Source organism: Eptesicus fuscus, chromosome 6 (genome assembly GCF_027574615.1).
Source record: "Eptesicus fuscus isolate TK198812 chromosome 6, DD_ASM_mEF_20220401, whole genome shotgun sequence".
Taxonomy (NCBI): domain Eukaryota; kingdom Metazoa; phylum Chordata; class Mammalia; order Chiroptera; family Vespertilionidae; genus Eptesicus; species Eptesicus fuscus.
In genome coordinates this window covers 11,191,548-11,263,636 of record NC_072478.1, presented here as the reverse complement: position 1 = coordinate 11,263,636, position 72,089 = coordinate 11,191,548, and the positions used below count along the sequence as shown (strand labels likewise).

The 72,089-nt window shown below is 42.3% G+C and overlaps 2 protein-coding genes across 2 annotated transcripts in view; one reads left to right on the top strand and one right to left on the bottom strand.

The window, feature by feature from the left end:
• The first annotated feature begins 39,435 nt into the window (after positions 1-39,435).
• NEFM (neurofilament medium chain) lies at positions 39,436-44,266 on the top strand. The gene is made up of 3 exons (XM_008151465.3): positions 39,436-40,515; positions 41,251-41,375; positions 42,844-44,266. Exons 1-3 carry the CDS (start codon positions 39,436-39,438, stop codon positions 44,264-44,266), a joined length of 2,628 nt encoding a protein of 875 aa, XP_008149687.2.
• A 24,415-nt stretch (positions 44,267-68,681) lies between these two features.
• Positions 68,682-72,089, bottom strand: part of NEFL (neurofilament light chain) — a 3,697-nt gene continuing 289 nt past the window's right edge. The window contains exons 1-4 of the mRNA XM_028160604.2: positions 71,335-72,089; positions 70,187-70,311; positions 69,427-69,746; positions 68,682-68,830 (exon numbers count right to left, since the gene is read on the bottom strand). The exon at positions 71,335-72,089 is cut by the window's right edge and continues 289 nt beyond it. Coding sequence (XP_028016405.2) covers positions 68,697-68,830; positions 69,427-69,746; positions 70,187-70,311; positions 71,335-72,089 — 1,334 coding nt within the window. The 3' untranslated portion in view covers positions 68,682-68,696. The remainder of the gene's footprint in view (positions 68,831-69,426; positions 69,747-70,186; positions 70,312-71,334) is intronic.

Below are 72,089 nucleotides of genomic sequence, written 5' to 3'. Positions count from 1 at the left end.
TTCTAAAGGAAAATATTCTTATGGTCTCTGAAAAAAAAGGAATGATTTTGTAGCTATGCCACAAAACATACTGTAAAGCAAAAGTTTGTAAAAATGACCACATTAAAACTAGAATGCAAGGCACAATTGCAAGTACTACAAGCAAAGTGAAAAGGCAAGCCAAAACCTGGGTGAAAATTTGAGTATTATTTAGATCAGTATGAAGTCATGGATATTTTTAATTCAATTAATAATAATCCATTATTAGCTTTATATATATATATATATATATATATATATATATATATATATATATTATTGATTTTTCACAGAGAGGAAGAGAGAGGGATAGAGAGTTAGAAACATCGATGATAGAGAAACATCGATCAGCTGCCTCTTGCACAACCCCTACTGGGGATGTGCCCGCAACCAAGGTACATGCCCTTGACCGGAATCGAACCTGGGACCTTTCAGTCTGCAGGCTGATGCTCTATCCACTGAGCCAAACCGGTTTTGGCAATTATTATTAGCTTTCTTTTATATATTGCTCAATTTGCACCCGTTGAGAGCCTCTTCAAGCTGGCTTTATGTCTTTCAATATGCCCCATCATTTTTTGATTCCTACTTGCTCTCATTGGAGAATGGTATTTAAAAATTTAGCCTGGCTGGCGTGGCTCAGAGGTTGAGCATGGACCCAGGAACCAAGAGGTCACAGTTTTGATTCCTGGTCAAGGAACATGGCTGGGATGTGGGCTTGATCCCCAGTAGGGGACATGCAGGAGGCAGCTGATTGATGATGATTCTTTCTTGTCGATGTTTCTACCTCTTCCTTCCTCTCTCTCTAAAAATCAATTTTTAAAAACTTAGATCTTGGTGTATCAATACTATTTTTAACAAGAAAACATAGAAGCAACTTAAAATCCTTCCGTTGAATATAATATAAAAGACATGAACTAGGTCTGCTAGTATCAACCTAGGTTACTCTCACATTATAAAGCTGAGTAAAAAAGCTAGCTTCAGTATAATGCATGTGATCTATTATCATTCATTCAAATATTTAAGACCTGCAACATAGGTGTAGTTTATGGACACATATGTCTGTAGTGACTAAGAAAACAGCTTCTCATATACAGGTGGTGACCTGGCACTCAGTCCAACCATATTTTCTTGTTGACCCCATATGTTTAAGATAGTGGAGCAGGGTCTCTTCAATGTTATAGAACATCAACATCAGACAAGGCCATTCTGTGACCATGGTAGATCAAAACAAAAATAAGACTACTCCATAATTATATCTGAACACTACCAAAAATAGAAATAGTGTCTAAATCACACACACACACACACACACACACACACACACACACACACACAGCCCCCATCCTAGTTAGTATAAGTGCTGTGGCTGCTTAACCAGTTACAATTGTAGTATTATTCCAGGCTTCCTTCCTTCTCGATGAAATTTACCAAGATATAGTCACAGAATTACCCCATATCCTGATAGCATCCAACCCAGAGCAAAGCCTGCCTCACTAAGCCTTCCCAGAATCACCTAACACAGAATTAAATATCACACCAAATCCTACTGAGACACCACACCGTTCCCCATGGTAATCACTCAACCACAGCTGTGTTTCTCATGATCTTTGGAAGGAGGGCATGGACAGTAGCAAAAGTACTTTTTAAATGTATAAGAAAATGCACTCAAACTTTAGGATCGCTCTTACATTTAAAGAGGGAGAAAAGGAGAAAGGTCTGAGGAAGAGACTTTAGGTGTATTTCAATATTTTTATTTCTCTTAAGAGAGAAATTTAAAAGGTATATGACAAAACAAATGTATCTGTTTATATTCAGTGGAGGGAAAGTAGTAATCTCTTCTATTAATTTCTCTGTTTCTTTTATTTTAATTGTGAAATACAAATAACATAAAATTTATCATCTTAACCATTTTAAGTGTATAATTAACTCAGTGAACATTACACACATTCAATAGTTGGCTACCATCACCACCATCCACCCACAGAACTTTTTTTTATCTACCAATGGATAAAAATGTTGTGGTACAATGAAATACCACTGAGCCATGAAAAATAATACCTTACCTTTTGTGACATCATGGATGAAGTTAGAGGGCGTTATGCTGAGTGAAGTAAGTCAGACAGAGAAACACAAATGCCATATGGTTTCACTTATATGTGGAAGGACAAACAAAATAGAAGCAGACTCACAGATACAGAGAAGAGACTGATGTTTACCAAAGGAAGGGGTGTTGGGTAAAAAAGGTGAAAGGATTAAGAAGTACTAATCAGAAGACTCACAGGATGTAAATTACAGCACAAAGAATATAGTCAATAATATTGCAATAACTACGTATGTGTTCAGGTGGGTACTTGAAATATTAGGGGGAGCTCTTTGGGACGTATATAATTATCTAACCACTATGCTTGTACAGAATAATAAATAATTCAGAGGCTAATACAGAATAATATAGAATGTAAACTATAATTGAAAAATTAAAAATAAATATTAAAAATAAAATGGGCAAAAGATCTGAGAAGACTTTTCTTTAGGAAAAATATTAAATGGCCAATAAACAACCAAAAAAACTTCTTTTCAACTGAAACTCCATACTTATTAAACAAAAACTCCCCATTTCCATCTCCCTTGCAGCCCCTGGCAACCACCATTCTATTTTCTGTATCTATGAATTTGACTAATCTAGGTATATCATGTAAGTAGAATCATACAATATTTGTCCTACTTCTTGACATGATTGAAATATATCATTATTTAAATAAAGATTTTTGAGAAGTAGAGTAAAAGCAAAGGTCTCCCCAATTACACCCCAGAAGAAACCAGTTTTAAGGTGTGTTTATTTTTATTTTTAAGTGTTTGTATTTAATGCATATCCTTCCAGACTACACATAGAGGGCTATGATGGGACTGATACTTCTATTGGCTTTTGTATCTTATCTTCATACTAATGTTATAATTATAACTAGTGTTATAATTATGTCTATCTGTCCCCCGCCCTCCAGCAACCCCTGCCCTTGATTGTGGACATGGTGCCTTATTTCCTTTTTACTTCCAATGTCAAGCACAGTAATCAGCACATAACAGACATTTGTTTGTGTATTGAATAAATGAATGAACTGTCCTGTTAAGACTGCTGACTGTGTTTCGAAACAAACTTCAAATTATTTTCAAAACATATGATTGGTTGCAAATCACCAGTTTCAAGTCATCCTATTTAATTCTCTTTATTTATTGCCTTTATAGTAACCGCAACTATTCTCAAAGCTTTGGTGACACAAGAAAATTCCCCTTACCTGCAAAGACAAGCATTCATATGGCCCCCCTCCTCCCAGCCTTCTTTTGCTGCATCAAGCATTTGAAGCTTTCAGTAGTTTTAACTGTAATTGAAGAGATGCATGGCTGTTGAAGTTGTGCCAGTTACCACATTACCGTAGTCATAACTCAGGCAAAGCACAGACAAGAGCCACTTCTTGGACAAAAGGCTTATCATTCACTAACTATTTTAAGGCAATTACTTCCTTTATACTTCCACGCTTGCCACTGCTCCGGATGCCAGGAAAAAGAATGTATTATAATGGATCACAACTCAAACTCAGGGGAAAATGTTAAATTTTAAACAATGAAAAAGAATTAATTTTTTTTTACTAATTAAATACATCAGTAAAAGTGAGCCCAGCTCTAGTTTGTGTCTGAGATCCAGTAAATGTGGACCAGTAAAAGGCCACATACTTTGAATGGAGAAGACGAGTCCTTGTCCTGGTTTTGGTGTGTGGCCATGGATTGTTCCCATAACTTTGCCAACAATTTTTTCCTCCAGTGAGAATATTATCTATCTCAGAAGGACATTAGAGGATTAAATGAGAAAAGGTAATGTCAACATTTTTCATACACTGTAATTTAGTCTACAAATAAGAGTACATATTTGTGATAAGAATTTATCAAAGAAATATCTGAACACCAGGAAGTGGGGGCATCCTAGAGTGAAAGAGTGGGTGTTGAACTCAGATTTCTGTAGGTTTAGGAACATTGACTTCTATTGTGACAAAGCACTTTCACCTCTAAGATAATCGGGAGGGAAAATGTACATTTTAAACCATGTGCCCCTAAATTTTAAAATGCCCAAAAGATACCTGATTGGGATAACAAGTCTAACATTCAGAATTTCAACTGGGCTCTCAACACGGTTCTACAATCCTACTCTAGTACTTTAGTCAGCTCCTTTTCCCACTCCCCGTGGTGACTGTATTACACCTTTTGCATTCTCTTCAACCAAACCACCACCCCCAGAAAGTTCCTTCGATCTCAGCAGATAACTTCACCTCAACCTCCATCAGAAAAGAGCTCTCAACTTCCCACCACCTGCTTGCAAACCTACATCTCTATCTACATCTCTCCTCCTGTTCTTCTCAATTCCCATTAAAGCCAACTGCCTTCTTCCTAGTTAAGCTCAAATCCTCTGTGTGTGCTCTTAGCCCATTTCCTTGAAAAATCATATTCGATCAATTATCTCCTCTCTCTATCTTCTAAGTTATCTCTGCTTGCTTTCCTACTGGTCATTCAAATATGCCAAATCCTATTTCCCACCTTATTCCCCCCTTTTAATTACAACTCTATCTCTTCTCTCCTTTTCTCGGCCACATTTTTGAAAAGAATTATTTACACTCACTGTCTCAATTTCCTCATTTATCAATCATTCCACAACACACTGAAACCTTGCTCCTAGTCTCAACAGCTCACCAAACTACTGAGCGAAGGAAACCAATGACCTCAGCTTAACTTTATGAAGTTAACCCTTTATTCTCTTGTCTTTTGTGGTATATTCAACTCCTGGGGAGCGTCTAGCCTTTCTGAACAATCTTTTAGTTTATCCCTCCCAAACTCACGTTTAAAACTTGGAGTTTGTCAAGACTCAGTTCCAGGGCTCCTTCTCTTCTTCATTATTTCTTCTGCACAAAACCAGCCACTCAAATATTTTCACTCACCATCCATATCTTGACCACATTCCTCTTCCGATTATCTTCCTTTCCACCATTGACCTGTAGGAAGAAAACTTTGTATGACCCTGACAAGAATGATTAATAGATATTATAGAGTGTTTGTTTGGTTTGGTTTGATTTGTTTCTGAGAGTGCAGGTTGCAGTTCAATTTGTCCACAGCCTTTCTAGAAAGTTGGAGGCCAATCCCCAGTCTTTGCTTTAGAATTACAAAGTCAAACTATCATTTACTGTGCTCTTGGTGTGGGAACCATGCTAAGTGTTTTGCATCTTTTACATCATTCAACATTTTATTAATCAGGGATTTTTCAGAGAACAAAACTAATAGGACCTATAGAATACATATATACATATACACAAATGTATGACATACACATGAGCTTAGGATATATACATGTGTCTATAGGATATATATGTGTGCGTAGAATATGTGTATGCATATATATGTACATACATACACACACGTGTATGCATATGTATGTACATACATACTCACACCCTATTTGTATATAAAATGAATGTATATATATATATATACTAGTAGCCCTGCGCACGAATCCGTGCACCAGTAGCTCTCTGCGGGGTCTGGCCGCTCCACACCCGCTGCCCAGAGGTTCTCTGCAGCCCAGAGGCCCATCCGCACCCTGGCCTGGCCAGAGGCCCATCCGCAGCTGGGCGCGAAACCTTTGCCTCGTCACCGTGGCAACAAAGCAAGCATTCCGCCAGGCCGCTCACACAGCCTGCTCTCAGCGGCTGCCCCCCTGGGACTGGGGACTCCAGCAGGGCTGAGAGGACTGGGTGCCGCCATCTTGTGGCTATGGGTGACTCCATCTTTGCGATGGAGTGACAGTTAATTTGCCTATTACCCTTTTATTAGATAAGATATATATATATTCCTAACACACACACATACATATAATAGAGATCAATTTTAATAAATTGGCTGACAAGTGTGACTGACAAGTCCAAATTTTATAGGGCAGCCCAGCAGGCTGGAAACTGAGGCAGGATTTCTGTTACAATTTTGAAGCAGAATTCCTTCAATTTATCTTTCTCCTCTCATTTTTTTACTCTGAGCAGCAAGGACAAATCAGGCCACATCATCCACATTTTGTTTGGAAATCTCCTCAGCTAAATATCCAAATTTATCACTTACAAGTTCTAGTTTCCACCTAACAATAGAACACAATTTGGACAAATTTTCTGCCCATTTACAACAGGGATCACCTTTCCTCGGTGTCCAATAACATGTTTCTCACTCTCACTGAGACCTCATCAGGAGCACTTTAATGCTTCATTCTATTCATAATTATACGAATATTTTTCTAAGGTCATGGAAACTTTGTCTGTAGCTTTCCTCTCTTCTTTTTGAGCCCATACCAGAAATGTCCATATTTTCACCAACAGTCTCTTCAAAGTAATCTTTATTTTTACCATTTAGTGCCTCCAAATTCTTCCAGCCAATACCCATTACCTAATTCCAAAGTTACTTTCACATTTTTAAATATTGGTTACAGCAACACCACACCTCTCAGTACTAAAACCTGTATTAGTTTCCTCAGGCTGCCTAAACAAAGTACTGCAAACTGGGTGAGTTAAAACAACAAAAAATTATTGTCTCACAAGTCTGAAGATTAGAAGTCCAAATGCAAGGTGTTAGTGGAGTGGTGCTCCCTCTGAAATTTCCCTGCCCCTTCCACATTCTGGTAGCCCCTGGCTTTCCTTGGCTTGTGGCAGCATCCTCTATCTTCTCATGACCATCTTCTCTCCATGTCTACATGTCTCTAAGCTTCACCAGCCTTATCTCTGTGTGTCTATGTATGTGTACAAATCTTCTTCTTGTGAGGAGACCAGTCATAATTACATTACCCTCCCCCCCATGACCTCACCTTAATTTGATTAAATCTGCAAAGACACAGTTTTCAAATAAGGTCCCATAGACATGTACCTGGGATTAGGACTTCAACACATATTTTTAAGGGGGCACAGTTCAACCCACAACAACTTTCGTTTCATCACCGTTTCTGAGCTAGGTATCATCATTCTCATTTTTAAATGTATACCCTGAGTCTCAGGGAACCCAAAGCACATTCACAAAGTCATGCTATTTGTAAACCACAGTCATGCTATTTGACCCCATATTCTACCTTATTGCCTAAGAAATTGTTAATGCTATGCCTAAAAATATAATCAGCAATACCAGACAATGTTTCTTCATTATTCCTGAAAGAGTGCCCCTTGGTTTTCATGTTAACTCTCCCTCCTGACAGTCCTGTCCTACATGTAGCTTCCTCTCACATTTCCATCGCCTCCAGCTCTTCTGCTTGAGCTCTTGTGCAGTACAGCCCCAGGATGATCACCTTCTCTATAAACAAAGGCTCCCTCGGTGCTCTCAGCAATGACCATAAACACTATCTCTATGCCAGCATCTCTCAGATATACAACCCCAGTTCTGACCTCTCCACTGAACACCAAACTTCTATTTCCAATTGCCAGCTTGAGATCTCCCTTTATATATCTAATAAGTTTCTCTTACTCAACAAGGGGGAACCATTCAAGATTCTTATTGAAGGTCAGGTGCGGGGGGGAGGGGAATTGTATTCGTATAATTTAGGCAGATGTGGTATTTGAAAGGGTATGAGGTAGCTGGCAAAATTTCTAGGAGAACAAGAGAACCAGACTTCAGGGCTGGTAGCCCTTGAGAGACAATGCAAGTCATACTGTGGAACAGCTCAAAGGAGATACAGTTGCAACCACTACTGGACACAGACACCAGAGCCCCCATCATTGACCTGAACTCAGATGCTATGCCTGACATCTCTGCTACCACTGCCTCTAAAAACTGGTTGGAACTGCTGACTCCATGGCAAGAATGGATGCCAATGTGGAGTTTGACACGTGTATCTGATTGAGCCAGGGCCACAAGCTGCACTACAGCCACGAAAGCTACAGGTAAACCATGTTTCTGGCTTCTATCTTAAAGGAGCATGAATTCATAAGTAGAGGAAATGTTCAGACATAGGAAGGATGTTCAGTGGGTGCTGAGTGGCTAAGTAGAATGGCAGATGCCACCATAGTGGCCAAGTAGACCTCTTGATTCTCCTCACTCCTCTCCACTCAGGTGCTCAAGCTCTCTACACCTAGAAGTCATCCTTGAACCTTCCTTCCCTTATCATCCATGTCTAATTTGTCATCAAATCCTCTCACTTGTACCTCTGAAATATATCCTAGACTGAATCTCCTTCACTCCATCTATAATACCTTAGTCCAAGCCACCTACTTTCTTCACATGGACCACGTACTAGAATAGCCACCCAGCTGACACTCCCACTTCTACTCTTGTTCCTCTAAAGTCCACTCTTCACACAGAGAATAGACTGGTCTTCTAAAAATATGAATTGAGTCAACTAATTCTCTATTTTAAGCCCTCTAATGTTTTTACCCTTGTGCTACATAATCTGGTCTCTGCCAAATCATCTAACCTCACCTAAACCACTATGCCTTCCCTTGCTGAGCTCCCACCATAACCACACTGGAATTCTTTCCTGTCCTTGGACACAACAGACTCATTCCAACCTCAGGACCTTTGCACTTGCTTTCTCTGCTCAAAGTTTTTGTCATGGCTGTTTTGTTTGCTTTTTTTTTTTTGTTTGATTGTTTGTTTTGTTTCTTTATCTTTTAGATCTCAGCTCAAATTTTATGTCTTCTGAGAAGTCCCATTCTGAATTAGACCCTCTGTCACTCTATCATATCCTCATTGTTATTTTTAATAGTATTTACAATTAAGTAACACTAGAGGCCCGGTGCATGAAATTCTTGCTCAGGTAGGGTGCCTAGGCCTGGCCAGCAATCAGGGCCGATCTGTGGGGTGACCTGTGGGGCAATTGGGGGGCCCTTGCTGGCACCTGCCTTGGCTGGCCTGGGGCCTGTGGACTGGGTGCAGCTCCTGCATTGAGCATCTTCCCCCTGGTGGTCAGTGTATGTCATAGCAACCGGTCATTCTGCCGTTTGGTCAATTTGCATATTAGGCTTTTATTATATAGGATTATCTCATTTCTGATTTATTGACTGTCTCTCTCTAGTCAATAAGGTCACTATATTGCAAATGCATCCATTTTATCTACCTCTATATTCCAAGTGTATTAAACAGTGTCTGGCACACATTAGGGACTTGAGATATATAGATTATATTTACATTTATTTATTCATCTTATTAAATTGATATGCTTATACAGATAAACTGATAGTACATATTTATTGAATAATATCACCACAGATTGACTAAATTGCACAAGTTAAGGACTTTAACACCAGAGAAAGATAAAATCACTGAGCTCTACCATAATCAGAAAAGGTTTCAATGAAGTAAAATAACCTAAGCTTAGCCTTATTGGCAAGATTTGGACTTTCGAATACTAAATAAGATCCTGAACAAGTAGAAAACATGACAGATAAAGATGATTCAATATAAAGATGATCCAATATGAAGTGATGCTCCACATCAGACATCATCAGGAAAATGCAAGTTAAAACAACTAGAAACCACTGTACACCTATTAGAATGGCTAAAACCCAAAACACAGACCACACCAAATGCATGGATGTGGAGCAACAGGAACTCCCATTCACTGCTGGTGGGAATGCAAAATAGTACAGTCTCATTAGAAGACATTTTGGCAGTTTCTTACAAAACTAAACATACCTTTACCATATGACCCAGCAATCACACTGTTTGGTATTTACCCAAAGGAGTTAAAAACTTATGTCTGCACAAAAACCTGCACACAGATGTTTATAAAAGCTTTATTCATGATGAGCAAAACTTGGAAGCAACCAAGATGTCCTTCACTAGGTGAATGCATAAATACACTAGGGCACATCCTGACAATGGAATATTTTTTATTGCTAAAATGTAAGGAGCTATCAAGCCATGAAAAGACATAGAAGAATCTTAAGTGCATATTACTAAGTGAAAGGAGCTCATCTGAAAAGGCTACATACTGCATGATTTCAACTATATGGCATTCGGGAAAAGGCAAAAGTATGGAGGCAGTAAAAAAAAATCAGTGGTTGCCAAGGGTTGGTAGGAGAGGAATGAATAGGCAGAGAACAGAAGAATTGGGGGGGGGGGCATCAATACTATTCTGTACAATACTATAATGATGGATATGTTACTATTCATTTCTCCAAACCCATAGAATGACTAACACCTAGAGGTAAAGTGATTAAGTCTGATGTACTTGACATTTTGGGGGAAAAGGTGATGCTGTTTCTTGAAGTGGGAACAAATCACCACCTCCCATGGCAATAATCAGTCTTTTCCTAGGAGCTGAGCAAGAGAGTCATGGGAAAAACTCATCAGCAGAAAGGGTGAGGGGAAAAAAGGGCTCAGCTATTGTATTGTTTTTTGTTTGTTTGTTTTTTGTTTGTTCATTGTATTTTTTCTATTTTGTCAAGAAAGGCATCACTCTGCAAATGGATCTGATTTAGTCATGGAAAGCCAAACATGGTTTTGGCGCTTAACAATGCTGCCTATCACTTACCAAGAGCCTACTATGTAACTGGTATGGTGCCTACATTAGCTCTAATCCTCACTCAATTCCTTCATAGGCTATATCTTCTCCCGTTTTATTGGTAAGCAACCTGCACTCTGAGGGAGTAATTCAGTTAAGATCACATGATTAGTTAGTGTTCTTTCCTCTAAATGACCTACCTACCTTATTGAGCACGATGCTGAAAGTTGATTAGGTGGACTCCAACTCTAACCCAAGAAGCCCAGGACGTTCTCACTAATCGCATTCTCTGTAGGTGGGGGGAGACCTAGAATACAGGAATGTTTTACATTTTACAGGAGGTAGGAAATGCAGGAATAACTTAAGGGGTAATGAGCAGAACATGTTAAACAGTGTAATCCCAGAAGACGAGAGCCACAGCAGTGTGAGAGTACAGCAGTGTCCCCTTATCCAAGGGGCTATTTTCCAAGATCCCTAGTGGATGCCTGAAACCACAGATAGTACCAAACCCTTTATATACTGTGATTTTTCCTGTATTTACACCTATGGTAAAGTTTAATTTATAAATTAAGCACAGTAAAATATAAATTAACAATAATAATAATATAGAACAATTATACTAGAAACAATGTGCTGTAATAAAAGTTATGTAAATACTGGAGGCCCAGGGCACGAATTCGTGCATCAGTGGGGTCCCTTGGCCTGGCCTGTGGGATCGGGCTGAAACCAGTTCTCCGACATCCCCCAAGGGGTCCCAGATTGTGAGAGGGCACAGGTTAGGCCAAGGGACTCCACTGGTGCACAATTGGGGCCAGGGAGGGATGCAGGAGATTGGCCAGCTGGGAAGGACTGCGGGAGGGCTCCAGGGCGTGTCTTGCTCAATCCTGATCAGCCAGACCCCAGCAGCAAGCTAACCTACGAGTTGGAGCGTCTGCCCCCTGGTGGTCAGTGCGCATCATAGCGACTGGTTGACCAGTTGACTGTCTGCTCCTTGGTGGTTAGTGCATGTCATAGTGAACAGTTGAGCAGCTTTAACATATCATTAGCATATTATGCTTTGATTGGTTGAACAGACCACTGGACGACCAGACACTTAGCATATTAGGCTTTTATTATATAGGATGGACTATCTCTCTCAAAGTATCTTCATGTACTGTTCTCACCCTTTCATGTAAAGGAGGCACTTGCCACGTTCTCTTAGGCATATCCGAATTGCAGCATCGCTGCTCTTGTGCTTTGGGGCCCTTATTAAGCAAAGTAAGGATTACTTGAACACAAGCACTGCCATACCTCCACAGTCCATCTAATAACCCAGGTGGCTACTGAGTGACTAGCAGGCGGGGAGTGTACACAGTGTCCAATGTTTACAGTATGGAGATCCTGGACAAAGAGATAATTCATGTCCTGGGTGAGACAGAGCAGGACTTGGGAGATTTCATCACACTACTCAGAACATGCGCAGTTTAAAACAATACTTTTTTTCTGGAATTTCCCATTTAATATTTTCAGACCACTTGACTGCAGGTAACTGAAACCATGGAAAAGCAACACCACGAATAAAGGAGGACTACGGTATCACAGAGAGTAGACCAGAGTCTAAGAAAGTCTACACAAATAGGAATTGAGCAAGGATTAGAGCTAGGATATGCACCACACCTGTGACATAGTAGGCCCTTGGTAAGTGATAGCCAGCATTGTTCAGGCCAAACCAAGTTTGGCTTTCCATAATATGACTAACTCAGCTCTGTCTGTGGCCCCATGTAGGCCCCATTTAGAAGGCACTCTTCCTGGAAAATACAGACACTAAACTTCCCCATAGTTCTGGATGTTCACTGTCAGCAGGGAAGACCCACAGCTGGACAAATACATGGACACCTTTCTTGTTTATGTGGTAAGTTACCGATGGCAGACATTTCGCAGAACCGATTGGAAGAAGCAGATACAGATGCTATATAAAGACTGAACTCAGTAATTTCAGACCAGACACACAATATTCTCTGCAGCCATTCTAAGCTCAGGACAGAGGTAACCCAAGACCAATGGGAACACAGAGGAGGAATCAACAGAACATAGACAACCAAGGATAAAATACCCAATGATGATGTCTGCTGTATATTTACTTACACTAAGGGTGATAGCAGGATAGACTATGGCAATTTCTCATGCTATGTAAGTATTCATTCTCAATGTACAACTTCTGCCATCTTAAACTAGGGAGTAAGCCACCTCAAGTAGAGACAGTTGACTAAACCACTGGTCCCTGCTGTCTTACTGTATTTTATTTTTCCCTTTCACCCCACCACTGCTCTCATGGTCCTCCCTCCTTACCTCCCATAGGCACCCATTCTGATGAATTTGATACATATTCTCAAATATGTAGGTAATATAAAAATGTAGTTCAGTTTGTATATTTGTTTAATTTAGAAATGGCATTATTCTTTGTATCTGCTATTTTCCGTTTCTTTTTTGTTTTGTTTTTTGTTTTTACTAAGCACTGTGTTTTTTAGATCTTTGTTATGTCATTGTATACATTATTATTTCACTGTCTATGAGTGTTGCATAGTTTCCACAGAAGGCATTCTCCTCTTTTCATTTATCCACCCCACTAGTGATGGACAATTAGTTACCCACTTCCACAAATATTCTCACACAAGTGCCCCTGAGCCTTCTTGGAGGAAATGCCCAGGATGGGACTGTGGGTCTTCTGGTACACGCCCCCTGGATGTCAGCGAGCTCTCCCAGAGCACATTCTGCATGGCTGTGTCCATCTGCTCTCCCGCTGGGTGTCTGCTTGTTTCCTGCATCCCCAACTCTTTGCATCGTGCAGTTTGTCCTGTGTTGCCTAACTTACAATGTTGGCAGTGTCTCATCATTTCGATTTGCAGTGACCCGAATGCTAAGGAGGTTGATCTTTTCTTCCTGTGAGTCTTAGCCAATTCATTTTTGTTCATCTTTGAATTGCCTGTCTTCTTTGAACCATCCATTTTTCTAGGACTTTCTTTTTCTTACTGATTTGTCTAGAGTTCCTTTACTAGTATATTCTAGATGGTAACACCTTGTTAGTTTTAAAAATTGTATCTTTTCCTAGTCTATCACCTGCCTGTTTTCTATGGTATCTCTTGTCATCTTTCAAAAGTTCTGAATTTTTTTTAAAAAAATCCAAATACCATTATAATTATATTTTAAAGCATGTGAATCCTGAATTGAGCAGACCTGAATTGTTTAAGAGTGTGGTCCTGGCCAGCTATATTCCCGTCTGCCTGCCACATTTTAGAAGTGTTTTGGGACTTCACTTAATTCACTTACTTTATTTTATGCTGATGCTTTGCCTGCCTCCATTTCCCTAAGACAAACTATTCTGAAACCACAGGTAAATTAAGCCAATAGTTTATTGGCCATCTCATCTTTTAAAATTCCTCACCGTCTCATCCACAACTCCTGGCACAACAGGGCAGACCCCTGTCAGATGGCTCACATTTCTTACAGATAGTTTATCTTTCATGATGACCACACCTTGGAAACCATTGTGCCTACTCATATATCACCAGAATGTTCTTCTCCGTTCAAAAATTCTTGTTTTGTTACCTTTCTGTATGGATGTGCCATAGACATGGGCCTTCTGAAATCAAGTTGGCTGCATCACTCCCACACATTCCCTCGACCCAGCAAAGTCCCCCCAGGTCATGGGCGGACCTCAACCCTGTGTCTGTATGACATGGCATCCAGGCCTTCCTCCTTCTCCCACCGAGGCTGCCTTGAGTCATTCAATAAAAATGAAACAACACCTTATCACAGAACTGCCATGGGCAGTTATAGTAAAACTATAGGAAACTATTTGTAAAATACCTCGAACCAGCACTTGTTCACTTAATAAGGTAGAACGTGATGGCTCTGCCTGGCCTCTGCATGCTTTATTTTCTTTCATCACAATATGTTGAACTTCAACTTTGAGCGACATCGTGAAGGCTTAAACCCTTACCTCCTTTTTCCTTGAGGAAGTGACCAGCACTGGGAGCTGGCCTGGCCCTCACAGCTGGGCCTCGGTGCTCTCCTGCCAGACAGAAAATATTTCTCACATCAACATCAGACAAGGTCATTCTGGGCCTGTGATGGATCATGACAAAAACGAGCCCATTCCACAGTCATCTCTGAATCCAGAGAATATAGGAATGTTTCCCAAGCCACAAAATACCAAACATCCCAAATTATTCAACTACACATGTATTCTCAGTGGTCTTTTGCTGGAAGACATTGCCATTTTCATTAAACTCACAAAACATAGTATAATGAGAAAAGCATAGATTTTAAGAATTCTGACTCTATTATTTGTTAGCTTTATTACCTTGAAAATGTTTCTTCATTTCTCCAAATCTCATGTGTGTTTTTTTCATCGTAAATTAGGACAACTGAGATTACTCAAAAAGCTCATGCACATAGACCTCAGAGATAGACCTCAGGAGGGGGTTGTGAGCAGGGTTTCCATGGGTAGCCCAGCAGGGGGTGCACTGCACAGCTCCAGTCACCTGGGCCTGGAATTGGTCACTTAGCGATCCTGGCTATGAATGATGTATCTCAGTGCTTGGCCCACGTCTCTCATATTTTAAAGGCCCAATAAGTAGTAACTATAATCACTGACGTGCTCAAGTTTGTAACATAGCAAACAGTACAATGTTGCCTTTCTAATGAAGCGAATGGTTGCCCACATGATGTGATTATACCAGTAACATCGATTTGAAAAAAGTAACAAGAACACCACCCACTGCAGATCATGCCTAGTGAACTACAAAATTCCACCACCCCAGACCCTATGTGATAAAAGCTGAATCCTTCTCCTTGGAGATAGTAAGCCACGGGAATGAAAGCAATGGCATGGCATCTCCAGTTTGCAAACATTTATTATCCCTTACTAGACTAGGCCTGGTGCACAAATTTGTGCATGGGTGGGGTCCGGCCAGCCCACCCCGATGGGGAGGGGGGCTGATCAGGGGTGGGGCCGGCTGGGGGAAGGGGCTGCGGGTGGTTGGCTGGTCGGCCCTGCCCCCTGGTCAACTCCCGGTCAAACTCCTGGTTGAGGAGACAATTTGCATATTAGCCTTTTATTATGTAGGATTCTTTTGGTCCTCACAATATCTTGTTGATATAAGTATTTAGGCAATATTCTTAGGACATCTATTTTCCAGATGATAAAAATATGGTCAGAGGGGTACAATGGTTCATCCAAAACACATATCAACTCCGTGGCAGGGCAAGGTACTAATCTAGATGTTCTGACCCCAAACACAGTGCTTGTTCCAGAAACACACATGAACTCTCACTACTGAGAACATCTGGTTGCAGGGGCCAAGCCCCTGAGATGTCATGAGAATGCTGGGAGAGGGCCCTTGCTAATGGCAAGGCCTCCAGGATTCACCCTGTGTCCCCAGCGCAAATGACGATGACACTGACCCATCCTGAGAGGGCATTCTAGCTGCTAGTTTGACATCTGAAAAATGGACTAAATAAGTTACCTCCCAGCTTAATAGGTGAAGATTTAATGACGCTGCAATGAATAAAATCACACAAATCACATGCTTAATGCCATCATTGACAGCATCTTCAGTGCCTGCATACTTCTTTGATTTTCCAATTATCAACAGATTTCCTCCAGACTATTTCCAAGGTAGGGGGAGAAGAAGGCTAACATGGGTCCAAACACCTGCTAGAGAAGGGAGAGCACCAAGGCCTACGAGAATTATCTCCTTCAATTCTCACCACAGCCCTGTGGGGTAAATGGCATTTCTCCCGCTTAATGGACCGGAACTGAGGCTGGGAGATGTTAGGTAACTTAGTCAAATTCTCCAGGTAAGTGGAGGAATCCAGATGTTAACTCTGGGCTGTGTTCCTCTAAACCCCAGGCACTTTCCATTTTCCATGTTGCTTGCCAAATATACGAAGCCAAGCTGGAAGGGAGCGCAAGTAGCTCATAATTAGCAGATTGTGTCGCCTCTTCCAAAGACATGTTCCCTTTCCAGCAGCCTTCATTACAAAGAATGGCCAGTGACTGTCAGCGGGCTAGTGGGAAAGGCAGTGAGAGACCTGAGCTGGAGGCCGCCAGCAACGCTGCTGCTGGACGCCTGGCCCTCGGAAATGACGTGAGATGATAAACATGCGCGATTGAAGCTGCTACCTTTGGGACAATCTGTCCCACAGCAGTAGGTAAATAGGAGGGACCAATGGAGGGCAAGTGAGTTGCTCAGTGTAACCCACAGATGAGCAACAAAATAAAGCCAGAATATCACTCCCTGTGCAATGCTCTTTTATTTTTTTTAAGTATATCTTTTATTGATTTCAGAGAGGAAGGGAGAGGGAAAGAGATAGAAACATCATGATGAGAGAGAATCATTGATTGGCTGCCTCCTGCACCTCCCCTACTAGGGATCAAGCCCTCAACCCAGGCATGTGCCCTTGACCAGAATCGAACCTAGGACCCTTCAGTCCGCAGGCTGACAATCTATCCACTGAGCCAAACCAGCTAGGGCTGCAATGCTCTTTTAACTTCCCCCAGTTGCCTCAACAGAATGCCCATTCCCCACCCTACAGAAAACATTTCCACTTACTAACATTTTCTCCAAGCGGAGGGGACAGAAGGCTGATGATGCACAGTAGGGTCAGGGTTAAGGGAGAAAGGAGGGTGCGGGGGATGGGTGTTAAAAAATGAGAGATACCTCTGCTTCACTGTCATCTCTAATCTGCATCCTCCGAAGCTGAGTCCGTTTCTCAGGAGAAACAGCAGATGGGGCGTCCTTACAGCAATACATTCGGAGATAACAAAACGGGGAACCCAGGGCTGCAGGTGTGGAACAGTGGCTGCTACTGATGAGTTTAACTACTCAAAGCCGCTCACAAAGAGCAGCATTCCCAGGAAACTCGTCTTCTGATTGTATCTTGGTCTCCAGGTCCTTGAAACATAGTCAAGCCTCACTCAATTAGACCTAGAGCTATCCACATTGGGTGCTGTTTAATATCTCGGGGTCTTTAAAGTAATGATTCTGTGAGGTATTTTGCTTATAAGTCACATGATGGAATTTACTTGCAATAACCAAAGGCAGCTAGATGCCACCTACACCACATAAACATCCTTTGCAAATAGCTATTCCTGTGAGCATTTCTTTCTTTCACTGCGTGCACATTGAGACGGGCAAGACAATGTCCGTCTTTACGGAATGCAACATTGCCGTGTGGCCATTTTTAAGAGGAGATGGGGCAGTAACCAGGAGTATTTGGACGATATACATTTGCATCTGCAAAATGTCTGCCTGGCAAGTATTGATTTTGCCTTCCCTGAATAGCCTATTAAAGGGAAACATGGCTCTAATGCTTTCCAGGGGGCCTGCAGGAGTCATTACCGGCGAGGCCTCCTGTTTATGGGTCTTTGGAAAGGGAGCTTTAAATACAAACATGAAATGTGAAAAGGGAGGATGTGGCTTGTGACTCCTGCCCACCGGGGAGCTGCTTGCATTCACTGCCTAGCCCCCCGGTTGATTTCTCCAGGCAATTAGCCCAGGGTGGCATTCTGGGAATCATTCTTTTAGTGGCTCCTCCTCCTGCAGGAAATTTTTGCAAAGCCAAATGCTGGAATTAATTGCTTTCTGTCTGGGCTCCATCCCACCCTCCCCTTTCTGCCTCTCCCCATAGCCCACGTTTCCTCCTCCTTCTTTACCAGCTTCTCCCCAGGATTCTGCCCCGCTGGGTCTGGCTGCAGCACAAAAGCTGTCAGGGTGAGACCAGAGCCCAGGCCAGAAAAGTGGGGAACCCCTGCTACAGAGATTGCCTGCATGGGACAGGAGGGTGGCACAAAGTGCCATGTCCAAGAGGGGTTCAGGTAGGCACAGCCCAACCATCCCACTTCAAGGGATTCCTAGGACCTTCCCAAACTTTCAAGGATGAAAACATCATCATCTACATATATAAAACCCTAATATGCAAATAGACCGAAGGGTGGAACAACCGAACAACTGGTCGCTATGACATGTGCTGACCACCAGGGGGTGTGTGTGGAACATGGCAGGCATCGGCTGCGATGGGATGGTGGAGCAGGTGAGCAGGGGTGCCAGACCAAGGCGGGGTGCCGGTCGCTGTCATCGGGGCAAGCTTCTGGTGGTTACTGAAAATTCTTTGCCCTCACGCGCTGCAGTCCCGCCTGGCGCTTATAACTGCTACCAACACCAGCCCTGCTCACACCCACAGCTGGTACCTAGCGCTGGTCCCAATCGCTCAGTGCTGTCAGCTGGTGCAAGCAGCAGCTGCTGGCCCTGATCACCCCTGAGGGCTTCTTCACTTCCCCTTTCTCCTGAGGGGCGATTGGGGCAGCAGCCACCTCTCACACCCATTGATGGCACCGGCCCCAATCGCTCCACACCATCAGTGGGTGCAAGCAGGGCCAGCGCCATCAGCACATGGGAGTCACAGCAGCAGGAGCAGGGCTGTCAGCAGACAGGGTACCAGGGGCCACAGAAGGAGGGGCCGGGCGGGATGTGGAGGATGGGCCAAGACTTGCCCCTGTGCCCACTGCAGCCTCACAGCCACAGTTCCTTTCAAGGTGCACAAATTTGTGCACTGGGCCCCTAGTCTATATATATAAAAGCCTAGGCAACCGTTATAACCAAATGACTGGAACAACTGGAACCACTGGGACAACCAGTCAACCAGTCGCTATGATATGCACTGACCACCAGGGGGCAGACACTCAATGCAGGAGCTGCCCCTGGTGGTCAGTGCGCTCCCACAGCCAACCTCCTGCAGCCCCCCCACTCCCCAGCCAGCTGACCTCCATCCAGCCCCTGGTGCTAAACAATTCATAGACGACCTGCTTCTGGGTCAGGATTTCATAAGTATCAGAGCAACTCCCTCGCTGCAATCTATTGAAAGTCAGCCCTCAACATCCTGTAGGCACAGAGCCATGTACTCCCCATCCTGTATGCACAGAGCAATGTACTCCCAATCCTGTATGCACAGAGCAATGTACTCCCCATCCTGTATGCACAGAGCCATGTACTCCCCATCCTGTATGCACAGAGCAATGTACTCCCAATCCTGTATGCACAGAGCAATGTATCCCCCATCCTGTATGCACAGAGCAATGTATCCCCCATCCTGTATGCACAGAGCAAGGTACTCCCAATCCTGTATGCACAGAGCAATGTATCCCCCATCCTGTATGCACAGAGCCATGTACTCCCCATCCTGTATGCACAGAGCAAGGTACTCCCCATCCTGTATGCACAGAGCAATGTATCCCCCATCCTGTATGCACAGAGCCATGTACTCCCCATCCTGTATGCACAGAGCAATGTATCCTCCATCCTGTATGCACAGAGCCATGTACTCCCCATCCTGTATGCAACGGGGAATTCTAACAGCCTTGAAAACCTGAAGTGGAAGGATTATGCCATGGAATTTAGTTAGCTATTTTTCTGACTGTGGAAGTAATCTATTTTCACTATAGAGGGGAAAAATAGACAAACAGGAAATTACATGTCTACTGTTAGCATTTTCCAGTATTTCCTCCAGTGCTTTTTCTGTACCTATTTCTACAGATTAGATAAAATTTTAAACAGCTTCCTTTTTAACACTTGCCATCATATGATAAATCTTTCCCAATTAATTTGAAAACCCCTGAAAGCATAATTTTATTGACTCTCTAACTGGCTATACTGTGGAGATAACCTTATTTACTTATTGTCATTTTCATTTTTAAATACATTCTAAGTAGTGCTGCAAGAAACACCTTTGTCTATAAACTTCTAGAAGAACGTTCCTTATGCACCAAGTATGCCTTGAGGGAACAAGGTTGAAGGCTCTCCATTCCCACCTGGGAGCAGGCCTGCTCTGGGCTCTTGCTATGCAATAATGGCATCTGCCCAGCAGAGGGAACTCTCTGCATATTTACGCCTTAGTCTCCTTGGAGTTGAGCTAAAACAGCAAACTGGCCAGACTAACCATAGAAATGCTACCTTAGCTCGGCATTAGCTAGTTGAGGTGCTCTGGGAGCCATTTGCAAGAACTCAAGTGCCCTCGGCAGCATTCTCGTTATAGGGCACGGGAGCTTTCTGGAACCACACGTTAACATTCATCTGTTTTGTTCACCATTGCATCCTCAGTGCCTATCTAGCAGGTGCCTGGCACACACTGGACCTGTAATAAGTATTATTGTGTAAGTGATTGAACCAGACAATCCTGCCGAAGGGCTTTGGTACCAGAATGACTTGACAGGAACCACAAACTCTCTTGAGTTCCTGAAGGTTTGTCCCTAAGCCCAGTCTTCCCACAGGACCCACTGTGCTGTCCCTCTGCCCCTGGCGATGGGCAGCCTTCCTCTCTGCCGCCTCATTTCCTCGGCTCTCATGATGGGCAGTGCTACCTGCTTTGAGCACTGGGGCCATGTGAACAATGTCAGCCAGCTATCGATTAGCCATCATGTTCCTTTAACATGAACGATTATGTATATAATGCAGAAGCCAGTTCACAAAATCATCTAGGAATATTTTTAATACAAATTCCTACTCCCAAATCTCTCCCATCTCTCCCCACGACATCCGAACAAACAAAGAAGATCTCTCTGATACACACAGGGAAGTGAGAGCATTTAAAAGCCGTGCAGGTGATTCTGGTGTGTATGAGTATGTATACACACACACACACACACACACGCACACACACACACATGCACACTAGCACACACCCTACTAAGAGGCATCCATGGCATACTAAAAGCCATCACTAATAGACCAGTCTTTCTATATCTTGATGAACATCAAAATTACCCAGGGAGATTTTTTTAAATGATATTGATGCCCAGATCAAACCTCAGACAAATTAAATCCGAATCTCTCAGAATGAGGCTTGGGCCTCGGGGATCTTATTGTGCAGCCAAGACAGGTCTGCGGCTGTAGACACGAAGAAACCAGACTGAGGAGTCAGCATAGCCCCTGCCCATCGTCCCTTCCAACCAAATGCGGAATTCAGGGAGATGAGCACATCATGACAGCACCTGAAGTGGCCCGGAGTGCAGACTCTGAGAGATGCACTCGCCCCAGTTTAAGGACACAGTGGTCCCAGGTTTCTCATTTGATAGGTCACTTAAGGTCCGTGGGTCTCAGTCTCCTTATCTATGAAACAGGACCTAATGAGATAATGAGATGGGTTATTTGAAATTTGTAAATGATTATACAATTGGAAAAGATTATTATGGGCATCTATCAAGACTAATATTTTTACGTAATTTTAAAAGTATTTTAATACGTTTTTATTGATTTGGGAGAAAGAGGAAGCGACAGGGAGAGAGAGGAACATCAATGAGAGAGAGAAACACCCATCCACTACCTCCCGCATGCCCCCTACTGGGAACTGAGCCAGCACTCCAGGGATGGGCCCTGACAGGGAATGGAACTGGCCTCCTCTTGGTGCATGAGAGGACACTCAACGACTGAGCCACGCCGGCCAAGGCTGAAAGTACTTTTAAAAATTTGTTTAGTCCTGAAATTAACTCAGTATTTATTATGGCATCTGTCAGAGGATTCTTATTTTTAAGTGTTTTGAGCCTACTGCCGGGTTCCCAAAGTTCTCTCTAACCTATATCTTACCCAGCCAATGCATTCCCCACTGTGTTACAACAGCCACTATCATGTCAGTGAGGAGACAGGGTATCTCTCCCCACCATTTCATTCCGTTCTTTTGCATTATCAAACTTCCCTTATCTTTCTTTAATAATATTTTCCTTTAATGAGGTGCTAACGTTATTGAAGTTCTTTATTCTAACAGCAGGCCTTTGAAAAGTAAAGAATCTTTTCTGGTACAATTTCAGGCATCACTGAGGAGCCCGACAGAGAGCTGTTTGTGAGTGAGGATCTCCTCTTGACTTCACAAACCACCCCATCCATCGGGGCTAGCAGACCACACGCCCGCCGACCTGCCCGATTAAAGAACTCTGAACAGCACAGACTTACTGCCACTGAGCCCACAGGCCAGCTTGGTCTTAAACAGATCAACTAGATTTAATTTTGAGACATGCAATTAATCCAGAAACTAATAAAACCAGAATTGCAAATGCTTATGTCACACAGGTTTTTATTTTTAAATTGTGCCTGTTAATAACTTTTTTCCTCTGGTTTTATTAGGGCTCAAATACTAAAAGGTAAAGTAACTTTCAGGAAGCCAGAGCTTGCTATGCGCCATTTCCTTATCTCTGAATTTTATAGGTTTGGTCTAAACAATACATATTAACACTTCTTCCAGCTCTCAGTTTTCATTATTCTTTTCAGTAAATCAGACTTTTTACAAATTCAGATTTGTCTTTCCTTAATGAGACTGACTTAGGAGAATGTGAAGTAGAACTTGAACTCTGGGGCTGAGACTCAATTTTACTCAAGTTTGAGTCTCCAGCTGGCCAGTAACACTCCAATACCGGGAACCTGGTTAACGTCACCATCATTTTCCTAATCTCTGTTAAAATCTACACGTCCTATTTGATGCTTCACTTCCTATTTCTCCTACTACTAAGTCTGTGATCTTGTCCTATCTTAATGTAGACAAGATTAATTGCTGATAGTTTATCCATGTATCTATAAACATGTAAAATCTACTTTATAATTTATTATCTTTTACTTCACAGTCTTTAGCCAATAAAAGTAGGTTTTGAAGTAGCAAACTGGGTTCCAGAGTGTAAGCCAAGCTGTTTCCTCTGTAAATCCAGATATATCCAGGTATAGGCATCCATTCTTCCTACTCTGATACATTCTCTCCTCCCTCGACTCCCTAACCCCTAGACCACCTAGGAAAGGAGAAGTTGGGGTGCATAAATCTTGTAATATTCAGGTTTCATTTCTAATCAAATGGTTGTTAGGGTTCTCATGCTCCGGGAATTCTCAGATGACCTCCCAGTCTAGTGACCTTTAAGCTGATGGAATAATTCTAGAACAAGAGAAGTGTCAGATAAAAGATTGCACCACCATATTTTCAGAACAAAACTGAACATACAAAGCAATGTGGGCTTCTTACCCTACCAGGCATCGTGTATTTCTACTCACCTCAGCGCAGAGAGCAAAGGATGTTCTCTAAAAGTAAGTAAGTGATGGTAGCAATTCACAAACCAGTTAAAATCCCCACACACTTCCTCCCAGACCACCCTCAGGTCCACCCTTCCCCAGGCTCAAGCACTCCCACAATTGATGGCGTCCTTTGATCCATGTAGAAGGACTTAGAATGGGGCTGAGGGTCCAGCCATATAGGAATGAGCCAGGAAAAACCACCTGTGCTATTTCTGTGGCGCTAATTCTATAGTACTACCCAGATTGCTGCGACCTGAGGAATCAGCATGAAGAACAGCATGTTTTAGGAAAAACATATGTTCCGATTCCAGCTCTTGGGTTTACTAGTTGCCAAGTACTTCTTGGAAGTTCAGTTTTCTCATCTATAAAATGGGAACAATACTGACCTTAGAGTGTCATTTTGGAGGGTTATAACTAATATATGTACTATACATAATACAATTGACCATCCTGTATGATTGTTGCCAGCTACAGAGTACTCCAATGCCAGTATTCCAATGTTTTATCTTCACTGTGGTTTCTCCAGAATGCATGCCCGGTCTTGTTGGTTTCTGATTTTCCAAGGAAGACCATCATGTCTGGCATATCCGTTGCTTTAAGTTGTAGGAATGCTCTACATGTAGTCACTTTTATTTTCTGAGGCAAGCTTTTATTTATCATCAGAAACTTGTCTGACAATATTCAGATCTACGCTGGACACATTTCTAGCTCCATGCCCTGAGGCTTATGAAAAAAAGCTCACAGCTCCTGGCCCAACATCTTAATCATTGTAGGACCCCAGTGAATGGTAACTGGCTAGTTGAATGAATGTATGAATGAACACATCTCTGTGAGGCTGCTTAGGAAAATTAAATTTCTAAAAATCATTTAAGAATTGATGCAAGCAATTATGTGGCTAAAATTACCAATAACCATAGTTTTTTGTTTTGTTTTGTTTTGTTTTTTACATTTTAGTGACTTAATCAGTGCCAGGCAAAGGAAGAGTCACTGAAGAATTTGAGTAAATTGTAATTGGGAGAACTACATTTCCCCAGAATATGATGAACAATTACTAAAAGTGGAACCAGAGGAGCAGTACACTAAATGAAATGATCCTCTTATAAGAGAATTCTTATTATAAGCTGGGGTGGAAAATGGGACAAATAAAAAATAACTCAGTGTTTCTAGACTTTTCATTGGAACCCAAGGAGAAAGAAAGATGTCAGTATTTCTGGGCATGACTACTCAACACTGCAATTTTTAATGAGGTAGTTAGCATGACCCCAAGAGATACACCTGCATTTTTAGTAGCCTTTTATTCACCCACTTAAGAAGATAATTTGCCCTAGCTGGTTTGGCTCCATGGATAGAGCATCAGCCTGTGGACTGAGGGGCTCCAGGTTAGATTCCAGCCAGGGGCACATGCCTGAGTTGGGGGCTCAGTCCCCAGTGGGGGCGTGCAGGAGGCAGCCGATTGATGATTCTCTCTCATCATTGATGTTTCTGTCTCTCTCTCCCTCTTCCTACTTCTCTAAAATCAATAAAATACATTATAAAAATTTTTTAAAAAATAAAATAATTCATTTTAGCTCAAATGTGGACTCTCCTATTGGTAGGGGTTTTTAGAGCGAGCTAATTTCCATCTAACTAAGACCATTCTGTTGTAATTGTGCCCAGATTCAATTAATCTCTCCAAGAACTGTTCAACTTCAGTCTCTACCATTTTGTTCCATGAAGGGGATCACTACAAATCAGGGGCTAACAGAAGGTGGGGCCCAAAAATGGACTCCAACCCCTGCTCACCAAAGAAACTGAAATCCTGGTTAATCGGTCCTTACTTTCTTAGGGTGGAGTGACATACCCTCCTAAGGGTGGCTCACAAAAGCATTGTCACTGACAAGGAATCTGAGTGCTTCCAAATCACTTTGGAAATATCAAATGTGGCATAAATGCTTAATTTAAAAGAATGACATGTGACACAGTTGCTATTTTCACTACCTGTCTAACAAGAACCCACGCACAATTTTTTTTTTAAATAACTGACTTAGAAGCCAAGAAGGAATCCAAGCCAAGATATTGAATCCTGCACGTTGCTTTCAAAGGTAATACATATCAGGACCCATCACAATTGTCCTTGCCACCCAGGAATGAGGCAGCTCCCTTGAAGGGAAAAAAAAAAAAAAAAATTAGTTTGGAAGGCCTCGTCTCTTAAATCTCTTCTGAAAACAGAGGTTCCAGCTCTCAGCAACTACCTCCAACAAGTGTCATCAACAGTCACCAAAGGGTCATCTCGCCTCTGAGCAAATCTCTTTAAAGTAGATCTGATGCATGACTTTAATGGAAGCTCAGCAGAAATGAAAATCGAAGGGGCAATCAATGAAATTGACGATGCTCTATTGCCCCACATGTGGTGTACACAGCAGCTCAAGGGAAGGATTTTCCTTTGAGATCCAAATGGTCAAAATCAGCTGTTTTCTACATATTGATTAGAAGAGATCAATGAGGGGGGACCTCATTTTTTTTCTCCCCTAACTTCCAAGTTTACCACATGATCATCAGACATTAATTGGTCATTGATTATGTATATGAAATGCTGAAATCCATAAACATCCCGGTCATTGTTCGCAGCTTAATTTGCAAAGGTGATGTGGCTGTATACCATCTTCATTAATATGGCCGATAAGCAGAAATATGGAGAGAAGCCAGAAGTTTCATTGGAAACCGGACATCTGAAATGGCCACAATTCCTGGCTCTTGCCAACTTTGGTTTTGATTTTGTTTGACCTCTACTCTTGGCTTTCTTTCAGAAGGAGTTCCCAAGTGAGTGTTCAAAAGGTTAAGAAGCCAAAATCTAAATGTAAGCAAATCCAACCAAGTTGCCAATCAAAAGGCAAGGGAAAGACAAGAGTCAAAACCCTGGTTTTTCGGAGACTAGGGAATCATAACTCTGACACTCTCTTTGATTTTGTCGAACTCAGCATGTCTATTCATAAAGCACTTATTGTGAAAGGGTGGGGGAGGGAGCTCAGAAGATACAGCAGATTAAGGAGAGATCTTTGCCTTTAAGGAGCCGGAAGTTCCATCGCAGTAACGAGGTTTGTTCACATGTGGGATATAAAATAGGAGCCACATAATGGTCAAGTCCTCTGATACCAACCGTAGTGCTAGAGGAACTTACAGAAGATGAGAGAAGAGGCAGCCAGGTCTTCACGATGAGGCAGAAGTGGAGCTGTGGCCCAGTGGGCAGAATTTGGGTAGGAGCCAAGTCATGGCGGAAGCATTCAAGAATGCATCACATGAAAACTCTAAGCACGGGGCCCTCCGGTCCACCTCATTCATTAAAGTCTCACTTTTGGAACCCAGCTGTGTTGGAGAGCACCTTGCTTTGGCATCAGAGAGATGTGTTTCCAATCCCAGCTCTGCCATTATGAACCCTTTGAACTTGGCTAAAGGGCAAAACATCTTCGAAGTTCTACTTTCCTATGTGGGATAATGGTATCTACTTTGTAGGTCTATTGAGATACTAAAACAGTGTGTGCACAGCTAGGGCATGGAAGAAGTTCAGATAACATTCGTTTACTTTCACCTAAGGAGCACATTCACAGCCATATCTGTAGCACAGACTGTTATTTATCCACTAATATCTATTCCCTCCTTACAGTAATAGAGTTGTAGCTGGGCCCGTGGCTGCCCAGCCAGAGACTGTACTTGCCAGCAACCCTGGCAGCTACTTGTCCTGTGTGACTGTTCCTGCCACCGGCATGTAAGCAGAAGTGATGTTTGTCTCTTTCAGAATGAGTTTTAAAAGAGCCTGCCACTTTTGTCTCTTCCTGTGAGTTAGAACATGGATTTGTCCGAAACCCAACTCTGACCATACAGATGAAGACCTCGCCTTAGCAAGCAGCAAAGAAACAAGTCGCAAGGAACCTGGAACTCCCCATAAAGACTACGTGGAGCAGAGCAGGCTACCTACCCTCGTGAATTGGTACAGAAAAGAGGAATAAGTTTCTTTGTTCTTTTAATCCCTCTCATATTGGGTTTCTTGACACATCAGCTTAGACTTTGCACCTAGTAACTTATGCAATATCTCATTTATCCTTGGAAAAGGTGGTTTTTTTAAATTATCCCCACTTCACAGAGGAGCAAATAAAAGGCAAGGGAAATTCAAGGTCACCTGACCTGTCAATGCTGTCCTGTCATTGATTCCCAGAGCCTTAGTCTCTGCATGTGACAACTTAGTCACTTCTTATTCCTGAAGTTGTGAACAGAAGAACTGCTTAGATTTAGATGTTGATGAAAGTTTGACAGGGTTGAATATTACATTTCAAATATAGAATCATGAAACTAGATTTTAAATTAAGCTGCACACTGAACGTGGCTTTCATAATTATTGCTATTATACATGTGTTGCCACTATAAAATTTCAACATGCACCGGGAGACATAATTGCAACACAGTTCTGAAATACAGGGCAGAAATGTTTGGCGCTGGGGTAATTTACACCCATAATGTAATTAAATAGGAGGCAATTTGCATTCAGACTTGCACATTACAGTATTTTTTCTGATTATAAAAATTTCAAAAGAGAAAAGGTCTGGCAAGCACAGGAGATTTCTGAGTGTTCTGACAATTAATAGTTTAGACAAATGACATTGGGAAAGATGACTTTCTAATCCTTTTCTGGAGCCTTAGCAGCTTGCCAAGAAAATAATAAGCTGTCTGTCAGATATTTTCATAGGAAGCTTGCTGTGATAAATAACTTTTTTTACCACCATATTATTTTGTTCAAATGTATTTATAAGTTTTACCCGACTCTCACATATTGCTAGGATCTGCCTGTAAATAAAAGATCTGAAAGGCATAAACTTAAGCACTCAAAATGAATAAGAATTCAAGTGTTATTTTAGCAAGGAAATTAGGGTTTACACTAATTTTACAAATTCACTGATTATATTCAATACTTGTATTGTGATAAAAAGAACCTTTTCACCACTTATAAGACCTCAGTCAGGTATTTCAGTTCTCTGTGTGTCAGTCTCCTGTTTAAAAAAAGAGACGAGACATAGCCCAGCTGGTATGACTCAATGGTTGAGTGTCAACCTATGAACCAGGAGGTCACTGGTTCTATTCCCAGTTGGGAGCTCAATCCCCAGTAGGGGGCATGCAGGAGACAGCCAATTAATTATTGTATCTCATCACTGATGTTTCTATCTCTCTCTCCCTCTCCCCTCCTCTCTGAAATCAATAAAAATATATTTTTTAAAAAAATACATTTTAAAAGAGACATATAACATCATCTCACTTAGCTGATGTAAATATTAAGCAAGATGTTTACAGAAATATGCCAAGCACACAGTAGGAACTCAATAAACACTTGCTAAGTTATAGAAGCCTAAATATAAAGAAAGGGCTAATCTAATGATAGTTACCATTTATTGAGCATTGCTCTAATACAACTTTAAGAGAAGATACTAATATTATCCCTGTCATATTACTTTCATCATAAAGATGAAGAAAATGATGAATGGAAGGAATTGGTGGCTGTGTCTAAATTGACACAGTTGGGAATTGGTGAGGTAGGATTTGGATTCAGGGATCCTTTTGTGGGTAAGTTCCAGGCTACTCTACTTCATGTCATCCAGAGGCTTCCTCTCCTGTATCTAGGTTGATAGAACTTCTGCTTTGTGCTTTGCCAGACACATCATTGGTGTCCCTGAGATCAAAGATTTGAGCGGTATTTCAGGCTGAGTGCACATTTACAAAGGTATGTGTTCTTTTCATTATAAGTCAACATTGTAGCTCTTAAAACTGGTGGAAAAAGAAGGAACAGAAATCAAGAAGAAAACAAAATGGGAGCTGTCTGCTCTGCATAATCCATTACATGTGTTAACCCAGCCAGGCAACTACCTTTTTCTGTTATGTCTGTAAGCAAGAAATTGGAGGGGCGGGGATAGTGAAGAAGGGAGCATGTGTCCTGTTAAATACATTCACATACTGGAGCATTTGAAAAGATAAAATTTTGTGTTGTATTAACATTGAAATATTTGCCTGAAATCAAGCATCCAACTACATTCTGATGGAATGGGTTTATAATCATCTTAGTTCTTTCTTGCTGCCAAACCTGGTGAGTTAAAGCACATCAATTTGCTTCTCTTTTACCAAGAACAAATGCTTGTCTCTCTGACAAGTCTACGCCTCTTCATGGACGGGTTATTGGACATACGTGTCTTTAATCTGTCCTGGTGCATGGGCGCACCTATCCTGCCCAGTGCTGTGCCAAGCACTGTGGAGATGACGTGAGTCATCATCATAATAATAGTAGCAACAGCTATCATTTATTGAGTACTGTCAAAGGCACCTGCACTTCACATACAATATGTCATTTACTAGTAATCATCAAAACCCCGTTATGAAGTAGGTACCCTTATTATTGCTGCTGTGCAAGTGAAAGGAATACAACTTGGATGGGCGATTTGTCCTGTAGAGTGGAGAGTAGGACCTTCCCTATTAGACAAGGAAAGCCGCCACCTGGAAGATTCCCCACTTGGTTGCCTCACAGACTCCCCAGATTCAGTGTGTTCAATGTGGTCCAACTTCCTCTTCCTCTAACCACTAAACTTTGTTTCTCTCCCATAATATATATCGTGGGGGAATGCCTTAAACTGAATAATGGCCCCTCACCAAATATGTCCGCATCCTATTCCCCACACCTGTGACTGACTATGTTACCTTACATGGCAAGAGAGATTTTGAAGATTTAACTTAAGGATCTTATGATAGTCTAAATTATGTTCCCCCCCCAAAAAAAAAAAAAATGAAGCCCTCAGAATAAAGACTGTATTAAAGATAAGGCCTTTAAATTGGTAATTAAGTTAAAATGGGGTCATTAAGATGGACCCTAATCTAATCTGGCTGGTGTCCTTATAAAAAGAGGAGAGAGAAGAGAGAAAACACAGAGAAGAGAGATACCAGACACTAGACAGGGACATAAACACAGGACAGCCATGAAAAGACACGGCGAGAAGGTGGCCATCTACAAGCCAAGGACAAAGGCCTCAGGAGAAACCAAACCTATAAACATTTTGGTCTCAGACTTCCAGGCTCCAGAACTGTGAGAAAATAAATGTGTGTTATTTAAAACCCCCAGACTGTGGTTTCTGTTATGGCAGCCTTAGCAAACTAAAATAGATCCTAAAATAGGGAGATTATCCTGGATGGTGGGGGGAGGCAATGTAACCAAAGGGTCTTCTCAGAAGAGAGCAGGAGGATCAGAGTATGAGAAGAAAGTGTGAGGTAGAGCCGAGGCCAGAGAAAAGAGATGATGCTGCTACATTGCTGACTTTGAAACAGATTCTCTCCTAGAGCCTTCAAAAGCAATGTAGCTCTGCCTACACCTTGATTTTAGCAAAATAAGACATAAGACTGATTTCGGACTTTCAACTTCCAGAACTGTAAGATAATAAATGTGTGTTCTTTTTAGCTACCAAGTTTGTGACAATTTGTTACAGCAGCCATAGGAGAGGAATACAAGGGATGACATCACCTTCTACCTGTTCCTCCAACCCTGTCCTTCTTATCATAGCCCCTGCCTCTCCTTACCCATCTTTCTTAATTTACACATTCCTGCAATATTATTTCTTGAATGCTTCACTGCCTCTACTCAGCTATAAGATAAATGTCAAAGTCCTGTTATGACATAGGAAGCTTTCCAAGGTCTCTCCTCTGCTTCTGTCTCCAGCCTGGGCTACAGGTCCCCTATCTTGTCAACCTTGACTCTAGCCCTCTTTTTATCCTGGGCTACAGGTCCCCTCTCTCCCACCTGGACTGTGTGTTTCCCTTTCTCCAGCCTGTGCCACATGACCTCATCTCTCTAGCCTGGGTTACACACCCTCCTTTCCAGCAGAGGCCGCGTGACCCCCACCCTGCCACCTTTTCATAGTCACTTGCTGTGCTTTGAGCTCACTGTGTTTTCATGGACCTCACCTTGAGGCCTTTGGTTGCTGTCTCCTCTCTTTCACCTGGGCACTTCCTACTTATACCTCAAAACTCAACTCAGGTGTCACCTCCTTCAGAAAGTTCTCCCTGGAGTTCTTCCACCCTTCTCACCAGTTGGTTTAGTTGCTCATCCTCCATGCTCCCATGATACACGGTTTATCTCTAGCACAGCCAGAGATAGCAGCCCCATAGTTCCCGCATGGTAACTCTGTCTTTATTTGCCCGGATCCACCATTAGAATGTGTTCATCCGAGCTGGGAATGACATGAAATTCCTCCGTATCCAACACAGTGCCTGATACTGAAAAGACTAGTGTTTGTTGAAAGTTTTAGGAGAAAAGGTAGGATTTCATTTACTTATTCGCACAACAAATATGGATTGGGCACTCATGATCCGTAAAACACTGTGGGACACACAAATGTGTGTATGACTTGGTATCTGCCACTGAGAATTTTAAGTTTAGTCAGATTATTGTGATGTTATTTAAATGTGCAGTACATGGTAGCACCTGATTAGACCACAAACACTGAGCTTCAGGGACTGAGAGAAAGAATTTGTATGTGGGGGGAAATGGAAAGGATTTGGAGAAGTGGAGTTTTCTTAGGACCAGGTCATGAGAGTTCAAAGGAGACGTGATGTGGGATCTTCAACCAAAGCCTGACTCGATCATGGCATGAGCATGCCGTTCATTCAAGAAGGCACACAAATGTCAATGTTATGAGTTTCCAAGGAGGCATCACATTTCCAAAGTATATTGAGCATGGCAGAAAGCTAGGACCCTGTAGGCTAACAGGAGGCAGAAGAAAACATAGCAAATTATATTAAATGAGTCACAGTGGCTAAGGAAGGATTTTCCTCATTAGACATTCAGTTCCTAATAATTTTATGTAATTCAAATCCAGAAGCTGATTGTTATCATGACTAATATAGGATACATGCTATTTCTTTTCAAGGTCAACTTTGTTCAGGAAAATATGAGGAACAATTCTCTTCCTTGACCCTCTCAGATAAAGCAGAAGCCATATGAATGAAAATACGGGTGAGTCAGAGCACTTTATCCCATAAATGACAAAAATGAGTTAAGGCTGACTTGTCTCCAGGTAATCTATGTACATATGGTCACATACCCCTGATTTTAGCATATAAAATAGAGGATCAAGAGACTCACAATTATTCATGACTGTCTCTTTACTGTTTTAATAGATTTAAAAAGCTGCTTCCTTGCCAGCCATCCCATTGTAAACCTTCCCCGATGAATACTGCAGGCCAAGCTATTTCTTCTGCCAAGATTCATTGTTTATTAATGGATCTCTCAGAGTAGATTTAGTTTGAAGAGTTTCACATCTACTAAAAATTGTGAACACATAATGATTAAAAGGTTTTCTTTAAAATTTAAATGTATATAAATATGTAGATATGTTAGTATGAATGTTATGATGATAAATTAATGTATAATACAAATTAAAATCTAAAAACTAAACCAAAAGTACCTGTAAACATGAATGATAAATACCAGATTAAATAATAGATGAATGACTAGAGATATTATCCACAAATCCAGAACTTCAAATTATATAGAACATTAATTTGGGATGAAAAAATAACAAAGACAAGTAATTTCAAGTTTTCATTTTTAAATATCTTTAATAAACTTACAGGCCAAGAAATACTGTTCATCTGAGAAAAAATTTTAAATGTTTTCTTTTTATATAACTAGGGAAAATAGCAACAAAAGAATGCATAGTATATGTCCTGAATTTTTTTATATGACCTAACAGTGAAACTATTAGCATTGAAATAACATTTTTAAGATTGACTGTGTGGCCTTCAAGGCAGTGTCACACCATGGGGAGGATTATCCTCCCTCCAGAGCCCAACATTCATATGGAGTTCATACCTCAACTCCACCATTCCCCAGTGTGTGAAACTTAGCCTCTATATGCCTGAATGCTCAGTTGCTTTTTCTACAAACTGGGGTAATAATAGTGCCATCTTAAAGGACTGTGATGGTTAAATTAGACAATCCATTAAAGTCTTGGCATAGTGATAGGCACCTAGTAATAAATACCAGTTATGTTATATTACTAAAATCTGCCTACTTTTTTTTAATCATGCTGATTGAGACTGCCTTTGATGCCCTACTAAAGGAATTTTTAAAAATATATTAGCACTAGTGTCAGAAGATATGAGCTCTGGTCCTGTCTTTCCCACTTACCTGATGGGTGGCTGTGGACAAATCTCTCAATTAATATCACCAACTATAAAATGGAAATAATTTGCATTCTACCCTGTCTACTACCAGTGCTAACAGGTGGGGGTTTTTCTGTTTGTTTTGTTTCTTTGGTGTAAAGTGTTAATTCACATGTAATTTGCGATGGTGGTGGTGGTGGTGATGGCTTTGGGATTCAGAGTACAATTAAATGTAAAAGAACACAGAATTCACGCCTGACTTGGCCAGCCTACAGGTCGGTCACCACTTCTGACTGTCACATCACCACCTTCAACGTCACAATGACACTGCTCTCAATAATGCAAGGAAAGAAAGAGGCATAGACAGAAAGAGAGAAATTAATACACAGACCCAATTAGGCTTTCTTAATCCAGTATCTTTTTCATTATATTAGTAATTGTTATTATTATTTTACCATTCTTGATCTAAAGGGCCCTAAAATATTTTCCTACAGAGGAAAAGTGAAAGTCAACCCATTGGCTGAAACCCAGGTCTCATAGCAAACAGTACCGCATTCCTTCCTCTAAGATAGCAAGTTGCACACTCAGATTTAGTTATTTTACAAAGCAGGGTATGGAATTATATAAAAAGAAAGATCCATCTACATTTAAATTACAGAGAAAAAGGCTAGAATAAAATACTTACTGTTTCCCTGCATTTTGTAAATTGTCACACTAAGCATGTTAGTTTTAACAAAAAAAAAAAATAAGTCAATAAAAATATTCTAAACTATATAAGGTTCAAGGCAATCTAAGTAAAAAGAAATAGTTCTGAGCATGAGCCCATTTTCAGAGGATTCTGAAAGAACACAGCTTCTCCAAATCGCCGAGATCTTGAAGAAAGAACCCAGCCCGGGACAATGACACTTCATTATTAGTTGGGGCTTTTTTCTGACTGTGTTTTATGTCCTTGGGTTTAGCTTTCCTCGGAAATTTGGTCGGAAGATAATAGATCATTGATCTGCTCTGGTTTTACAAAGCTCATTTTCATTAAGAGTTTCTAATAAAATCATTAGGTCCCTTGCTAAGTCAGGCCTTAGTCCGCTTGGGATAAAACATGCTGTAAATATTCCATGCCTGCACTGGTGCAAAGTTATGAGCAATGCAGGGTTTTAGAAATCCGAGTGCATATCTCAAGATCTCTCCCTTTAAAGATAAAGCCAACGTGTCCAATTAAAATCATGCTGAAAATTAATACAGCAGAACTGTTTTATTATGCACCTACTGAATTTTATTTTTAGAATCCCTTTTTAAAGGGCCATCTTAAATATATTATTTTTAATTCTAAGTCCTCCTCTGGCTTTTACCAAACTGATTCCAGGTGGTGAGGTGAAGGCATTACACAGCAAAAAAAGAAAAATCAAGCTATGTTAAAGCTGAAAGCAAAATCTTTCCTCCTCAAAACATGAAATTTCCAGATATAAGATTTCAAAACTGACTAAGCTTATGTTTGGAACAACATATAAAGATATGAAAAGTTTTTAATTTTTTAAATACTTCACTTAACTTTTTATAGAAACTGTCACTGGCAGAAATATAAAGTAATATCCAATGAATAAAAATTTTGGCAAGAGAAACAAACACCATTTCAGTGGTTAATATTAGAAAAAGAACACTGAGGTTCAAATGGACGTGGTTTAATTAAAGACAATAAGGACACGTCCATCCCAATTTTCCTGACCAAAAAAAAAAAAAAAAAAACAGCATTTCTTCCCTGAGAATATTATTATTTTGCTTTCAATGCCTGAAATAAAAAAGAACAAAAGTCTAAGCTGCTTTCAAAGTTTAACATGCCTGGGCTCAAGTAGAAATACGTATTATAGTTTTCACTTTCCTTATGGTCCCTCTCCAGGCGACAAAGTTCCTAGCTCCCTACATCAACCCCTTAACTAATTAGCAGAGGCTTGGTTTATAATTGTTCATCAGGAGTTCTAACATCGGATCCCAGGCAAAAGGATCAGGTTTCAGACAGCACAGTAAATTGGGAGAAAGTAAGATCATCTAATCTTAGATTCAACCTACCAATTTGACAGTGGTGTCTTTCGTCCAGAGCTTCTTGCTTGCTGCCCGGCTCCCACATCCCATCTTCGTATTTTTATGTATCAAAAGTGAATACTTTAAAATGTAAGGCAATATGGGAAGAAGGAAGAAAATGGCCAACGCTTCATTTTTCTAACAGTACTTTTGGACCCAATAAACCCATATGGATAAGCCCCTTATGCAAAGGATATTTTACCATTATCATAAGATAAGACTTCAGAATAGCTATCTCTTAACTACAAAGTTAACATTTTCACTTCATCTACTGAAGGAACACACAGTATGCTCTGTATTTCCCTATAAAGTGATTCAAAACACACTGTAACTTATGGGACAACAATCAAGAGATAATTTCATTATAAATGTATAATTCTAAATTTATATCTAAATCATATGTGTGATTACCTACTTAAAATAAGTTATAAAAGTATTAGAGTCACACTCAACAGTGCTGTAAATTCAAGTAAATCCTTATGCTTTTATCCTTTCTTGTTAATACTTTCAGAAGATTCCATAGCCTTATTGTCATGAGGGTAAAAAATATAAATGCAACGCTTTACATTTCTTTCTACGAAAAATATTAGCATGATAAATGTTCTTCAAAAATATGAGACAAAAACGGGAAAAATGTTATAGATTTTTTTAAAGTTTTTATAATACATTCACAAATGAGCATAACCTTCAAGTCACCTTCAAAAATAGTGATTAAAGTGAAAAGTCTAATACAAAAATAAAACATTTTGATAAGTGTGGAACTGGATCCATCATTTTTTAAGCCATGAGAACTTTTTTTCCTTAATAAGGTGTCTGTTATAACTCTGCACTATCCTGTTGTGGTCAGACTGAACAATATACTGCGTGTGACATTGAAGTTACAATTTCAAGCTATGGAGTCTAGACACTCACTGAATTTAGCTCGAGTAACTTGCTGTTGTTTTGTTTGTACGCAATGTTTTCCTGTAACCCGTTGGAAGCGTAATAATTTCTGAGCTAGTTTCGATACAAGGCAAAACAGGCTAATTGTGAAGTTAGACATGTGTTTCCTTGTAAATATCTCTAGGCAGAGTCATTGCATTTTCAAAGATCTGAAGAAAACCAACAGCAGCAGCCTGCCCATTAACCATTTGCTCCTTTTACCTAAAGTACTGTAAGTACATATGCACCATGAAATTGCCAAAGGCTTTTATATATATTTTTTTAAGTAAAAGTAGAAAGTAATAAGTAACCGAAGCATAATTACTGCATAATTAGCATTTGGGCCTTATCGGATCACATCTTTCTCAGAGTCCAGTCTGGAGACTGGCAGTACTGAACCAAAAAACAGGGCTGTTTTTTTCTCTCTCTCTTTTCTTTTATTTTTCTATCTGAAACCGGAAAACCCTGTTTTTACAATATTCACAGGTCAGTCCCCTCATTCTGTCATCTGTCTCTCCCAACAGCTTGAGACATGGGCTCTCTTTGCCGGAAAGAGAACCATCCCATCACTCAGGGAACTAGACCAATCTTCCCCCACACAGCCTGCAACACTGCAGTTTAACATTAATGAACCAAAAGTAACTCCCTAAACTAACCCCTGCTATTTTAAAATACAAGTGGGCCAAGAGATCTTATAGAAATAAAATCTAAAAATAAAAATCTTTAGAAATCCAGGCCTTTTCTGATTACTCACTGATTGGCATGACCTTATCATTTAAGAAAACAAGGACTAGAGAAAGCATGCTGTGAAAACATTAAGTCTGGAGTCTCTACTTTTCATAAGCAGTGGCTTCTCCTCAGCCATCATTGTGCCTGTTGTTCCAGCAAACATGGTCCTGAGTCCTGCCTACGGCTCCTCACTTTGCCTTACAGTAACCTGAACTTTTTTACCCTGATTTACCCCCCCGCCGAGAAGACATGTTAACAGTTAGCAGTGCACCAGACAGCAGGAAGTCTCTGTAGATTCCTTGTTTAAAGAAACATGCTGAAAGATGTGGAAAATCTTTTCCCAATTAGTCATTAAAATCTAAATAAGGAAATATACTACACTTTAAATGAAGAAAAATATCTGGTTTTACTCAAGGTTGTGGTGAATCTGTTTGACAACTTTTAAATTAATTTTAAATTAATTCATATGCTTTCCAATCATCGCAGTTACCTGCAGGGAGTACTGAACAGAAAGATGACAAGGCAATGCTTTGTGTTCAAACTTATAAACTGTATTTCCCTGGACTTTTCATCTCAGCAGATTTCACATTCCCCTTTCCAAGGAATATTTGACCTTCAAATTTTAGGCCCTCTTGATTCCATGCATCTATCATGTTAGAAAACTCAAACTGGTCTACAAGTTGAATGAATTTTAGTTGTTTTCAAAAATCTGCAATCTGTTCATGGTGCCAACCCTGCATTGCAGAGAAGTCTTAGTGTGCGATTCCAGCTTGACTCCCGCAAGCAAAGTCACTAGAAACAGGCTTTGCTATCTTTGTGGGGGCTGGGGGTGGGGTGCGGGGGAGAGAAGAGGAAGGAAACCCCCACACTGGTCAGCCTGACAGGCAATGCTGGGTGACAAGCCCGCAGGCGGCGGAATCCCTGCGCGCACTGGCCTGGGCGCTGTCCTTGGTGCTGACGGCGCCATAGCGAGCACAAGCGCCTTACCTTCTGCCCCCGTGGAAGCTGCGGACGTCCCCCAAACGTTAAGCGAAATATAGCGTCACATCTCACTTTTAACACAAATAACTACCCCGGCCCATCCATCCTCTTTGTCCCCTTCCCGAAGCCTTCAGGCCGATCGTTCCTCAGCATCTTTTTGTGTGTGTGTTTTTTTTTTTCTTCTAGTCCTAACTCGCTCCTCTGAGTCTGCTTTAAGACGAAGAGTGGGGGGAGGGAGGGAGGGAGGCCAGGGGAAATGAGGGTGGGGGAAGGGAAAGAGGAGGGGGAGGGGAGAAGGAAAGAATGGCAAGAAAAATGCCCTGGAGGGGAGGGCTCAGAGACGGGCAGAGAGAGTGGGACTAACGAAGGCTTAAAGTGGGAGGGCGAAGAGATGCCAAAAAGAGGGAAAAGTGATTGTGCATAGAAAAACGGGTAAAGAAAAAAGTAATGGATGAAAGATAAAAGAAGAGAAAGCCGTGGGGCTAAGAGTGCAGAGGGCTAAGCAAAAAGCAAGGTGGTCAGGGGGTGGGGAGAAAAGCTGCCCTGACGGCGGGAGAACGGAAAGACAAAGAAAGGGCGTTCTGCGGATCCCGGCACCGAGGATGACAAATGCAATCCGAAAGTGAAGAGGAGTGGAGCGGGGGCTCGAGGGGAGACGAGTGGTCTAGGACTAACGGAGAACTGGGGGGAGGGGACAGGGCCAGAGGGGCAGTCGGGGTCCGGTGCGGCACGGGCCCACGTGGAGCCGGGAGCCGGCGCTGAATCACGGCTGGGCTGTCTTTACACCCTTCCCCCCCACCCCTACCCTCCCACCCCGGCCGGGTGCCCGCAGTCCCCGCCTCCTCGGCCGCCGCCTCCGCGGGGCGGGGCCCTAGCCCGGGACCCGCTGCCGCGGCTATAAATGGGCTGCGACGAGGCCGGCAGAACGCGGTGACAGCCACACACCCGGAGGCCTCCAAGATGAGCTACACTTTGGACTCGCTGGGCAACCCGTCCGCCTACCGGCGGGTAACCGAGACCCGCTCCGGCTTCAGCCGCCTCAGCGGCTCCCCGTCCAGCGGCTTCCGCTCGCAGTCATGGTCCCGGAGCTCGCCCAGCACCGTGTCCTCCTCCTACAAGCGCAGCGCGCTGGGGCCGCGCCTCACCTACAGCTCTGCCATGCTCAGCTCCGCCGAGAGCAGCCTCGACTTCAGCCAATCCTCGTCCCTGCTCAACGGCGTCTCCGCGACGGGCGGCGACTACAAGCTGTCCCGCTCCAACGAGAAGGAGCAGCTGCAGGGGCTGAACGACCGCTTCGCGGGCTACATCGAGAAGGTGCACTACCTGGAGCAGCAGAACAAGGAAATCGAGGCGGAGATCCAGGCGCTGCGGCAGAAGCAGGCTTCGCACGCCCAGCTGGGCGACGCCTACGACCAGGAGATCCGTGAGCTGCGGGCCACACTCGAGATGGTGAATCACGAGAAGGCTCAGGTGCAGCTGGACTCGGACCACCTGGAGGAAGACATCCACCGGCTCAAGGAGCGCTTCGAGGAGGAAGCGCGGCTGCGCGACGACACCGAGGCGGCCATCCGAGCGCTGCGCAAAGACATCGAGGAGGCGTCGCTGGTGAAGGTGGAGCTGGACAAGAAGGTGCAGTCGCTGCAGGACGAGGTGGCCTTCCTGCGGAGCAATCACGAGGAAGAAGTGGCCGACCTGCTGGCCCAGATCCAGGCGTCACACATCACCGTGGAGCGCAAAGACTACCTGAAGACAGACATCTCGTCGGCGCTGAAGGAAATCCGCTCCCAGCTCGAGTGCCACTCCGATCAGAACATGCACCAGGCGGAAGAGTGGTTTAAGTGTCGCTACGCCAAGCTCACCGAGGCGGCCGAGCAGAACAAGGAGGCCATCCGCTCCGCCAAGGAAGAGATTGCCGAATACCGGCGCCAGCTGCAGTCCAAGAGCATCGAGCTCGAGTCGGTGCGTGGCACCAAGGAGTCCCTGGAGCGGCAGCTCAGCGACATCGAGGAGCGCCACAACCACGACCTCAGCAGCTACCAGGTAGGAACCGCGGCTGCGCGGCCAGCCTGCGCCAGCGCCAGCGCCGCGCGCCCCCGACACTCGGGCACGCGCCCCCACGCGCTCTCCGCCCGCTCCCTGGTGACTGCTGGCCAGCGCTCGCGCGCGCGACGCACACCCAAGTTAGAGGCGCAAAGCGTCCGCGCCCCTACCCACCACTTCCACACTCCACCCCGCCCACCATCCCCAGCTTCTAAGAGCACTGGCCTCTTTTCAAAACGTGCTTCTTGTCCTGGGCAGTTCTAGTTTTTGCATGCTTGCACATTTAAAATAGGGGGAATGCATTCGGGTATTTGACAAAGCAGCAACTTTAAGATAACTTCTGCAGAAACGCATGTGTTCTCTGCTTTCCCAGCGCGATCGGTGGAACTCTGAAAATCAGCTTCAGCCCAAATGGCTCAGATGGGAAGGGCCAGGTCAGGGGTGGGGTTTCCCAATGCATGTTTATTCCCTGCCAAGACGTATTCTAGATCCACTGGGCTCAGTGAATGATGTGCTCAGGAAATGTCTTACTGGTCCTATTGGGTTTGTGTATTTGAGAATCCTTAAATTTTGTTAACGGTGGGAGGGGGCTGGGAGCAATATCCGAGAAGGGTGCAGAGCTGGAGGGAGTCAGAGGAGCGCAGGATGGAGGGGGAGGGGGAGGGGTAGCAAGTGGTTTGCGAAAGAAATTGCCCTTTGGAGGGGTGAGTCATGGGGAGACTGTGTCTGTTTCAGGACACCATCCAGCAGTTGGAAAACGAGCTTCGGGGCACAAAGTGGGAAATGGCCCGTCATTTGCGAGAATACCAGGATCTCCTCAACGTCAAGATGGCTCTGGATATTGAGATCGCTGCGTACAGGTAGGGTGTTCACTGCGGACGTGACCCAAGTACCGCACTGCGGAGGCTGTTTTGACCCAACCTTCTCCACTTCAGTAAAGCAAGCAGGTTTCAGGCGTCTTAAATCAGTGCCTGTTTGCCTTTCTAATTAAAAAAGAAATTATTCTAAAGAATTGCAAATGTGAATTTTCCACTTTTTATACAGCTTTAAAGGAGTAAGCATTAATTGAAATTTATATGAATTACAGGAGGGGGCTTGGGAGGAGTTCAGATTAATTTCAATGCTTATGCTTCAACTTTTTATTTTAATGAAAAGTGTTTTCCGAATGTTTAAAGCAAAAACATGTTAGTATTTAATATTTAGTAGTTTTAGTATTTAATATTTTTCTAGTGGTTTCAGCTTCTCAGTTTTACAGTGTCAAGGACAAACACCAACACATTCAATGTGTCTGTTTCTCTGTTACAGCTTACTATTGCCATCATCTGGCTGAGAATAGGTATAGATTGATATATTAGAATATATATGAGTATATATATATAGCTATATAGATAATTTAGATGTATTTTTATTTTATCTTAGGCTGTATAATATAGATTGTATGTCTACATATAGGTCATGTATGATATATCTACATATATTTAGATCTCAAGATATAAATTTATAGATATGTCATGATATAAATAAATTTACATCTATACATGTAGAAATACAGCCAGAGAAAGAGAAGAGATTATAGGTCTACTAACTAACATTGCCTTGGTGTTGATTAAGTTCACAGGAGAAAATAATTGACTCAACAGTGTTTCTATTACCAATAAGGTCATTATAATTTTATAAGAATAAAGTGAACCCACAGAGTTATCTTATTTTGCAGAAAAGCAGAATAATTACATTGAAAAACACTTTATGATTAAAATTGCAGCTCAATTTATAACTTAATGCACCCAAATTAGCACTTAGCTATAGATAGATAAGGTAGAGATAGAGATAGATAGAGATAGATAGATAGAGATAGATAGATAGATAGATAGATAGATAGATAGATATAGCCTGAGTTCTGATATATGCCAAATACATTTTTAACATTATATTTTCTGAAAGATATTTAGTATACATCCTGAAAGTTCCAATGCTAAGGAAGATCACTAAGATTTTTTTGCCCACTACAGAGCTTTTCAACATATTCATGTTGCACCAAATGGACTGATGTAGCTCGGGGGACTTGGTGGCTGGGTCTTATTAGTAGGCCATTGGGAGTGATTAGTTACTGCAGCAGGGGATTGGCTAATGGCCCATGAGTATCTGTTACTGAACATGACAAAATATACCAATGAAATGATAGCAGGTATTACACCGACTTGATGGAATCCTTTATTTATGTGATTATTCTTACTCAGAGGTATCTACTGCATTCCCCATTATGTAATGAAGCTCAGAAGGCCCAATGAGATTTTAATTATGTCTTGTCTTCTTTGATTATCTCCTTAGAAAACTGCTGGAAGGTGAAGAGACCAGATTTAGCACATTTTCAGGAAGCATCACTGGACCACTGTATACACACCGACAGCCCTCCATCACAATATCCAGTAAGATTCAGAAAACTAAGGTGGAGGCTCCCAAGCTAAAGGTCCAACACAAATTTGTCGAGGAGATCATCGAAGAAACCAAAGTGGAAGATGAGAAGTCAGAAATGGAAGAGGCCCTGACCGCCATTGCAGAGGAAATAGCAGTTTCCATGAAAGAGAAGGAGGAAGAAGAGGTGGAGGAAAAGGAAGAGCAACAAGAAGCTGACGAAGTGGTAGCAACCAAAAAGTCTCCAGTGAAAGCTACCGCACCTGAACTTAAAGGAGAGGAGGAAGGAGACAAGGAGGAGGAGGAGGAGGAGGAGGAAGATGAGGGTGCTAAGTCAGACCAAGCTGAAGAAGGGGGGTCCGAGAAGGAAGGTTCTAGTGAAAAAGAAGAAGATGAGCAGGAAGAAGAAGGAGAGACAGAGGCAGAAGGTGAAGGAGAGGAAGTTGAAACGAAGGAAGAAAAGAAAACCAAAGAAAAGAAGGAAGAAGTAGTCACCAAGGTGGAGCTGGTGGCAGAAGCCAAGGTGGAAAAGCAGGAGAAGGCCAAGTCCCCCATGCCAAAATCGCCAGTGGAGGAGGTGAAGCCAAAAGCATTAGCTGGAGCTGGGAAAGATGAGCAGAAAGGGGAAGAAGGGAAAGTAGAGGAAGGAAAGAAAGAAGCAGCAAAGGAATCTCCTAAGGAGGAGAAGGTAGAGAAAAAGGAGGAGAAGGTAGAGAAAAAGGAGGAGAAGATAGAGAAAAAGGAGGAGAAGATAGAGAAAAAGGAGGAGAAGCTGAAAGATGTGGTAGAGAAGAAGAAAGCTGCTTCCCCGGTGAAGGAAGAAGCCATGCAGGAGGTGGTGACCATCACCAAATCAGTAAAGGTGAGCGTGGAGAAAGGTGCCAAAGAGGAGGAGAAACCTGGGCAGCAGAAGAAAGTAGAAGTGGAAGGAGGGAGCAAGGAGGAAGGCAGTGATCAAGGCTCAAAGGAATCCACAAAGGAAGACATAGCCATCAATGGGGAGGTGGAAGGAAAGGAGGAGGAAGAGCAGGAAACGAAAGAGAAAGGTAGTGGGGGAGAAGAGGAGAAAGGTGTTGTCACCAATGGCCTAGACTTAAGTCCAGCAGATGAAAAGAAGGGGGGTGATAAAAGTGAGGAAAAAGTGATGGTGACCAAAACGATAGAAAAAATCACCAGTGAAGGGGGAGATGGTGCTACCAAGTATATCACTAAATCTGTCACTGTCACTCAAAAGGTAGAAGAGCATGAGGAGACCTTTGAGGAGAAATTAGTGTCTACTAAAAAGGTAGAGAAGGTCACTTCACACGCCATAGTAAAGGAAGTCTCCCAGGGTGACTAATAATTTTAGTCTATTCAAAAGGTTAAGCCATATGACAATTTCAAAATGCATGTTAATGACAGCTTCAAAATAGAACGGGTTCTCCCATGGGGGTTCCAGACATTGTATTTTACATTGTGCAATATGAGGGAACTGCATGCAAGCTCAGGATGCTCCCTCCTCAGTCTTTGGGGGGTTCAAATGCATGATATTGTATGTACCTGGGGAATTGGCCAATTTACTAAACTGCTGGAAGGGGGGCATTCACAAGGGGGATGTCTTGAGATGTATAATGCAAAGAACAAACTGAGCCAAAAATAAATGAAACACAGAACTCTCTTAGCCTTAAGAAAGCTATATATGAATAATTAAGTTTACCTCACTGGTGCATTTAAAATGGACTTTCTTTCATGGGAGAACCTTGTTGACATGCACAGTTTGCAACCTTTCGCTGATTGATGCTAAACGTCACAGCAGTACTTGCTCAATAAAGGTCATATTGGAAACAGTTGATTGCCTGGTGTAATGTCATTTCAAAGGGAAATCTTCACTATCTGGCTCCTTCTTTCCTAAGAGTACATTATTTGGGAGATTGTAGACAACCTGCATTTCTTATCAGTATTTCCCTGAGAGTGAATTCTGGGGAAACACAACCAACTGAAAACATTTTCAGGTGTCAAAATCTTTACTTAGCCTAACCTTCATCCCAAAATTTCAAAATTATAGTTTTGGAATTTAAAAAAGGCATCAGATAAAAAGGTAAAATTGGTGGGATAGAAGTCTTCAATCTCCAGGTATTTCCATCCTAAATCAGAACTCAGAGATCCTCAAGGTAAGAGGGACATATAAAGGAGCCATAACTTGTTCCTTGGAGTTGGGACACAAAGAACCGCATGGGGTTTATAACAATGTCCAGAAGAAATAAGACTGAAATAACAGTACATGTACTAACGAGATATCCAGGCTCAGATGTGTAGTTCTGATTTACACACACACACACACACACACACACACCTGCAGCACAGATTCTTTTTTAAAAATTGATTTGAGAGAGAGAGAAAGGAGGAGGGGGGAGAGAAACATTAATTTGCTATTCCACTTATTTATGCATTCATTGGTGATTCTTGTATGTGCCCTGACTGGGGATCCACCCCACACCTTGGCGTATTAGGGCGGTGCTATAACCAACAACTGAGCTATCTAGTGAGGGCCTCCAGCGCAGATGCAGATTCTTGATATGATTGATGGAGATTTGCATGTTAGGTGTTTTACTAATTGGGAAAATAACATCAAAAATAAGTAAAATACCTCACTTATAAAAAGAAAAACAGATTATCTGATATTCGCACTTTAAATGTTGTTGTTTTTCATTTAAAGGCCTGATCTTCACCAAGGAAATAATACAGGTCCTTCATATTATATCTGTTCTAGACCTTGAAAACTATTAATAATTTATTAATTAATACATTATTTGTTCCAAGTTCTTATTTTTTTTCTTATCAATAGGATCATCCTAGTAATATAATCCTGGATACTCTCCTAAATGACTTTTCAAAATACCTATTTTAATTTCTAAATGTAACCAGGAAGCTCATTGTGAATGTCAATATTTGTAATGATTTCCCCCATCCTTTAATCATTTGATATCTGCATATCACTTGTATTTATGTTTTATGTAAAAATACTAATTTTTAATGAAGCAATAATATCCATGACAACCAAGGTGAAACAGGATTTTTAAATATCATCAGCAAAAACTTACTCTAGTTATGTAAAATTAAAAAATTAAAAAGAGAATATTGGAAGGATACAGAATAGCTCTCAGGATGGGAGGAAGACTCAAAGAGGCGGGTGCTGGGAAAGACCAACTGGGACACCCCAGGAACTGAGGTAGCAGGAAGTGGCATGCAGCCACAAGGCTCACTGAACTCAACCCTCGGAATCACTTCTGTGGAAGTTCTGAAACAGAACTGCATTGGCCTGACACCTGGGCCAGCAAAGGAAGAAGCACTTTGAATGATGGTCCCACTAAGACTAACCCCAGTGATGCAGCAGCATTTCCCCACAGAAGAGTCTGGGAGCTGTTCTCTGAAAGGGAAACAGAGGCTGGATCTATATGGTAAGCTTAAGTACCTACAAATAGATAGCCACTACTGTAGAAATATTCCTCTGTCTACTACTAAAATCAGCTCATTTACCGGTGCTGGCCTCTGAGTTGTCAGAGTTTAGAAATCCGTTTTAGTAGGGCACATTGTTTAAAATAATAGAATCCATCAGCAACACCCCTCCAGACACAAGGCCAGCACAAGAGACTTGTCCCTTCAGCTCCCAACTTCATTTTCAACCATCTCACTTTTTTTGCCAAGAAGGAAAGAATCAAATAACACTTCCACTGTTTTTCCTTCTTGCAATATAATAGAACAACATACCTTTGATAAGCCATGTGGACATTTATAAATGTATCAAATTGCTTGATTGATTCAATAACTTAAATATGTATTGTAGACTTGGGCCTGGGGATACAATGATCTTTTCTTCTGGAGTCCACTAATTATGTTGTCAATGCCAATTGTTATACTACTGTTTAAAGAGGAAGCAAATTTGAAATTCATGTTTCCAAATATGTTCAGTGACAGAGACTATAGCTAAAACTAAGCACAAGCCTCCAAGTGTTTAGGAAATTAGAATACCTTTTCTCTGACTACAATCAGCCTCTGGCTATCATGACATTAAGCCTTTGAAAAATATAATCTACATTTCCAGTAGACTGCCTTCAGATGCCATTTCACTTTAAATATTGTGAGAAATACCAAAGCTAATTAGTTCTCAAGTTTCAAATATAAGGAAATTGAAGCACAGAACATTAAAAACACACACAACTTTCTCTGGGTCACTAGAGTAAATAATAGAGATGGGATTTAACCCAGACTTTCCACTCTAAAACATGTACTCTTAACCCCTTATAACTACACTGCCCCTCAAATCCATCCATTGTGGCCCTCTCAATTTATAAGGAGTGTCTGCTGTGTTCCCTTCTTTCTTTTCAGATTGAAAGAAATAGTCATGCCACAAATCTTTCATCTAATATGCTTACAACTCTCTTCACATGTTAAAAATCATACAATGGCACTGTTTGAATCATGAGAAGAATAAATCATCCAGATAAAAAATAAATGATTTCTTCTATCACAACAGCTTGCAGTGTACAAAAATGTGGCAAACACTTTTCTCATGGTAACTTTAATATGCAGTGGAAAAGGAAAGTTATTTCGGGCACACTGCCTTCTATTGCCAGTCAGTGTATTAAAACATTGGGATATTTGTTTCCACAACAAATAGGTTGGTTGTTCCAGTTTGGCCCAAGTTATTTTTTCCCTAGTGGTTTATGTAACTTTCTCAAAGGGAAATGGAATCTATTTTAAGTGAATTATTTCTTTAAATATACAAGATTTGTCCACTTCCAGGACTCTTCTACCCTTAGACATGTAGAGCTTTGGCAAAAGCACTGGATTTGAGTTCAAGTTCCAAGAATCAGATAGTAAAAATATGTGTGTTAGGTCCATTTTACTATTCCTCTAAGCTTCTGCTATAGATTGAATATTTGTCATCTTCAAATTCATATATTAAATCTCAGTGCCAAATGTGATGGTATTTGGACTTTGGCCTTTAGAAGGTGGGGTCCCCATGTATGGGATTAGTGCCCTTAAAAAAGAGACCCCAGAGAGCTCCCTTGCCCCTTCCACAATGTAAAAACATTGAGAGGATAGCCATCTATGAACCAAGAAGTGGGTTCTGACCAGTCACTGAATCACGGTGCCTTGATCTTGGACTTCCAGCCTTCAGAACTATGAGAAATAAATGTATGTTGTTAATAAACCACCAGTCTTTTACAGCATCCCAAACTCTCTAAGAAAGCTTCCACTTCCTTATCTGTAAAATAGTGGTGGGTGTTAACTCACTCTTCAAAGGGCTTCGACGTCACTCAATGACATAACATCAGTGAACATGCCTTGAACTGCAACAAGCACATAGAAGCTGATCCAAACCATCTGTTGAGCCCTGGCCAGGTGGCTCAATTAGTTGGACCATTATCCCATTCACCAAAAGACTGTGGGTTTGATTCTCAGTCAGGGCACATACCTAGGTCTCAGATTTGATCCCCAGTCAGGGTGTCTATGGGAAACAAGTGATATTTCTCTCTCTCTCTCTCTCTCTCTCTCTCTCTCTCTCTCTCTCTCTCTCTCCCGCCCCCGCCCCCATCTTCTCTCTCTCAAATCTATAAAACATATCCTCTGGTGAGGATTAAAAAAAGAACATTTGTTGAAAGTGTTGGATTTTAAATTGGATCAAAGTTATAGGTGCAGAATGTAGTTCCTTTGAAGATAAGAAATTAATTAGAACATTAATTTCCTTCGAGATTATTTTAATATAGATTGCAATTACCATGAGTTTACCAGAATATAATATCAATATATATGAACTCATATGAACATACATTTCTTCATCAGTGTACACTGCTTAGACACCCAATAATCCATTTACACAATTCTGGGGCATAAAAGTTTCTTGATGCAAATAATTTAAAACAATATAGAGAATAACAGAGAAAAATAGTTTTGTGTTAAGCCTATGAAGAAAAATTTAAATCCTCAAATCCATATTGATTGTTCTTAATACCACAACACAAGATTTTCAGAGTTTTCTTTAACTTCTTATTTGAAGTATTTTGAAGTTATCACATTGTCTTTTCAATAAATGATTAATTTAAGGCAATTATCCTTAAATCATTTCTGTTGATCTGGTTAGCATTTTTGTCTTAGAACATAGTTGGAAGACAAAAACTAACAATAAATTAGATCAAAAACCCTGTGTGTGTGTGTGTGTGTGTGTGTGTGTGTGTGTGTGTGTAATATTTAAGGGGAGAGTAATTGTTCTTAAGACCTAAGTGGAAAGTTAGACCACTTATATAGGCCCCCATGCCTATGGTCTTGTTTGGGGTAGGGGTTGCAGGCAGATGGGGGAATTAGAGAGGAGGAGAGCACAGAATCATGAATCCAAGAACTCAAGTGACAGTATTATCTCCAGAAGGCAAAGACAGGAAATTCCTGATTCTGCATTGAGATTATAGGATCACAAGTCAGAGGTTGATTGCAAATATCATAGGCTGTATCTTTTGGAATTCTCACATTCAGAAGAGAGTAAGCCATGACAGCTAAAAGAGATGCCAATGAAATTAGCATCCTTGTCTAATTGGTTCTCATCTCGTAAATGAACTTTAGTGAATAGGATAAAATATCAGCACACATTGTGGATTCTGAATACCCTCAATTTTAATTGTTCATAATCTCCTCCAGAAAATCATAGATTGGGTGAATATCTATTTTTTTTTAAAAAAAGAGGAAGCTGTCTGTCCTCTTCTTCAGATTTTTTTCTGATCAAAGTTGCCTAGCTGATCCTCAGCTGGACTCCTGAGTGGCCTAAATAAAATTACAAATGTCTGAACAGCAATGTCTGACAAACAGTAGGTGCCTTATAAATGGCAAATTCTCCTTGCCATTATTATTAATTTTAAATATATTAATTAAAATAGTAGCATATATTGAATTGTCATGTCTATGAGAGAAACACACAAAAAAATTAATCTATAGCAAACCAAGAAGTAAAACAGTTAGATACCTTTACATTAAACTCAATTTTGCTACTTGAAGTCATAGGCTCCTGAAGGTTGAAAGAGCTTCTGCTATTAAACCCCTTTTTCATGCCTGAAAAGGAGTATCTACAGTGACAGAAATTTTGTTTGTTATAGGGCACCCACCAAACAGCCTTTACTATTTGCAAAGCCTACTTTCTACTGTCCAAAATCTGACCACCTATAACTTTTACCCAATGTGCAAGTTCTGAGGAGTCACATAAATCCATATTCCCTCTTCCCAGAATGGACCTTCAGAGAAGTGAATGCTTAAACCCAAATAGCTCATCGCAATAATAACAGCTGTTCATTTTGCTACAGACCAAGCACTTTGCCTGTAATAAATCATTGTATCTTCCTAAGAAGCATATGTATAGGAATTACTTTCACTGCCATTTTTTGCAGAAGTTTGGACATAAAGATTAGAACTTGGGCCTTTCTCTTGTCAGACCCACACCTTTTCTACTAGAAAATACTAGAGGACCAGTGCACGAATTGGTGCACGGTGGGGTCCAGCCAGCCCGCCTGGGGGAGGGGCTGCGGGAAGGCTCCAGGGCATGTCCGGCCTGTCTCACTCAGCCCTGATAGGCCAGACCCCAGCAGCAGGCTAACCTACCAGTTGAAGCATCTACCTCCTGGTAGTGAGTGCACGTCATAGTGACTGGTCGACTGATCGACTATCTGACCCCTGGTGGTCAGTGCACTTCATAGCGAGTAGTTGAAAGGCCTTAGCATATCATTAGCATATTACACTTTGATTGAATGGATGACCGGACACTTAGCATATTAGGCTTTCATTATATAGGATAACAAATATGTATTCTGTATTTGTTCACCTCTGGAGTGAATCCAGTCCCTATTATTAATTTTTTAGTTTATATAAGAATTAACTTCTGATAGTGTTAACTTAAAACTCACTGCTTTATAACTGGAAAAAACTTCATGTTCAACATCAGTTCTCTGAGCTATAGTCTAGTTGCCATTATCCTGTGCCTGACTGTATCTGTATTTTCTGGAATTCTCTTCACTGAATAGAATATAGTATTAAGAGTCTAACCAGTGCTTGAGATACTCCATGTCTTTATTTTTCCATTTCTCAGACTCTTAAAAAGGCAATGAGCAAATAAATGAATGTTTCTTCTACTAGTTAGTCACCTATAATACATAACTGATTCTCTTGGGTACAGCAACATGTATCTGCCTATCATCTTTGACCAACAATTTGCACCCCGGCAATTCTAACAACCAAAGTATTTCAATTGAGTTAAAGTGATTAAGTTATTTTAATTGAGTTAGATGATTAAATTATTTCTAAGCATCAGCAATTAGACAGATTTGGACAGTTCTAATAAAGCATGCCTTGAACATAATACATTAGAAGTTTGGAGAAATTTGGATATGTCGCTTCCACAACACATCCACTATAATCTGTTACTATCATAGCTTGAGGTGCAATTTTCTTTGCTGGGCATTATTGTCCAGCTCGCGGTAATAGTGACCATGTGCCTGTGAACATGTCTACCCCATTGAGTTCATTCCTTTGACATTTACAATGAGCATTATAAATAGAATCAAATCATCTGGAAAGCAGATATCCAGCTCCATTCTTCATCAGCCACCCATGAAATAGCCACCAATGTTTATAAAGTTTGTTGCTTTCTTATTGACAATTAAAAAACTGCTTTCCCTTACATTATTTGTGAGGAATTTGCTTTTCATTCCCAGGAAGACACATATATTTCAATATTCTCATTAAAGGATGGAAAAAATAATGCTGAGAAAGAAAAAGTGAAAGAGATCTTTCAAAGTATCTACCTCTTCCTTGCATTTGGTGGAAAGAAGTGAACTCTTACTGAAGAGAGAAGAAAGACTTGTAAAAGAATGAGAATCTATAATAAGAAAAGCATAATGTGCTAATTAGAGTGGACGTCCTTCCGGGTGACCTTCGGGACCAAGCCGAGGCTGGGAGGAAAGCCCGGGTCCCAGGTGCCAGAGGAAAGCCAGTGCAGACAGCTGGGCACGTGGTGGGTGGGGGAGGAGGCCTACTCTTGCACGAATTTTGTGCAAGTCAGGCCTCTAGTAATTAATAATGTTAAAGACTTGTGCCTTACCCACATTAACATTCTCTGAAAACTTGATACTTGTTTCCATTTCCATCCTTTTGCATGACAATGGTCAGACAGACCCTTGGTTTCGAAGACCTTTGGTTCTTCCACCAAATCTTGGCAGACAACCACAACAACCTAGGAAGCACAATATAAGTTCAGAGAAATGATTTATCTACATGAGAGGAAAATCATGCATTGGTAGGACATTTTAAAAAGAAAATATATTTTAATTTTAAAATTCTAAGTGTAACAAATATTCATTGTTGAATACTGGCATTGTAGAATATTCACCAATATCCTCACTATCTTAGATAATAATTATACTTTAGCATATCTCCAACTTTTTATATGCACAAATTTGGCTGGGACCATTCTGAAAATATCATTTAGTAACCCATCTATAATAATAAAAGCATAATATGCAAATCGACCGAATGACCAAATAGTAGAACAACCATCTGGAAGACCAAGCTATAACACCCACTGGCACCAGGCCAGCCAAGGCAGGTGTGATGCGATTGGTCGGGGGGGCCCCGCATTGCCCCACGATCACCCTGCAGAGGGAGGCCCAAGCCACCGGCCAGCGACACTGTGGTGGATGTGTGGGGCAGCCAGCGATCGCCCTGCAGAGGGAGGCCTAGGCCAGCCAAGCAATCGCACCCCATGCCTATCACCCACAGAGGGAGGTGACCCGTGGTGGGGGTGGGGGAGATAGCGCCACACAGATGGCAAGCAGTGGTAGCGGTGGGGCGGGGTGGGGGAGGAGGCAGGGCCAGCTGCCAGCAGCCAGGGGAAGGAAAGCCCCGATAGGCCCTGATCACTGGCCAGGCCTAGGGACCCTACCCGAGGGGTCCCAGATTGTGAGAGGGCACAGGCTGGGCTGAGGGACTCCTCCCCCGCCCCCGTGCTTGAATTTCGTGCACCAGGCCTCTAGTATATTGTAAATGTTTCCCACTTTATTTCAAATTCATCACCATGACTATGTATAACATGGACACTATGGACACTTGTCATTTTTCATTTGCACCATCTTTCTGCAAACAGCTCCCCCCTGTCTATGGGTACCATAAACCATTTACTCCAGTTGCTTGCTTCAATAGCTTCAAAACCATAATACTACAGCCCCAAACAATTTAGATTATGAAAATAAACGTAATGAGTTGACAATAATAATCTTTAGTGGTAGTAGTATACTTTGTCCTTTCTTGAAGACCAGGCCACCAAATCATAATCAACAGATGCTTGTTGAGCATCCAGCTCATGCAGGAGCCAGGTCAGCTCTAGAACCAAATGAATTGATATTTGACTCTTCCCACTTAAATTTGAGTCAGTGTAAGCAACCTGTGGTGAGGTTGTTTTTGTTTAAAAATTGGCATTGGGCAACATAAATATCAGCAGCAAAGGTCATGACGTAGGCGAAATAGGCTTGAGAAAAACATTCAAAACTGAAAACAATCCAAGAGACCAAGGGAGGATCAGAAGGTGCAGGAATCATTCCAGAACTAAAGAAGGAAGCCTTCAGATATCTATGAGAGATATGCAGATATACAGTAGGTCCTCGGGTTACGTCGGAGATCCGTTCCTACGGCGCGACATTACACGATTTTCACTGTGAGTGGGAACCCACCTACATAAGCACCTACGTCACTCACATGGAGCACAGACACAGCAGTAATGAAGTGAAACGTAAAAAAATTTTAAAAGAGAATAATCCCTGACCTTTATTTGTGGTAAATAAGTAATAAAAAACATAAAGCACATATGTACATACGTCAAAATGACAGAACTTTTTTTTTTCATAAATAAATGGGAGATGGCGATGTAACCACAAAACAACGTACCTCGAGTCCAACGTAACCCGAGGACTGCCTGTATATAAGAGAACCATTCCAGGTGGAAAGAACAGCAAGTGTAAAGGCTCTAAAACAAACTCTTGTTTGACATGTTTGTGGAATCACAAGGCTAGGGTGGTGGGAACAGAATGGGCTGGAGGAGGCTGGGGTCAGAAAGAGGTAGAATCTGATCAAGGAGGCCCTTGTAAGCCACAGTAAGTGTAAAGCTTTGGAGAGTAAAAGAGTAGTGCAGATATATTGAGAAAAAAATCACTCTTGCTACTATGTTGAGTATAGGTTGGACAGGAGGAATTTAGGACAAAAGGACCAGTTAGGAAACTACTATAATAATCGAGGCATGAGATTTGGGTGCCTAGAATCCAAAATAGGACGTTAGCTTGGCCATGGGAAATTGTCCTTGAGACATTAAAGGGGAAATGACATCTCAATTGAGGGAAACCAGTTGTCATAAACTGTGCTCTTATTTTACCTGGAAAATATGTGGGATGCATGATATCCTAGCTCTCAGCATTATAAGAAACGGTGAAACACTATCAACCTTTTATAATCATTGAAATTACAAACTCAACTGTGAAGAATGAAAGGAATGAACAGATGGGGAATTTGTCCCCATATGGATAGTAGGATGGGGACGGAGGAGAAAACAAGCTTGGTCACATAGATGAAAAGTGAATATGCTGACAGTGTAATGTGCCATGGAGATGATGACACACTTGGGCTGCTTAATCTCCACATGGTTATTCAGGTTTTCAAAGCGATTTTCTTATTCTGATGCTTCACAATCAAGTAATTCCTGGCTGCAAAGATCTTCTTTTATTCTTCAGGGGTAATGATCAAGAATCTGATTGATCTAGAACAGCAATTTTCAACATTTTTAATGTCATGGCACATGAAAACTAATTAATAATATTCTGCAGCACACCAAAAAAAAATAGTTTTTGCCGATCTGACAAAAAAATAGGTGTAATTTTGATTGATTTACAAAAAAATCATAATAATAGTAATTACCTATCCTTTTTGCTCCAAAATGACTTTTTAAAAAATCAGGTGCCTACACTTCTATATAAGGATTTCTGGTACCAAGAATTAACCAATCAGATGCAATCTTATTAGACAACATGACCAATAAGATGGAACTCTATTATATGACCTATATATTGATGGTTCAAGACAGGGCATTCACATTGGACAGCTATTGTTGTGTTGACTGTTGTCGTTTTTTACTTGACAATCTAAGGGAAAAGAGATCAGTGCCCTTGAGTCAATAGTCAGGTATTGCCTGTTTTAAAAATTCTTCTGGCACACCAGTTGAAAATTGCTGCTCTAGATGGAAACAGCTGATTTTATTTCATGGTCCGTTAGCCTCATGCTTCAAATCCATGTCCTGCATGCCTGTCTTGGGAGAAGGGGACTGCTACAACAGACAGAGCTCCAGACTCCATGTTGCTGGAGTGACAGCTCGTCCTACGAAGATGAGAGCAGTGCCTGGCCATCATCAGATTGCTCTCCATGCTGGAATGCCAGCCTCCCCTTTTCTAGGAGAAAGAGCACAATGTGAATTCTTGAGCTAGAAAGCCTGATTTACTCAACTAGTTCATTGAAATGGAAAACCAGGCAGTTAAATTCAGCTTGCTTATTTGAAAGGCGAGTATGTTAAGGGGAAGAAAATTTCAAGTGGTTTCTCAAACTGCGCAATTTTTAATTTTTATTTACATTTTTATTGATTTCAGAGAGGAAGTAGGAGAGGGAGAGATAGAAACATCAATGATGAGAGAGAATCATTGATCAGCTGCCTCCTGCACACCCCCTACTGGGAATGGAACCTACAACCCGGGCATGTGCCCTGACTGGAATCAAACCATGACCTCCTGGTTCATAGCTCATACCGGCAGAGCATCAAACTGTGCATTTTTTTATAAGAACAATTTATTGTTGGTCTGAAGAGCAAAAGAAGACAGATGAGGTTCACAATGCTTGGAGATTGCCTGATGTATATACTTCCTTCCAAAGCAATAGGGGATCCCTGCTATAACTATTTTATGTATTAGCTAATAAATCTTCAGTAATAAAACTAAAAATCCCAGAAAAAGAGGATGAAATGGAGAGAGGGCAAGAAATTCCATGGTGAATGATACTGCTCTGTCCACTATTGGACCACTGTTGCTATAACTGAACATGACTAATATTCACTAACCTGCACAGTCTATCAAAATCTGGGCCATCGAAATAGAACAGAAATAACAGCATTATTTCTATAGTGTAGGTAAAATACCTGGAATCTTTGAATTTAGTTCCAGCTCTGCAACAATCAACTACTTCATGTTTGGCAAGTTCTTTGCCCCTCTGAATCTCAGTTTCCTTGTATGTAAAATAAAGATTATCTTAGCTTTGGAATTCCATCATCCTATATTTTGCACTCAGAGATTTTTTTTTTAATTCTCAGCTGAGGATATTTTTTCCATTGATTTTTATAGAAAGAGAGAGAGAGTGGGAAACATCAACTGCTTGCCTGGCTGGGGATTGATGGAGCCTGCAACTGGAATCGAACCCAAGACCCTTCAGTATGCGGCCAATGCTCTAACCTCTCAGCCAAGCTGGCAGGGCCCATGGAGATCTTCTAAAGGCTTAGAGTATTCAAGGGGAGAACTTCAAGACACTAGCAAGATTTGTATCTCAAGCCTTGCACTTCCAGCACACGTATCTGACTGCAGCCTCAAGTATATCATGACAAAACCTACCCTTGATGTTGCCCTGGCTCCAAAACCTGTTGCAGCTTCCGTCTTCCCCCATTTTATTAAATGAAAACTCCATTCTCCCTGTCACTGATTAAAAACCTTGGAGTCATCCTTGACTCCACTCATTCTCCCATATCCAGTCTTTTAGCAAATTCCATCAGCTCTATTCTACCCCACCCCACCACCCGCCAACATAATCGCCCGAGAACAAATCACCGTCACTACCCACATACCTTATGTCAATAACCTCCACACTTGCCACCTTCAATTATTTTCAACAGAACAGCCAGAGCTACTCTTTACAACCCAAGTCACACGTGTCTCTGCTCTGGGAGCCCATGGACCACATTGTAAAGCCGGAAGTCCTCCTCAGGTGTGCAAGACCCCGTCTTCACCTACCCACCACCTCTCTGGCCTTCACTTCCCACCTGGTCCTTTTGGTTCTGGCCATACCCGCCTCTTCATTCTGACTCCAGCCTACAAAGTGTGCTCCTGCCTCAGGGCCCCGGGACTAAACATTACCCATTGTTGTGTGGTTCCCTCCCTCACTTGTTCCAAGTCTCTGCCCAAATGTGACCTTAACAGAGAAATCTTCCCCGAACCAATTAACATGAAATTGCACACTCCACACAAACGCAGCTGGTCCAGGGCCCTGGGCTGAGGAATCAACCTGAGGCCAGTGCAGGCCTGCCTGGTGCTGGCTGCCTCTCCCCATCCCTTCTCTCCAGCGACCACCCCCGCCAGAGCATCGCCACAGCCTCAGAGTCCGGCTTCTTCGCTTTAAAATTGAGTCCAGAGCTGCTTGCTCTCCAGGCCAGGCCTCAGTAGGGAGGGGCACCGCTTAGCCTGACTGCGGGCGCCCTGCCCTTTGCCAGCCTGGCCTCCGGCAGCCACCCTCGCCCAGGCTGAGCCGCCCCGGGGCTTGCAGAAAAACACCGGGGACCGAAGTTTCCCGGAGAGGGCTGCCCCCACCCCGCGCGCGCCCCGTCTTTCCGCCAGGAGCACAGGAACCCGTCTTGGGGGCTGCGCCGAGTCGCGCCTGCCCGGGGACCATGAGGACGCAGAGGTGCGGTGTCTGGGGGCGCCGAGACTTGAAAAGAGAGATTCAGCAAAATGAGGATTCTGGGCGCCTCCCCCTTCTCATTCTGCGCTCCCCCCTCAAACGACTGGGCTTCCGGGTGAAAATGCTGTCCTCCCATCTGCCCTCAAGTATTTTAAGTCTTGGAACCTGACCCTTTGCGGAGCTAGGCGTCTTAATAGCCACGGCTTTGCAGCTGCTGCATCTGTACTTTGCAAAGATCGCCGGGGGAATGGGGGTACCAGGGCTGCGCGCGAGGGCTTTCTATCCCGGAAAGCATCCTCGGGCTCCGCCTACTTACTGCGCTGGTAGAAGCAGCTTTTGAGTCCTCCCCACCACCCACCCTCAAGCTTTCCGTCTGCCCTGGTTAGATGGGGGGAAACAGCTCCGACCTGCAGCGACGCGAGGTTGGGGTGGCGCCCAGGCAGAACAGAATGTGCAGAAAGAAACCCCAGGGGCGGCTGACAGTGGAGTCGCCACTGTAGGGGAAAAAGTGACAGCAGCCCTAGAGCATCTTTGATTTTTCTCTTAAAGACTTTCATCTCAGATAGCCCATTAGATTCTCAAAGGTTTTTCGAGGCTTGTTGTTTCAATTATAAGAAAGAAATTAGCACCAGACGCCTTTCTAGTGTAATCCTAAAACACCATCAAACGCGCTCGGTCCTTTTCAGACTCACTCTGCACAGAGGGGCGGCCTGGGCTGTCCTGAGTCCCCAAGGGAGAAACGCAGGCCCAGGCGTCGGCTCTAAGAAGGCAAGAAGGATGCCTTCGTCTACAAATAGACCTTCGTCTCCTCAGGATGTGTTCTGCTAGTGGGTGAAAGGAGACACTTTTCTACTCGCCTTGCTTGAATTATCCCTGAGTTTGAGCAAAGCATTGTTTTCTCTGTGGGCAGCGGAAAGGTGTAGGCTGCAAGGCTCCTGGCTTCTGGGACTTGATCAGCCAGATGCCTGCCTCGCCCCCTCTCAGAACAGCAAGCTGAGGACAGGGGTCTAAACAACCCCCCAAAATATGCCCCAAGTTGATTGCTCTGCCAGAGGAAGGCTATTTGTTTAAGGATATTGGGTCGTGCCCCTCCCCTCGCCCCCAGGAAAAGTGCCTGGATACCGTAGACGCTGAAATCAGCTTCCAGTCCCTAGTGTCTGGAGACTGCTGAGTTGGTTGGGAGAGGGGGTGACTCTAAAGCATTTTCAGAAGTCACACTTGTTTTCTAATTCCCACTGTTCAGGTGCACTGGGGGGATGGGCCAGAACCTTGAACAAAGGGCAAACAAAACAAACTTCCTCTCTGGATCACTTCTCTTTCTCGGTGCTCCTGCTAAGTCACTGAAATGTCCCTCCAGAGGCTTGGTTCACACTCTCAGGTCACTTCCGCTGACACTTTCTCCTCCCACAGTGCCTGGGGAAGGCGGTGCTTTTAATCTCACCTCACAGTTGCCCTCTATTTCACATCTCTGACACCAGTGTTTCTGTCTGAAACTGTGTGAATGATTTGTGACTTACAGTTGAAATTTTCTGCCACATATTCTGTGTGTGTGTGTGTGTGTGTGTGTGTGTGTGTGTACCTTTGCAGTAAAGAGTCAGGGTTCTCTTGTAAATAAATGATTAGAAACAACCAACAAATCACAATGAGCAGATCATTCTTTCCTCTCAAACCAGAGATGATTAGTTAAAACACGGATAGAGTTTTCCATATAAGTTTTCTGTTTTTAACAGTGGGCTAGCTATAGAGTAAAAGGGACTATTCGTTCTGCTGCATCAAAGCATCCTGCTGGTTTTCGTTTTAATGGTCACATCAGGAAATGGCCTGTACTCCACGTGAAATTGTAAGGATGTGGGGTGGTTATAGATTGAAAGAATGGTATTTAGCGAAGAGCAAAGGGATTAATGGCCTTCAATACACAAATGAAAATGTCTTTAATAGCTACAAGAAACCTGACCTTCATCCACAGCATCTCAGGTTTTTTTAAAAGGCACGTCATATTTAAGACTACTTGTAATCAGCATAGCTTGTGTTTATGAGAAGTGTTCCACTTAAAATCATGTGTGTACTATATCAGAACCAAAGGTATTTTTAAAAATATATTGTATTGATTTTTTACAGAGAGGAAGCGAGAAGGATAGAGAGCCAGAAACATCGATGAGAGAGAAACATCGATCAGCTGCCTCCTGCACACTCCCTACTGGGGATGTGCCCACAACCAAGGTACATGCCCTTGACTGGAATCGAACCTGGGACCCTTGAGTCCGCAGGCTAATGCTCTATCCACTGAGCCAAACGGGTTAGGGCAGAACCAAAGGTATTTAAAAAAAAAGCTAAGGTGTCAACTGAGATGGAACTGACCACCTCACAAAACAATAAACACTTTTATTTTTCTCTCACAACTTTCTGTAAGTCATATATTAGCTGCCACAATATTTATCCCACTTCACTAAACAATATATATTTCATCTCAAATGAATTAATGCAGGAAAACTAAGGCCATGAAGTAAAGCTGTCTAGCTTTATAGAAAAAAAAAATATATGAGGATCCATTATCAGGAGTTTTTACAATGTGCATAATACCTGTTAAACAGAGGAATTACTAAAGGCATACTTCTGTAGGACAAACATGAAGTTATAATTGACAAAGATATTCATTGCCAAACTATTTAGAATTTTCATGAACATTTTCAAACTTAAATTGGGATACCTAGGCAAACAAGAATGAGTACACCGATGAGAACAACAAGGAAAATATTTGAAGCTGGAATTGTTTCAGAATCTCTTGAATGGATAATTGTTGTTCATAAAAATCTATATATATAAAAGCCCAGCAACTAGAACGGCAGAACGACCAGAATGACCAGTGGCTATGATGTGCACTGCAGCAGCCAACCATCCTGATCCAGGTCCCAATCGGTCCCCCCGCCCCCCAGGCTGGCCCAGCCCCCAATCAACCCCCAACACCACAATAGGGGGTGGGGCTGGCCGGCCAACCGCCCACGGCCCCTCTGCCCCGAGGGCCCCACCTGATGGGCCCCCATTGGGGCAGGCTGGCTGGACCACACCCATGCACGAATTTGTGCACCGGGCCTCTAGAAAATAAAATAAAATAGAATAAAATAAAATAAAATAAAATAAAATAAAATAAAATAAAATAAAATAAAAAAGAATCTCATGCCCACTATCTTATGGTAGCCACCAGTGGTCTTCACCATTTGTATGTGTGTCCTTCTGTAGCTTCCTCTCTCACACTGAGTCAGCCAGGCTGATCTCTGTGACCTAGTGAATACTGTGGTGATGACGATGTGTGACTTTCAAGGCTAGGTCATAAATGACATTGAACTTCTGCCTTGTTTTTTTGGAGGCCTTGCTCTGGGGAAGTCCAGCAGCCATGCTGTTAGAATCCTCAAGCAGCTCCGTGGAAAGGCCCACATAGAGAAGAAACTGCCAGCCAAGTGGGTGAGCCACCTTGAAGTAGATTCTGAGGCCTAGTCAGGTCTTCAGATAGCAGTAATCTCAGCCAACATCTAACTGCAACCTCATTAGAGACCCAGAGCTCAATTCCAACTGAGCGGCTCCCAAATCTCCCAAATTCCTGATCTGCAGAAACTAAGAAACAATGAGTGGTTGGGTTGTTTTAAGTCTCTAAGCTTTGTCTATTGTCTACCTAACAATAGAAGACTAATAAATACTACATGTTAATTTGGTGAAATATTATGTAGTTATCAAAAATAAGATACTGTTTACAACTTTCCCTATTCATGCATTTATTCTGTTGGTAAAAAAAAAATTACCTCAAAGCCCTGGCCAGTGTTGCTAAGTGGTTAGAGCATTGGGCCTCACATCTAAGGATCTTGGGTTGGATTCCTGGTCAAGGGCACATAGCTAGGTTGCTGATTCAATCCTCAGCTTCATTCAGGGCACAGGCAGGAGGCAACCAATCCATGTGTCTCTCTCACATCGATGTTTCTCTTTCTCTCCACCCTCCCGCCTCCCCTTCCACTCTCTCTAAAAATAAATGGAAAAAATGTCCTCCAGTGAGGATTACTAAAACAAAAAAACAAAAAGACCTCAAAAATGTCCTAAATCATACCACATCATGCCCTTTCTACTGCTTCTGCCCTTTTCTAAATCACCATACCATCTTCTCTTACCAGGACTAAAGCAGCCTTTTAGTTAGTCTCTCTACTTTGATTCTTGCTTCTCTAAAGTCTATTCTCTACACCAGAGTGGTCATTATAAAACAGAAATCAGATCATGAACCCTTCTTCCACTTAACCCCTTCAAAAGTTTTTAATTGCACACGGAATAAAATCTAAACTCCTTTATCTACAAGCCCCTGCATAATCTGGCTTTGCCTGCCTCTCCCAACCCTACTTCTTACACTGTCTAATAAATACTTTTTTGTTGTTGTCAATCCTCACCTGAGAATATTTTCCACTGGTTTTCTTTAGAGAGAGTGGAAGCGAGGGAGGAGGAGGAGAGAGAGAGAGAGAGAGAAAAAACAAAAAAAACACATCAATGTGAGAAAGACACATCAATTGATTGCCTCCCGCACGGATCCAGACCAAGGCCAGAGATCAAACCTGCAACCCAGCCAGGTATGTGCCCTTGACTAAGAATTGAACCCACGATGCTTTGGTGCAAGGGCCAATGCTCTAATCACTGAGCCACACTACCCAGGATCTAATAAATATTCTTAATATTCACCAATGGACTTCAGGCGTTTGAGGTGAGGAGTGTCGAACAAATCAAGTTTTTGCACTCGCTGTTCCCTCTACCTGGAACACTCTTTCTCCAGGTCATGGCACATCTGGCTTAGATCTGATGTCACCAACCTACTGACTTGTTCATTTGTTCTCTGCCTGTTTACACACACACACACACACACACACACACACACACACACACACAGTGCTTGGCAGGTACTAAAGAAAAATATATAAATAAAAATAATGGTAGTTGAAATGGGGAAATATGATATTTTTTTCCTTTTTAGTTTTTTTTTTTAAATACAGTATTGTTGTTTCATTTAACAAAAAAAAAATCTCTCCATATACAAATAATTATCTATGTTGAAGTGGAATTAAAAAGCTACCAATAGTTACTTTCTGGGGCTGCTGAAAATTTATTTCTTCTCATGATGCTGTATCTTTTGGCTTTCTTGCTCTCAGATAAGCCTCTTTAGTAGGAATCTTCTAGAGGACCTTAAACTGAAGCTGGCCCTGGCTGCCTGGCTTGTGTAACTCACTGCACTCCATTCTGCTGGACATTTTGCCAAGAGGACAACATCCTGAATGCTCCATTGAGGGCCCCTTTCAAAAACAGGCACACCTCAGAGGCATCTGGGTTGGATTCCAAAACACCTCAACAAGGCGAATATCGCAGTAAAGCTAACCACACAAATTTTTGGTTTCTCAGTGTATAAAAGTTATGTTTACACTAGACTGTAGTCTATTAAGTGGGCAACAGCATTATGTCTCAAACATGTGCTTACCTTAATTAAAAATACTTTATTGCTAAAACATTCTAACCACATGTGAGCCTTTAGGAAGTTGTAATCTTTTTGCTGGTGAGAATGCTACCTCCACTTTGTGAAAAATGAAATATCTGTGAAGCAGAATAAAATGAGGTATGCCTGGGTGAATAATGTCTGGGCCAATTCTGACACCTCACACTCTGTCCCCCGGGGAGAAAGATGAACTTCTCCATCCTATGTTTATGAAAGGTTCTCACAAATATTAAAACTCGCGATCCTAGAAACATTTATTAAGATGCCCTAAACAGCCCTGGCCCATGTGGCTCAATTGGTTAGGTGTTATCTTGTGCACCAAAAAGTTGCCGGTTCTATTCCTAGCCAGGGCACATGCCCAGGGTTTCAGGCTCAATCCCTGGTAGGGGACACGCAAGAGGCCACCGATCAATTTTTTGCTCTCACATTGATTTTTTTTTCTCTCTCTCCCTCTCCCTTCTGCTCTCTCTGAAAATCAATAAAAAATATTTTTTTAAAAAAGATGCCTTAAACACAAGGCACTTCGTTGGGTGTTGTGGAGGGAAACAAAGGCATTTATTTATTTACTCATTTATTTCTTTTTATTTATTTCTTAAATGTATTTTTATTGATTTCAGAGAGGAAGGGAGAGGCAGAGAGCGATAGAAACATTAATGATGAGAGAGAATCCTTAATTGGCTGCCTCCTGCATGTCCCCTACTGGGGATCGAGCCAGCAACCCGGGCATATGCCCTTGACTGGAATTGAACCCTGGGACCCTTCAGTCCGCAGGCCGATGCTCTATCCACTGAGCCAAACCTGCTAGGGCCATTTATTCATTTAATCAACCCTTTCCCAAAATGATTTAAAATAGTTTATGACAGCCGAAACCGGTTTGGCTCAGTGGATAGAGCGTCGGCCTGCGGACTCAAGGGTCCCGGGTTCGATTCCGGTCGAGGGCATGTGCCTTGGTTGCGGGCACATCCCCAGTGGGGGGTGTGCAAGGGGCAGCTGATCGATGTTTCTCTCTCATCGATGTTTCTAACTCTCTATCCCTCTCTCTTCCTCTCTGTAAAAAATCAATAAAATATTTAAAAAAATAAAAAATAAAAAATAAATAAATCATGAATGCCCTAGGCATAGTTTAAAAAAAATAAAAATAAAAAAAAATAAAATAGTTTATGACAAAAAGACATGCAAGAAGGAGGAGGAGAAGGAAGAAGGAAGATGTAAAGGAAGACCAGAAGGAGGAAAAGGAGAAGGAGAAACAATTGAGAACTAATTAAATGTAAGTAAAACTAGAAAATTGTGACCAGATAGAAGAATAACACCAGGGCAACCGACATCCTGAAGTGGGATACTCCTTGAAGGTAAACGTTAAATTCATCTCTGTTTATAAAACTGGCTCTTGCCTTCCAACAGCTTAAAATTAGACAGAGGCATGAAGACACGGACATAAGTGATTAAAGGGATTAAAGAAGAGCTGGGGCACACTAAGTAACTGCAAGGGAACACTGTGAATGTAAACTATACCCCTTGGATGGTACAAGGACTATGTTGTAGAAATGCCAATAGTTGTGTGAAAACTCCCCGGCCAATGCGACAACACATGCCTGTGAAAATAAGCTCTGATTCCATGAAGGTGCCTCCCAGCGTGGACTGCAAAGGCAACAGCGGGCCGGACCAGCTAAGGGCATGGACTTTAACGCCAGAATGTGAGGTTTAACTGTCAGCCCTGCCACAAACTACCTGTCGACCTTGGCCAAGTTACCTACCCTTGATTCCTCATCTGTAAAATGGAGATGGTAATCATACTGGACTGATAACATTGCTGTATGAGAGGAATTCAGTTAATACATATAATGCACTTAGATCAGTGCCTGGGACACAGCAACTATTCTGACAGCACTAGAATATCCATGTTGGGGGGAAATGAATCAAATCAGTTCCTTATCAACTTAATGCTGGAAATGTAACTTGACACTAAGTTAATAATTCCCTTTATGTGATGAATTTTAGTGTGAACATAATAGGTGCATGTTTCCCATTCAGCCATTTACCCTCAGCTTGTAAAAGATTTTCAGGAAATTTTGCATCATGACTCTAGGAAGGATCTGAGACATCAACTGCCAAACCCTTTATGTAGCTAAGACGGTCAAGGTCAGAGTGGGGGTCCAGGCCAGAGTGGTGGGGGTGAGGATGGGACTGGCCAGTGCTCCATTACCAACAATGCTAGAATCCAGAGCAGACGCCTGATTCTTTCTTCTCTGCTCTTCCCACCAGGTGTTGACTAGACTGGGACTGATTATTGACTACTCTTGGCTTTCTAGTCATCTCAAAGGCATTTTAATCTGTTAAGAATTTTTAGTTCAATCAATATTTATTGTGCTCTCCTATGGTAGGAACTGTGCAAGATGCTAGGGGCTAAATGGTGAGCAGGAGGTCAGATGGCCATACTTCTGAAGACCACACCATAGCAGGGGATGCAGACGCTTATGAAAAGATCATAAAAATGGATGCTGATTGCAGGTGTGTAAAAGTCTACAAAGTCTACATGATCTGGAGGACATATTTAATAGAGGAATTTGGCCCAGTCAGGAAAGGTTTCCCCAAGAGAATGACAGCTACGCCTAAATATGGGCAAGGTTGAGGGAAGGAAAGATAAGGCAAGTGCTCCAGACAGATAAATCAGCAAAAACCCTATGGCTGGTAGGAGAACAGAGAGCCAGGGCGCAGGAGCTGCGGAGTTGAGGAGAACGAGTGCTCATAGGAGGAGGTCAGAGAAGTAGTTCAGGGTCAGGGTTATGCAGGCCTTGAATATCACCTTAAAGAGTTTGGTTTCTATCTATACTAATAAAAGGGTAATATGCAAATTGGTCAGGACGCCCTCACAGTAACAACCGAACAGCAGGCTGCATGGGGCGACAAGGCCGACAGGGGGGTTAGTGAGAGACAACCAAACAACTGACCAGCAGGCTGCATGGGGTGACCAGGCTAGTGGGGGGGGGGGGGGGGAGAGGGGTTAGTGAGGGACAACCAAACGACCAAACAGCAGGCTGCGTGGGGCAACCAGGTCGGTAGGGGGGGCAGTGAGGGGCAACCAGGTCAGCAGGGGGGGCAGTTGGCGGCAATCAGTCTGGCAGAGGGGGGCAGTGAGGGGTGACCAGGTCAGCAGGGAGGACAGTTGGGGGTGATCAGGCTGGCAGGGGGGGTATAAGGGGCAACCAGGCTGGCAGAGGCGGGCAGTGAGAGGTGACCAGGCCAGTGGACATCCCCCAAGGGGTCCCGGATTGGAGAGGGTGCAGGCTGGGCTAAGGGGACCCCCCCCCCGTGCACAAATTTTGTGCACCAGGCCTCTAGGATTAAAATAAATGGGAACTTATTGGAGGGTATGGCATGGTCAAGTTTTTCTTTTAGAAAGATTAGATTACCTTAGTGTGCTGATTGAAGGAGGCAAAGCATAGACACTGAGAGGTCCCTTAGGGTAGTGCCAGTGGAAATGGAGAAATGGAGATGGATTCAGGATATGTAGGCAGTAAAATCAATAGGGCTCTGACTAGACTAAAGGAACTGGAGGAGAGAAAATGGAGAGTATGATGTCATGCCCAGTCTCTGGTTTGCAGAATTGGAGGACTGGGGACTGGTGGCATTAACTGGAATGCTGGCAGAGAACTGGAGTTTAGGAGGGAGCAGAAGGGAGAGTGGTACTAACCAAGAACCAAATTAGAGGGGGAAAATTTTTTTAAAACTTCAAAGCCATTTAGTTTAGGTTTTTCAGTATTTTATTATGGCACACAGGATTGAGTATGGTACAGTTATTCTTACTTCAAGTAATTCTTAAGCCAACCAGCTGTTTCCATTTGGCTAAAGTTACTTTTTTACATGTAATTTGCATCTCTCAGATTTACCATGTACAGCATCCCATGTTTAATGAACATACATGTGAAAAGCTTGGTTTCTGAGGTGACTCCTAGTCTTTACAGAAGCCAGTGTACTGAGAATCTTCATGGGTTCATATCCATAGCATCATGGCAGATAAAGCAATATATTCTACCTATTATTTGGCAACATGTATGTAACTAGAAGTAGGTAATGAAATGAGAAGGGATCAGATAACTTTAAAAGGAGACCACTTTGCTTTCAGGTTAAATTCATTACTTTTAAAAGTTGTCTAAAGAACAAATTCAACAAAATTAGCTGACAAAGCAATTGTGTCAGAACAGAAGCAGAACAGCAGATACTCAATAATTTCACCAACATTCCACATCAAGTGCAAGTGCAAGAGCTTACATAACTTTGCAGCCGACGGAGGACAAGTGGGGTGTGTATGGGATGCGGTGTCCAACCAGTTAGAGCTATCATTGAAACGGTGACTCATAACAATTTCATTATCTGTATCTGTAGTTTTTTAAAGTTTTAAAAGGGGTGGCATTAAAGGCTATTTACTTGAGGCAACAGAATTAAGCTAGCAACACACTGCATCATGAGCTCAGGATTGCAGGCAACATGTTTGCAATGATAATATCAAAATAACTTTTGATATTTTTATCCTGTCCAAATTTAGACATTGATAAAAAAATTACTCCTTTTGATTCTATCATTTACTTGGTTTTTCAACTTCTTCCATATTTAGACTATCCATTTTAATGTGGTTATAATGATGGACAGGCAAGATTCATATTCTCTCTAAATTGCATTTTTATTATATAGTATTAAGTTACCTGTTTACCATAAACAGTATACTTATCACATAACTTCAGAATTGCCTCCAAGAAAGTCATTCCCAACATTATACAGTACATTTTATGGGGGCAAAAGTAGTTTGCTATTGATAAAAGGAAAAGAATCCCAAAGACTCCTATTTGTTCAAGTTCATTATCAGTAAAAATTTTGAGGGGAGAGATTTCATGAATGATCATGACCTAACTCTATCCCTCAGAATGACCAATTAAAGGGCAAAAATACATTTTGACTTAAAAAATGGAGGTCAATAGTCTACTTGTATATGGCGTATATTGATGCCTTCTGTAAGATAGTTTAATTAAGTCAATAATCACAGCAAAAAATGTCATTCAGTGTAACTTTATTTACTGTTTATTGCACATGATTTGAGGTCTTTAATTTCTAACCACCAAAGATTCAAAGGACTATTTTTTCCATGAAGTTTAACATTAACATTAGTGAATTCATGTATTCATGTGTTTTTATTGTAAACGTCTGAATTATTCACATTGCCATAGATCCTGAACTCATAAGCGTGGACCATGCACAGGCTGGCAGCAAGCCAGGAAGCCACTCTGCAAGCAAACAGATACTCTGCATAAGGAGAAAAGTCATAGCACAACATTTAATGTCCAACCTGAGTCACCTCAGAATGTTACATATATTGACTTCTTAATTCATATAGTATCGGGAACTCAACTGCTTGGTTGGTGATGGGGTTGACCTGGTTTCGGGAGGATTATTCCTGAAATAATTAAGGAAAGGATCGGGGGAGGGGGGGCGGGGGGGCTCAATCTTTCTTCTTGGTTGCTTGCTCCTCCCCAGCACCTTCATCTTTCTTCTCGTCCTCAGCTTCTTGGGCATCTTCTCCTTCACCTTCACCTCCTTCTTCCTCCTTTGCGTCCTCAAATTCTTCCTTGGCACCTTTAACATTAAGAAAAGTACAAATTCCAAATCCAAGGTAAAGTCCAGGCCAAATATATCTGCTCAGGTATTGGGGGAAATCATAAAGGTCAGAATGCTTCCCAACCACCTCTCAGCTCTACTCTCCCAAAATACACGCAGCTGACAGTGCCTGACAGAAATGCTTTGCCCCTGAACACATATTGAAATAGAGTGAGATTACTTCTAGGTATTGGAAGCTCTCCAGGATTTCAGGATTTCTTTTATTATTATGCTTAGTGTTTAGTTTTGTTCTTTAGGACACCAAACTGCTGTGGTCAAGGAATATATTTTCAAATGTTTAGTAGGAATGAAGAGACCAGGAGTAGGCTATTTCTAAATGTTATTTTCAAAAAAAACTACCAAGCTAAGCAGAGTTGTGTATGTCTGGGAAGATAGCCAATTTGAGAAATCAGGTGCTTACTAAAGGATAAATGTATCATTTAACATCCTAAACTCATATATGAATGGAACTTCCTTGGAATAAGCAAGGCTTCATTTGTCTTATTCATGTCCTAACAAATACCCATGCTCAGTTTGCACTTGAAGTTGTACGGTTGTGTTTTTTTTAATCATACCTTCTTCCTCTTCCTCTCCTTCCTCTTCCTCAGCCTCTTCCTTCTCCTTCTCCTCCTCTTCAGCTTCTCCTTCAGAGGGGGGTTCATCCTTAGCTTCCTCAGCTTTTGCAGCCTCAATGGTCTCCTCGACCTCGATCTGCTCCTCCTGGACGTGGCTGGTGTAGTAAGAAGGGAAGGAGCGAGCGGACATCAAGTAGGAGCTGGTCTGTAAACCACCGTAGGCAGATCGGCCAAAGACCTGGGAACTCTGGGAGTAGCCGCTGGCTATGCTTCCCACGCTGGTGAAACTGAGCCGGGTCTCCTCACCTTCCAAGAGTTTCCTAGGGAGGCAGGGGCAGGATGGGGTTAACAAACATGAACACAGAAAAATGTGCTGAGCAACTTGCTCTGAGCCCACCACTCATCCCCTTTTCTTAATGCCACACCTTTAAAGGCGCATGCAAGCAGGAGCAGGAGTGGAAATTTCTAAACCTAACACCTGGAGATGTTGTGAAAGAGACCAGAACAGAAATAACAACACACATTTTAAACATCTTTTAAAATAGTCCTGTTAGATTTAGAATATAACGGGAAGCTGGAAACAGGACTCCTTCTTACAGGGATAAATTCTTATATACTTGTCTAATCCCTTCTTGGAAAAAAGCCAAAAAGCAAACAATTATCTCAAGGACTGTTCTTGAAGGTTTCCGATGCAACATAAGTGAAATATGATTTTCTTGCTGAGGCTGAATGGCTGCGGCCTTTGTGCCTCAGTGTTTACCTGTAAGCTGCAATCTCAATGTCCAAAGCCATCTTCACATTGAGGAGGTCCTGGTATTCTTTTAAATACCGTGCCATTTCACTCTTTGTAGTTCTCAACTCATTTTCTAATTTGTTGATTGTGTCCTGTTGGAAGACAAAAAAGAAAGGAAATCCAAGTATACCTCCCTACCACTATCATTTTACTTGTAGTGTAGCTGCAAAGGCCTGAGTTTAATTAGACTCAAAGTGCACACCTTAAGAAAAATCTCCCCTAAATCAACAACTGCCTTTTCTGTTTAACCTTTCCTTCCTTGCAAAAAAAATAAATAATCAGCTTCATGAAACATGAGATGACAAAAAAAAATTTTTTTTTAATGATCAAAAATTATTTGATTGGAAAAAAACATTTTTTGTTTTCTTTAATTATGTCTATGATCATCATAAAATGCCTTCAAGGAACTAAACTGATTTTTTTTTAAAAAAAAACTTTGTCTCTCATTCAGTGGTTAACTTTATCCAGGTCACATTCAAGAAATACACTTATTTATAGGAGAAAGAAATAGGTTGATTAAAAAAATTATTTTATCTAAAATATTTTCTGTGTTGCTACATGATTTTTTCCTCCTCCCTAGAAGATGAAGATCTTTAAAAAAAAAAAAAGGCTTACTGTGAATATCATTTCCTATTACAGTTTTGAGTATTCCTATCTACCTGCTAAGTTAAGTTAAAGGAGTGATGGGTAAAACTAATCAGAAGCATGCTGGTTGGTCACAGGTATTTGTCAAATCGAATGGTCCAATCCTCGATGCAGATCCACTTGTGGCGAATGCAGGACAATAGAGAGGCAGGCCAGAGGCAACGCCCAGCTGCCACCCCCACTCCCTCTCCCACCCCACCCAGCATCCTGCAGGGCTGGGCAGCTTTAATGCGGAACTTTGATCCCGTTGCACCAAGCACAACTTCCCAGACCGCAGAGTCGCCCCCGCCCCCGGCCCCCGCCCTCCAAGTGCCCCACCCCTCCCAGACAGTCCAAGAAACCGAGTCCTGTGCCCCTAATACTGCATGCAGAGGCCTCATCTCTGGTCTCCACTTTGGGGGCGCGCCCTCCCCCTCCCCCATGTCCCCATCCTCGATTGTGCCGCCCTCGTGTTCTGCCCAGCGCCATACCTGCATAGCACTGATGTCGGCGTTCTGCTTGTCCTCCAGCTCTTGCAGCTGCTTTTCCAGCGCTTCGTTCATGCCCCGGCAGGCTTCGATCTCCAGGGTCTTGGCCTTGAGCAGGCGGCGGCTCTCGGACACCTCGTCCTTGGCGGCGCGCACCGCGTCGGTGTTCTTGGCGGCGCTCTCGGTGAGCACGGTGAAGCGGCTCTTGAACCATTCCTCGGCATTCTGCATGTTCTTGGCAGCCAGCTTCTCGTACTGGGCGCGGATGTCCTTGAGCGCGGCGGAGAGGTCGGGCTTGGAGGACACGTCCATCTCCACGGAGATCTGAGCGTACTGGATCTGCGCCTGCAGCTCGGCGATCTCCTCTTCGTGCACCTTCTTCAGAAAGGCGATTTCGTCCATCAGGCTGTCGATGCGCTTTTCGAGCTCCGCGCGGGCCAGAGCCGCCTCGTCCGCGCCTTTGCGCGCCTCCATCAGCCGGCCCTCGGCGTCCTCGCGGTTCAGCACCTCTTCCTCGTAGCGCGCCTGCAGGCTGCGCAGCGTCTCCTCCAGCCCCTCGCGCTCGCCCTGCAGCGCCTGCTTCTCGTTGGTGGCGTCTTCGGCCGCCAGGCGCAGGTCGCGGATCTCCTGCTCGTACAGCGCCCGGAAGCGCGACGGCTCCGAGTGCTTCTGCCGCAGCACCAGCAGCTCGGCCTCCAGCACCTTGTTCTGCTGCTCCAGCTCGTGCACGCGCTCGATGAAGCTGGCGAAGCGGTCGT

Coding starts and splice junctions, on each gene's coding strand:
- NEFM (XM_008151465.3), top strand. CDS start 39,436: ATGAGCTACACTTTGGACTCGCTGGGCAACCCGTCCGCCTACCGGCGG. Junction 40,516..41,250: donor ACGACCTCAGCAGCTACCAG/GTAGGAACCGCG, acceptor TGTCTGTTTCAG/GACACCATCCAGCAGTTGGA. Junction 41,376..42,843: donor ATTGAGATCGCTGCGTACAG/GTAGGGTGTTCA, acceptor TTATCTCCTTAG/AAAACTGCTGGAAGGTGAAG.